General features: G+C 33.8%; 6 protein-coding genes and 1 pseudogene across 7 annotated transcripts; 4 read left to right on the top strand and 3 right to left on the bottom strand.

The window, feature by feature from the left end:
- The first annotated feature begins 6,166 nt into the window (after positions 1–6,166).
- LOC115961865 lies at positions 6,167–7,084 on the top strand. The gene has a single exon (XM_031080772.1). The coding sequence runs from the start codon at positions 6,167–6,169 to the stop codon at positions 7,082–7,084; it is 918 nt and encodes a 305-aa protein (XP_030936632.1).
- A 9,119-nt stretch (positions 7,085–16,203) lies between these two features.
- LOC115961864 (receptor-like protein 7) lies at positions 16,204–19,068 on the top strand. Its single transcript, XM_031080771.1, has one exon. The coding sequence runs from the start codon at positions 16,204–16,206 to the stop codon at positions 19,066–19,068; it is 2,865 nt and encodes a 954-aa protein (XP_030936631.1).
- Positions 19,069–20,844: 1,776 nt separating this feature from the next.
- On the top strand, positions 20,845–21,708 carry LOC115959091 (annotated as a pseudogene).
- Positions 21,709–22,970: 1,262 nt separating this feature from the next.
- LOC115960230 (tubulin alpha chain-like) lies at positions 22,971–26,688 on the bottom strand. Its single transcript, XM_031079018.1, has 4 exons — positions 26,210–26,688; positions 24,560–24,794; positions 24,116–24,486; positions 22,971–23,826 (listed from the first exon to the last, which is right to left on the bottom strand). The coding sequence occupies exons 1-4, from the start codon at positions 26,300–26,302 to the stop codon at positions 23,173–23,175; spliced, it is 1,353 nt and encodes a 450-aa protein (XP_030934878.1). The 5' UTR covers positions 26,303–26,688; the 3' UTR covers positions 22,971–23,172.
- Positions 26,689–32,550: 5,862 nt separating this feature from the next.
- LOC115961863 lies at positions 32,551–33,285 on the top strand. Its single transcript, XM_031080770.1, has one exon. The coding sequence runs from the start codon at positions 32,551–32,553 to the stop codon at positions 33,283–33,285; it is 735 nt and encodes a 244-aa protein (XP_030936630.1).
- Positions 33,286–33,838: 553 nt separating this feature from the next.
- On the bottom strand, positions 33,839–42,819 carry LOC115960621 (fimbrin-2). The gene is made up of 14 exons (XM_031079558.1): positions 42,476–42,819; positions 42,127–42,303; positions 41,115–41,356; positions 40,847–41,018; positions 39,807–39,845; positions 39,524–39,592; positions 39,300–39,416; positions 38,112–38,323; positions 37,616–37,771; positions 37,074–37,273; positions 36,698–36,855; positions 36,093–36,189; positions 34,859–34,950; positions 33,839–34,154 (listed from the first exon to the last, which is right to left on the bottom strand). Exons 1-14 carry the CDS (start codon positions 42,560–42,562, stop codon positions 33,969–33,971), a joined length of 2,004 nt encoding a protein of 667 aa, XP_030935418.1. The 5' UTR covers positions 42,563–42,819; the 3' UTR covers positions 33,839–33,968.
- Positions 42,820–48,624: 5,805 nt separating this feature from the next.
- On the bottom strand, positions 48,625–56,701 carry LOC115960952 (protein PEP-RELATED DEVELOPMENT ARRESTED 1, chloroplastic). Of its 2 annotated transcripts, XM_031079991.1 has the most exons (10): positions 56,275–56,364; positions 53,662–53,731; positions 52,474–52,629; positions 51,502–51,570; positions 51,227–51,397; positions 50,213–50,356; positions 49,737–49,895; positions 49,548–49,613; positions 49,286–49,345; positions 48,625–48,869 (listed from the first exon to the last, which is right to left on the bottom strand). In XM_031079991.1, the coding sequence occupies exons 3-10, from the start codon at positions 52,618–52,620 to the stop codon at positions 48,825–48,827; spliced, it is 861 nt and encodes a 286-aa protein (XP_030935851.1). In that variant the 5' UTR covers positions 52,621–52,629; positions 53,662–53,731; positions 56,275–56,364; the 3' UTR covers positions 48,625–48,824. The 2 variants fall into 2 exon arrangements, with proteins under 2 accessions (XP_030935851.1, XP_030935850.1); XM_031079990.1 differs by lacking the exon at positions 53,662–53,731 and having other exon boundaries at positions 56,275–56,701.
- Between the last annotated feature and the right edge of the window lie 15,388 nt (positions 56,702–72,089).

Raw genomic sequence — 72,089 nt, 5'->3', positions numbered from 1 at the left:
AACCTCTTTCTTGTTAAGAGACTTCACTTAAACCCTTCTTTTTTTGACTTCACTCAAAACCCTTCTTTTTTTGACTTCTTTGGTCCCCTTATGTTAAAGTTTTGGAAGCCTTGGCTTTAAGGGCTTCTTTTCCGTAAGTATATTCCCTCAAAGAAGAGTACATTCACGCAGGTATGTCTTCAATCTCACCCTTTTGCTTTATTCTTTTCTTTCCTTCTCTATATATGTTTTGTTCATCGCATATTTTCATGAATGTATGTTTGATTTTACTCATTGTCCATAAAATCTTCTCCATAATTTTTTTTTCCACGTTCACATGCTTAGTTTGATTTTTGGAATTTGATTAACATGTCTAAGTTTAAGATTTGATTCTCCTTTAAATTTTGAAATTCGCAATAAACTACTAAAAACATTTTTCTAAAAAGAACAACCAAAAAAAATATATATTTGTATTTTCAGTAAATATAGATTTGAAATTTTTCTGCACATGAGAACTGATCTATATTTTCGTTAAATACAGATCTACAATTTTTCTGCACATAAAAACTAATCTGTATTTTCATTAAACGCAGATTTGGAATTTTTCTGCATATAAAAAACAGATCTCTATATTCATTAAATATAGATCTGAAATTTTTCTGCATATAAAAAACTGATATTTATTTTCATTAAATATAGATTTGAAATTTTTTCGCATATAAAAACAGATTTGTATTTTCATTAAATATAGATTTGGAATTTTTCTGCATATAAAAATTGATATGTATTTTCACTAAAATACAGATTTGAACCTTTTTATAATAAAAAAATGTTTTCTTCAATGTAAAATATCACCCACTTTTGTGTTTCTTCTTAAATAAAATTGCAGATTTCGAATTCTTAAAGAATGAATTAATCCTAAATTTGGGAATTTCAATAAGTCATTATAATGCATTATTCAAATGGGTATATAAATGGTCATTTTGAGTCTAGAAGACTAGACTCCGTCTGGGCAAAATAGGTGCCTAACACCTTCCCATTTTGTAACCTAGTCCTCAGATCTAGATTTTGGTTCATAGGATAGTGTGTTATCCTTTTATTTTTTAAATTGTAATATAGGAAACAAAGCCTTGAATTTTCCGTTAGATTGTAATTTGGGAAACAAAGCATTGTAATTTTTACCCTTTTCTAAGAGCCAGTTTTCCAATCTCTCATAGAAAGCTCGGTGAGAATAGTGTTTTGTGTGCTATGATGCACCTGAGGTGAAATGCTGCTAGATTTCTGCCATGAAAATAAGGCAAAATGCTGTTAGATTTTCGTCGTGGAAATTTGACAACAATTCCAAATGTGCTAGCAAAGCATCGATAAAGGCCACACCCCTTTCCAAAATCAAACCTTGAATCCCCAATTCTTTTAAAGCCACAAAAGTTAATGCAAATTAAGATTTTATCAAAACAAAGGGCTGTCTCCGGACTAGCATTGTGGGGTGTCTACCACGTTTCCCACACGTAACCAAACTTTCAAACTTAAGAATCAAGATTTTTTTACCATCTTTATTAGATTAGGAAAAACGACCATTTTTCTTAGTCTAAGATTGGTAATAAAATCAAATAAAGTCAGATGACCAATCACACTTAAAAAAAATTCAATGATTGATAGTGATTTCACAATTTTTGGTAATAATAGGTTAAAATTGACTCAATTTAGTCCTATCATAGATTTACACTTTTCTTTGAAAAGTAGCCCCAATTTTAAGTTCCACCCTTTTCTCCCGTTCACACTGCACGGGCTTTGTCTCTTTCTGATCATCATTTGTATGCTAGTTCATCAGGACTCGCTTTTGAATTAAAAATTAAAAATTAAAAGAAAGAAAAGAAAAAGAAGCGATGTGAATAGCTAGTGAAAAAGACATTGAAAAATAGCCCCAATTTTATTCCACCCTTTTCTCCGGTTCACGCTGCATGGGCTTTGTCTTTTTTTGATCATTATTTGCATGCTAGTTAATCAAGACTCGCTTTTGAATTAAAAATTAAAAATTAAGAGAAAGATACGAAAAAGAAGAGATATGAATAGGTAGCGAAAAAGAGATATTGAAAGGAAAAAACTTAGGGTCTGTTTGATTGGAGTGAAAAAGTGAGAGAATAGAAAAGTAATAGAAGGATAAAAACGTAGGTAGATAGAAAAGATTTAGTTTTTCCTCATATGTGTTTGGTTGAAAGGGTGAAAAAATTAGAGGAATGAAAAACTCTTTTGTTTGGTTAAAGAAAAAAGTGAAAGGATAGAAAATGTGATTTATATAAATTTACTTCTTTTTTTTTTTTTTAGGGAGGATATTAATTTACTCTTATACCTTTATTACATAAAATGTAAGAAATAATTTATTTGTAATTATTAAAAACAAAAACAAAACTGAGTAGCAAAAAAATATTGGAAAATAGAAATAGTAAAGAAAAAGAGAAAAAAACAGAAGAAGAAAAAGAAGATGGGTAATTACCGATGAGGGAGTGAAGAGGAGATTTAAAAAAAAAAAAAAAAAAAAAAAAAAAAAAAAAAAAAAAAAAAAAAAAAAGGAGGAATATATAAAGGTATAGTAGACACTAGACCGCGTGGAGGAAGTGGGTGGAGGTAGGTGAGATTGTTGAGAAGGATTAAACTTCAGGGGCAATTTTGTCATTTTGCTGGACCAAAAATGGATTTTTGGTGAGTTAGGGAGAAAATGTTTGGGATCTACCAAAAAATTTCCATCATTTCCCTCTTTACCAAACAACACACAAATCCATTTTTTCTCACTTATTTTCTATCCTTTATATTTCATCTCCAATCAAACATATTCTTAAGTATAGTACTTTAGGTGTTGTTTTTTAAATTCTCATCTTAAGATTCAGTCATATAACTATTTAATTAAAAAATATACTCCTGTTCTATAAAAAAAACTTTTACATGATAAAATTTTAAAAAGAAAACTTATAAAATAATACCTAATTATTCTACCTAGTCCTTGACCTATTCAAAAATAGCCCCAATTTTAAGTTCCACCCATTTCTCCGGTTCACACTGCATGGGCTTTGTCTTTTTCTGATCATTATTTGCATGCTAGTTAATCAGTACTCGCTTTTGAATTAAAATTTAAAAATTAAAAGAAAGAAAAGAAAGAGAATCGAAATGAATAGCTAGTGAAAAAGACATAAAAGCTGGTAAAGAAAAGTAGCGGCCTGCAAGCTGCAACAGCTAGTGGAAGACATCCTTTTGCGAATAGCCCCAATTTTAAGTTCCACCCTTTTCTCCAGTTCACACTGCATGGGCTTTGTCTTTTTTCTGATCATTATTTGCATGCTAGTTAATCAGTACTCGCTTTTGAATTAAAATTTAAAAATTAAAAGAAAGAAAAGAAAAAGAATCGAAATGAATAGCTAGTGAAAAAGACGTAAAAGTTGGTAAAGAAAAGTAGCGGCCTGCAACAGCTAGTGGAAGACATCCTTCTGCGAAGAAGTGCTTTAAAACGCTAGTGGAAGACTTGCATTTGTAAAATGATATTCAAGTCCCTCTCGCGGTATTGAACGAGTAGTCGGTAACCTAGGAAATCTTCTAAAAAAAAAAAAAAAATCAATTTGTGAAATTTCCAGTTTCTTCGGCATTGTGATACTACTAGTCTACTGCTACTATTATTATTAGATCATTAACAAGGGAGTTGGAGCGTGTTAGGATCATAGTGCGTTGGCTTATTTCGTGCAAAATTTCATTGTAGATTTGTAGTCGATCCTTCAAATACTTAGTAATTTGTATTTTGTGGGTCTACGTGTAATTGGGTTGAGGTTTCATGAGCTAAAATTGAAGTTGTACAAGCTAGAAGCCTAGAAGTTCGGTCGAACAAAAATGAAGCAGTGTACAGCAAAATGGCATGTGATAGTAATTTGAAAAGTTATTAAAGTGAGATTGGTTCAACTTTTTGAAAAAGTTGCAGTTTTAAAAAGTGTAGTATGAAATTAGATATTTTTAAAAGTAGAATATTTTATAAAAATTGTCATAAAAAAGTACTTTTGAACTTGCCCGGAACGCTCTCTCTCTCAAGAAGAACAAGATGAACTTGCCCGGAGCAACAAAAAAGTTAAAGATGTTAGACACGCTGGTTTCAGTGATGGACAGCATTCGGGCCCTTCCTCTCCTAGTCATAATAGTGGTCATTGGAACCATAGTGTATCCTTTAAGGAAAAACTCATTGGAGATATTCCTGGAGCTTACACACAATCTTTTAGCCTTGGTGACTTAATGGAAGATGATGGGGATTCGGATGAGGAAGTCGAAGTTCTTAGGCAAGGTTTTGTAGGTGTAAAACTCACGAAGGATTTCAAACAGAAAATACGTGGACCATGGGTAAAAGCTCTTATTGTTAAGGTTTTTGGCCGAGATGTTGGGTATCATTTTCTCCGAGATAAACTTCTTGCGATGTGGAAGCTTGCGGGTAGACTAGATTGTGTGCATTTAGGACGGGGATTCTTCCTTGTAAGGTTGTCGTTGAAGGAAGATGTTGATAATGTTTTGAAGAAAGGGCCTTGGTTCGTTGGAGGTCACTTCTTGTCCATTAGGCCATGGGAGCCAAATTTCAGAGCTTCGTCGACGAATGTTTCTTCGGTTGCTTTGTGGATAAGGCTGAATGAACTTCCTATTGAATACTATAATGTCGAAGCTCTTCAACTTATTGGAGGAGTGATAGGAAACGTTCTACAAATAGATACCTTCACTGCGTCTGAATCGAGAGGACGTTTCACTAGATTATGTGTCCAAGTGGATGTGGGAAAGCCTTTGGCAACCACGGTCATGATTGGTAAGCTTGAACAACCGATAAGTTATGAAGGTTTACATAAGCTATGTTTTGGTTGTGGCAGAATGGGGCATGAGAAGGCAAACTGTCCGTATGTTATCCGTCAAGAAGCTTCGGTTGGTGAAGCTGGACTGCCAGAAACGGCGACTTGCGATGAGACAAGGGATAGTTCACGCGTTGGGAATGTTGCTAATAGTCCAAGGTTGGCTAAGGGACCCACGAAGGACATGCAGGACGTGCATGCAGCTCGCCAGGAGTTTGTTGGGCAAGTACAAGAGGCTGCGCATGATGATTTGTATGGTCCGCGGGTGTTGGTGGAGCGCAAGAAGAGTGGGACAAGAATGCAAAGAAGTGGTGGGCCCCTTGGTGATCAGAGAAATGGTTCGGCTGTGAGGAATTTTGGGTTAGGCGAGTTTAGGAGCAATGAGAGAACTGTTATGGACCGGGGAGGTGTTGTGGATGGGCCTGAAAGGGATAGTAAAAGGAAGTTAGTTGGGCTTAGAAGTTTGGATAAAGCCCAATTTGAGAATGCCATTAAAAGGATAGGGAAAGAAGTTGTTAGCCGGGCCCAACTGGGTGCAAATCAGAATGAAGAATTCAGTGTTAAAAAACAGTCAAAGGCCAATTCGGTGAAAGGGAAGAAAATGCTTGCCCATTTGAAGATGTCCAAGTCTGAGAGCAGCAGCACCGTGGTAGAAAAAGGCACTAGAAACGGCGCAAAAAATACCCTGAAGAAGGGACGTGCTTTTCCAGAGAAAGGGAGAAGAGCAGGTGATGTTTTGTCAACAGTTGGCAGTCTAAGTACGTTTAAGCTTGATTCAGCTGCTTGGGCAGAGATGGGTTTCAGGTTTGGAGGGCGTGGTAGTGATCAGATCGGAGAGGGGTTGGGCCGAGACTCGAAGGAAGTTGGTGTGGAGCATGTGGAGGTGCATTGGGACGGTGAGGATAGCATGGGAATGCAGCTAACCCGTGATGGAGCGGACTGCAAAGGTCCATTAGATTCCGCTGTCCGATCGGGTAAGGAAAGTGTGAGAGGAGAAAATCAAGCTGAATTTGAAGGTGGTTCGGGGTTTTCAGATGATGGTGGTTTGCTATATGCGAGTAGTTTACCGGGTGGTTCTTCCTTACGACATGGGTCTCTTGAAGGAAGCGACCAAGCGGAGTGTATGGTTTTTGAGGGAGGAGCCCCCTGTTGATGAGTGCTCTCTGTCCTTTTTTCTTTGTCTTATGAATATCATTATTTGGAATTGTAGGGGTGCTTTAAAGCCCTCTTTTCAAAGTTGTGTTAGAGAGCTCGTTTAAGTTCATAACCCAGCAATTTTGGTGGTGATGGAAACTCGAATTGGTGGAGAAAGAACAAGGGAAATTATGGACAGGCTTCCTTTTGATGGTGCAGTTCATACGGACACAATCGGGTTTGCGGGTGGTCTTTGGGTGTTGTGGAATTCAGATAGAGTTAAGGTTTCTCATCTGTCCAGCACGGAGCAAGAAGTGCATATTGCGGTTAAGGTACGCTTTTCTGATACTAACTGGTTATTATCTGCTGTGTATGCTAGTCCTAGGAGTGCTGAAAGGCAAGTTCTGTGGGGTAATCTTATGTGTGTGGCAGAGTTACATAATATGCCTTGGATCATAGCAGGGGATTTTAATGAGCCTCTCTTAGGGGAGGACAAATTTGGAGGCAGGGTAGTGAGTGTGAATAGGTCCCTTTTGTTCAAGGAATGTTTGGATAAATGTAGTATGATGGACATTGGGTTTTCGGGTCCTCGTTTCACTTGGACAAATAGAAGGGAAGTCCAAGCTTTGATTCAAGAAAGAATTGACCGGTTTTTTGTCAATCCCGATTGGTGCATGCTGTATCCTGATGCTAGAGTTACTCACCTTATTAGGAGTCACTCGGATCATTGTCCAATTTTGCTTGAGATGACTCCTGGAGTAATTAATGGGAGGAAGAGGCTTTTTAGATTCCAGTCATGTTGGTTGCTAGACCCTTCCTTCCCAAATGTTGTTTCTCAGGCGTGGAGAGATAGCTTAGTGGATGCTATTGGAAATTTTACTATGGAAGCTTCTGCTTGGAATAAAGGCAAGTTTGGGAATATTTTTGCTAAGAAGAAGAATCTGTTGGCCAAAATTAATGGTATTCAGAGGGCAGTAGCTTTGAAACCCTCGAATTTTTTGCTGAATCTCGAAAATGATCTTCTTAAGGAGCTCGATGCAGTTCTTAATCAAGAGGAGGAATTTTGGGCTCTTAAATCTCGGGTGAATTGGATGATTCAGGGTGATTGAAACACAGCTTTTTATCATGTCTCCACGTTGGTCAGAAGGAAGAGGAACCAGATTTTGGCAATAAAAAATAATGTTGGGGAGTGGATAAATGAAGAAGATTCAGTAAAGGAGTTCATTAGGAAGGGGTTTATTGGGATTTATTCAACATCGCTAGCCAATGCTTCAAGAATAAATCCCACCATGTCCCAATGGCAGCCTAGACTTTCTGATGTAGAGAGAGATATTATCAGTGGGGTTGCATCTGAGGAGGAAATTAAGAATGCTATGTGGTCCTTAAAGCCTTTTAAGGCCCCTGGTCCAGATGGTCTTCATGCGGGGTTTTTCCAGAAGTTTTGGCTAGTGGTGGGGGGCTCGGTGTTAGATGAAGTGAAGAGGATTTTTGTGGAGAGGGTAATGCCTGAATTTTTTAATCGAACCCACATTGCTTTGATTCCAAAGATTCAAGGCCCTGAAACTTTGGGAAATTATAGGCCTATAAGTTTGTGCAACACTGTGTACAAAGTGGTTACGAAGATTATTGTGACTAGATTAAGGCCTTTTTTGGATAATTTGATCTCCCCCTTGCAATCGGCTTTTATTCCCGGCAGGAAGGGAATTGATAATGTTATTATAGCTCAGGAGCTTATTCATTCTTTAGGGAGAAAGAAGGGTAAAGTTGGGTATCTAGCAGTTAAAATAGATTTGGAGAAGGCGTATGATAAACTCGAGTGGAGTTTCATTAGAGAGATGCTCATTAGAGCTAATTTTCCTTCGGATATTAGAGATATCATTATGAGTTGTGTTTCTACGGTGTCCACTTCTATTTTGTTTAATAGGGAAGCATTAGAGCCGATTCTTCCTTCTAGGGGAATAAGGCAGGGAGACCCTCTTTCCCCTTACTTGTTTATTCTATGTATGGATTTTCTTGGCCAGCTTATTGAAGAGAAATGCAATGCAAAGCTTTGGTTTCCTGTTAAGGCTTCCCAAGGGGGGCCGGCTTTCTCTCATTTGATGTTTGCGGATGATATAATGCTTTTTGCTAAAGCGGATGGTGTTAATTGTTCAGCCATAAGAGATGTGTTAGATGAGTTTTGTGATGTTTCAGGTCAAACAGTTAGTGATTCCAAATCGAGAGTCTATTTCTCTCCTAATGTGGATAGAGACACTAGGGAGTCTCTATGTGATATTCTGGGATTTTCTTCTACTCCTACACTTGGAAAGTATCTTGGGTTTCCTTTGAAACATCCTAGCTCTTCTTCTCAGGAGTACAACTTTATTCTTGATAGAGTTAAGCAAAAGCTTTCGGGTTGGAAAGCCAATATGTTATCCCTGGCTGGTCGGTCTGTGCTCATTCAAGCCTCATCAGCTGCTATTCCTTCCTATATTATGCAATGTGTTCAGCTGCCAAGCAGAATTTTGGAGGGTCTTGATAGAGTGAATCGCAATTTCTTGTGGGGGTCTACCGATACAGCAAAAAAATTCACTGGGTTGGTTGGGACAACGTAACGAAACCTAGAGATGAAGGGGGCCTTGGTTTGCAATCAGCTAAGGGGAGGAATTCTGCTCTTCTAGCAAAGCTGAACTGGAGGTTCCATACTGAAGGAGTAGCTCCTTGGAACCAGGTTCTGAAGATGAAATATCATAGTCAAAGAAGGAGGGTTGCTATTAATCCAAATAAACTTCCCTGCTCTTTAGTTTGGGCAGCAATGAAGAGAGGAATGGATATTTTTCAGAAGGGCTGTAGGTGGACAGTGAGGAGGAATAGTAGTTTGAACTTTTGGTTTGACCATTGGTTGACTGGAGGCCCGCTTAGACAGCTTATTCAAGGTCCTCTTACTCAAGAAGCAAGTCTTTTGGAAGTAAAAGACATTTTGGTGGATTCGGGATGGGATTGGGGGAAAATTCCTTTTGAGCTTCTGGATGTTTTCAAACGGATGATTCAAGCTACTCCTACTGCTGTTGTGTCAAGAGAAGGTGACAAGTTGGTATGGGCTGACTCTCCAAAAGGTACCTTTGATCTAAGTAGTGCTTATAGGATTGCTATGGGCAAGGAAAACAACTGGCTTTCCCTTGTGAGGTGGATATGGAAGGCTGATACGTTGCCTAAAATCAAAACTTTCTTGTGGTTGTGTTTCCATAATAGCATTGCTATTAAGGTTTGCCTTGAAAAAAGAGATGTTGTTCATGAGACTCTTTGTCCCATTTGTCAGGGAGGCTCGGAGACTATTTTGCATGCTCTCCGGGATTGCACTCATATTAAGCACATTTGGAACCAGCTGGGTGTTACGGTCTCTAACCAAGCCTTTTGGAGAAGTAACTTATAGGTTTGGCTTGCTTCAAATGGTTCAAAGAGTGGCAGTTTAACTGCTGCAAACCCCCCTTGGAAAATTGTTTTTCCCTTTGCTGTGTGGAATATTTGGAAGAGTAGGAATAGGCTTGTCTTCAGCAGGAAAACTAGAAGCCCGAAGCTAGCATCTGAGATAGTGAACCAAGCTTTGGAATTTCTTCATTTTGTCGCCTCCCCTAGGGTGCAGATCAGAAAGGTGGTCAAAAGGATGTGTTAGGAGAGACCGTCGTTGGGTTGGAAGAAGCTCAACACGGATGGAGCTGTCAATGGTGATGTTGGGTTGGCTGGTTGTGGAGGCATTGTTCGAGATGAGAGGGGCCGGTGGGTTAATGGCTTTAGCAAACGGATTGGGTTAACTAATAGCTTTGAGGCTGAATTGTGGGGGCTTAGGGAGGGGTTGTTGTTATGCTGTGACTTAGATATTTCCCATCTTGAGATTGAACTAGATGCTAAGGCCATAGTGGATGTCTTAGGCAATCCTTCTTATGTTAATCATGTTATTTCCCCTATCTTGGATGATTGTAGGATGTTGTGCTCTCGCTTCCAACAGGTTCAGATTAAGCATTGCTATAGAGAAGTGAACAGATGTGCTGATAGTCTTGCTAGGCTGAGCTTAACTCTAGATGCTGATTTTTCTTCCTTTCTTAGTCCGCCCGTGGACATTTTTAGTGTTTTTGAGGATGACCTCAATGGGATGTATTTTGACAGGCTGTGTCCTGATCCTTTTGTTTTTTCTTAGTTCTTAATTGAATCGTTTGTTTACCCAAAAAAAAAAAAAAGTTAAGTGCTTGAATAATACTTATGACGGTTTGAGGTATAAATGACTTGGATAAAATATATAGAAGAGAATTCTTTATTTTAATTACCTTAATAATAATTGTAGGGACACGATTTATTTAACGACCCAAGAATGACTTGGGCTCGTTATGTAAATCGTGTCCCTACAATTATTATTAAGGTAATTAAAATAAAGAATTCTCTTCTATATATTTTATCAATAATAATATTATTATTATTATGAAAAAAGTTTAGTTACAAAATTAATTATAGTTTAAGATTACAAGCTTATTCAATATCTTTTTATTGGAAGTGAATTTTGACAAATTCACTCTTAGATTACATATTCTTCTTATATTGTTCGTACTTACAAAATTTCTAGAAAATTAAAGATCAATAGTTATGTCATCAATAAATTGTTTAAACTACAAGTTTTTGTAATTTAAGATTATGCATAAAAATATAGACTTACAGATTATATAGTAAATAATATCTAATTGACACAAAATTTGTATGTGTATTAAGAGTATAAAGAACATGCAATTCAACGGTTAGATTTTTAAAATATGTAGTAATACTTATTTTATTGAGTAAGGTTGTATACTTGTAGTTTTAAGTTACAACCAATTTAGTAGCTAAACTTTGTCCTATTATTATTAATGACTTCTCAATAGTAAATGACTCTTTTAATTTTCTTATAATGGAATAAACAATCATTATATTTAGTTATTTTTATATAAGATAGAAATTCTACTCTAATTTAATCTAAGTATATATGTGTGTGTGTGTGTGTGTGTGTGTGAAGTTCTCTCTTAAAGACTTGAACTCCAACCTTTGTCCCCCACACTCCAAAAGCATTTATACTTATGGAGTTACTATTGCACCATGAGTGTGCGGTGGTACAATCATTATATTAAAATCTAATAATTTTGGTTGTATAAATCTTTGCAATAAGTTTTTATTGAGACTTATCCTTTTCTTTTTTCTTTTTTGTAATTATTATACTTATTAATTTTTAATAGTAACAACTCTTTTCAAACTTTATTTTTCCCTTAATGTAAGTTATAGGCACAACAAAATCTATGTGACAAGTTGTTAATAGTAGATAAAAAAGAATTTGTCAATGGTAGGTCCAGATATGAACCTATATCAACTTGCCACATAAAATTTATGAAATTGTTATGAAACTACTGTGTCAATAACATTTTTTTAAAAAGAAAAATAGCACAAATTAAAAAAGTCTAGGAACATAACAAAATACCACAACATTTTCATAATACTCTTTGTTTATAGTTGTGGCTAATCTTAGTCTAATATATATATATATATATATATATAAAATTTTCTTTTGATGTATGAAAGATTGACACCCTAATTGTAGTGAAAATTTTGTGGTAATTTGTTTTGTCCTAAAACAATTATAATTTTTATTTTTGTAAATTCCTACATGAGACATGTATCCCACCCAAACCTTCTTTTTTTTTTTTTTTTTTCCATTTATCTCATCCACCCATTTCTTCCTAATTCCCATCAAATATCTTCTCTTTTCATCTTCTTTATTTACTCCACCAACAGGTCTTCTTCACCCAGAAGGCCAAAACCAACCTCTCTCTCTCTCTCTCTCTCTCTCTCTCCATACTTCGCATTATGAAGTAGGGCTAACAAAAATTAAAAAAATAAAAAATAAAAACTGGCAAACCAAATGGATGGACCAAAACCACCTAAACTAAATCCAATTTTTAAAATTTTTTTCTCGATTTGGTCATGTTTCAGTTTGTATTTTTGAAAAACTGAAAATTGGTCGATTCAATCCCGATTTCAGTGAAAATTGTTTCCAAATGAACCGAAACTGATCAATATATATTAGTATAGGTACCGAAACTGATCAATATATATTAGTATAGGTAAATTTTATTTTGTAATTGTATATTGCCTTAGTGGTTGACACGCGTGTCAAGTGATGGCTAAATTGTCGGTAATTCAATGATGTGAAGGACTATCTTGCTTATCTTTTTGCGAGATGTTCTATCCATAATATTTTTATAACAAATCTTAGTTGTCAAATTGTTAAAGGTTTTTAATTTGAATTTACAATTGAAATTATTTTCTTGCCCACTAGTAACAGCAAGTAACAACATGTTATATAAGATTTATTGTGAAAATATCGTGGACATAGCATTTTTCTATCCTTTTTGTCTTAAATTGTTGGTATTCAATGATGTAATCACGGGACAAAAAATAAACAAACAAACAAACAAACTACTGGAAAATGGAGGTCTGCATCAGCTAGTGGAAGACTTACATTTGTAAGGGATATATGCAATAATTGTAGGATTAGGATCCAGTGCAATACTAGGGTGCAATTAACCCTCTCCTTCTCAAAATATATTTTTACCATTCTTACTTTTTAACTTTCATTTAAAAAAAATATATTTTCTCATTTTTTTATTCAATAATTAAGATTTAAAATTTCCTTTTTTAACTTTAAATCTCATTCATTCATAACTATTGCATTGGTGCACTACCATAGCTAGGTATTGCACCTGTCTATAATTGTAAATTTGTAATTACGAAGTTTTTAGTGTCTCTGATTTAATAATTTAAATTAAAAGTTGGACAATCGAATAAGCCAGGCTCATTATTTTGATCTTATACTTTTTTTTAATGAAAGATCTTTTGTTTTGTTTTGTAATTTTCTTTTTAGAGAAACAAAGATCTTATGTGCTTTAAGACCATTTTTTAAAACTATTTAATACAAGATTATATCTTATATCCATTGAATTTTTTTTTTTTTTAATTCTTTTTTACAGAAGTAGACAATGTGTAATTTTAAACAAAAGAAACAAATGCTATTTTTTTCTCTCTCTAGAAGTATCACTTGACAATCTGTCACTGTCACAAACGTTTTTTTTTTTTTTTCCCATTTACATAAATAATTATTTTCAAGAGTCACATATTTAAGGAAAATAAAATGATTTTATTTAGCTCTATATATAATGAAAAATTATTTTGTGTTCTTGTAGTATGGAGATGTAAGTCTCTTCTCTTACATAAATGGTGGCTTTCTTCTCTAAAAAACAATAATATATATATATATATATATAGGTAAAGCAGAGAGAAAATCCTATTAGATTTCAAATTGCAATTCAATTAGAGTATAATTATGTGCCACATGTCCCATCTAATTTTAAATTTTAAATTTTTGTGCCAAGTTAGTTAATTCAATATGAAAATTGGAATTCAATTAAAGTTAATTTTGCACCACATGTCTCATCAAATGTAAGTTTTTTAATTTTCTTGTCAAGTGAGTTAATTCAATGTAAAAAAATGAGGAGTTTAATATAAATAAATCATAAAAAACATAATCATATATATATATATATATATATAAACTCACTTAGAGAAAATTTAATTAGATTCAAAATTGAATTTTGCTTTTGTTAGCTTTTTATATAAATTAAATTGTTTAGATTTTTCCTATTATTTTTTCTCTAAACTAATGAGCATATTTTTTTATACTGTTTCTATTCAAATATTTTGTATGCCAAGATCTTTAACATAACAAATTGTAATTGAATTGAACGGTCCCATACATCTATCCCCATTCAATTTAGTAGATACTATTAGACTAATTTATTCTTTTATTTTGTATTGTATTTAATAGAATTTCACTGACAGTGATTGAGAATTAATATTGTATATGTAGTATCTAATAGTGATTTTCAAAATTATATACATAATAGCAATGTAATAAGAAACTTGGCATAACCAATATCATGAAAGTTGTAAGAAAAAACCATTTTAGTACCTTCAAATGTACTGGTCGAACTAATATTCTATATGTTTTATAACCCAAGTTAACATCAATAGCACAACTACAATTCATCATGCTTGTGAGTTAGCACGTGTTACATACTAGTAATAATAATTGATGTGTATCACTATGAAGTTAATTAGTGAAACCCAATTATTCACATGAAAGAAGGGAGTACCACATTATTATACTTTAGGAATACAACATAATATTCATGTAAAATTAATCTGAATTTTTTTTTTGATTTTAAGAAAATATCTATTACTTTTGAAGGTTGAATTTTTTATTATTATTATTATTATTAATTGGAGCTGTTCAATAAATTAGGCCCAATTGATAAACTAAATGATATTAAAAAAAAAAAACAAAAAAAAAAACAAGATTACTTTCCAATTGCATATATCACGTATAGAGTTTTTTTTTTTTTTTTTTGACTGAATAAATTTTTTATATTTAAATACTTGATAAAGTTGCTTTTCCATAAATACTTTATTGAAATTTAAAATTAACAAAATTCTAACTAAGATCGACTATGTTATAAGAAAGATTAAATAATGAGTAATATTATCATTAAATGTGTTGGGTTAAAATAGATTGACCCCCAGTTAATTAATTTAATTACCCAAGTTGATTAATTAGGTCAAATTACATGCAAATTGTGGAGGCACCAACAAATCACTAAATAAACTAAGTGCAATGGAAATTAAATAGACATTGTGATATGTTGACAAATGGGAAAAACATTTCGCAAGGCAAAAATCCTACTAGGTGAATTTAAAGTCACCACTCTCAAGAATCCACTAATCAATTATCAAGCGATTACAAATATAAAAAATCTTATCACTACCCTAGACTATCACAGAATACCAACCTACTGTTGAACTTTTGCTTCAATACTCAATTGGACTTGATCTTGTAGTAGTCTTCTTTCTTTTGTTGCACAAACCTCCAACTTGTGACTAACTCCTTTGCACAGGTCTCAGTATGTAACTAACACTAGCAACTTGATTGATTGTTGTTGGCTGCAAAGTTCTTCACTTCATAAATGATGAAGATTATGAAGTACTTGGTTAAAAAAATCCTAAGGCATACAAATGTAGTAGCGTCATACAAAGTATATGAGTTTTAAGTCTCTGTTTCTGTACATGACAACTTCTAAAATAAGCCTTATATATGACTAGGGTTATAATAAGAGAAACACTAATTATTCAAGTCATCATGGGCCGAATTTTAGATCTGAGAAATCTGAAATCGTAATTCTTGATAAATCGAGCTTGTGTCGAGCTTCCTTATTAGTCTTTGATAGTAGCATCTATCGAGCTTGCGTCGAGATTTAATGAAACAACTTTTCTTCACTTGTTTCTTGGATAAACCTTCATGTCTTTAATGATATCACTTGATATATTTGAACAATATAATACTTGATACATTAAACTCAACTTAGATCAACCCAATTACATAGAAAATATGACCCTAACAAATTGGAAACAAGATGTTAGTAAAAGCTAATACAAAAACTACATTATAAATTTTTTACATCCAAATATATATATATATATATATTAAATAAAAAATTATTATATAGATAATCGAATATAAATATTCCTTAATTGAAATGGAATGTAAAAAGAAAAAATATCATTTAAAGTCATTGTTTTAAGTCTGAATTTGTATTGAGACATGACTTGTATTGAGGGAAAATTTTGCTTAAAAGCATAATTTTAGGAAAATTTTCCTAAATAGTACTTGACCATACTTATTTAATTATGTAGCACTTTTTGGAATTCGAATTCCAAGTGAAATTTAAGTTTACCAAACTTGAGATCCAAATAGTATGTTTGATCAGATTGCCATAATTCTTGGAACTTAAGTTTGGTAAACTCAAGTTTCAAAAAAAATATTATATAACTATATAAATTTGACATTATGTTTTTTTCCTAAATATTTTCAAAAATTATGCTATTCGTCAAGATATGCCTGTATTGAGAGGTGACTAATATTGCGTGTTTGAAACATTGCTCACAGCCTCGTGTTTCATGAATTCACGTGTGCACTGTGATATTAAGTGGAGTCGTCTCACTTGAATTCACACGTGTAATATGAAATTAAGTGCACGAGATCACTAACATATATGTCTATAAAAGCTCCTAGATTCACCTCCCTGCTTATCTAAGAGTGCTAAACAAAATCCAGTACAACATTATGGGTTTGCAACTTTTTCCCTTCGTGTTCATGCGCTTTCTTTTTTTCCTGTGGGGCCTTTCTCTTATATCTGTTGGCTCCTTTTCTACTGTGCGGCCACTTTGCCATGATGATGAGAGTTTCGCCTTGTTGCAATTCAAACAAACCTTTACCATCAATCAGCCACCATCTTATGCTCCTGCAAATTCAAAGATTTCGTCGTGGCTGACACACAATAGTGATTGCTGCATGTGGGATGGTGTTCAATGCGATGAAAACACGGGTTATGTAACTAGCCTTGACCTTAGTAGCAGTTACCTTTATGGTTCCATCAACTCCAGCAGCAGCCTCTTCCAGCTTGTTCACCTCCAATGGCTTAATCTCGCCAACAACAACTTCAATCACTCCCGAGTCCCACTTGGTGTAAGGCAGCTTTCAAAGCTTACTTACCTTAACCTCTCTAATTCTGCATTTTCAGGTCAAATCCCATCAGAAATTTTACAGCTTTCTAAGTTAGTTTCCCTGGATATCGGTTTGAATTCATTGAGTCTCCACAAGCATGGTCTCAAAAGTATAACTGATAAGTTAATGAACTTGGAAGAACTTGTTCTTAGTGAGGTTGAAATATTATCTACTATACCTAGTAACTTGGCAAACTTATCTTCTTTAACATCTATTGATCTTAGTGATTGTCGTTTGCACGGTGAGTTTCCAATAGGAATTTTTCAGCTTCCAAATCTCAAATCTCTCAATGTGAGCTTCAATTCAAATCTCACTGGACATGTTCCAGAATTTAACAGAAGTAGCCCCTTGGAAGTTTTGGGACTTGCGTTCACAAGTTTCTCTGGCATGCTACCAGATTCAATTGGTAACCTGAAATCCTTATTTAGCTTGGATGTTGGAGGATGCAATTTCTCTGGACCAATACCGTCCACATTTGATAACCTTACTGAGCTTACTTATTTAAGGCTTTCATCTAACAATTTCAACCTCGGAACTTTGTCTTGGGTTGGTAAGCATACCAAACTCACTCATTTGTATCTAAAAAGTACCAATTTATTTGGTTTCATTTCGTTTTCTCTTAGAAACTTAACTCAGCTTAAAACTGTACATCTAGGTTACAATCATTTAACTGGTCCTATCCCATCTTGGCTAGCAAACCTCACCCAACTAAATATTTTGTGGCTTCAAGCAAATAACTTGTATGGTCCAATTCCAATGTCAATTTCCAATCTCAAGAACCTTCAAATTCTAGATCTATTTTTAAATCAATTGAGTGGCACAGTAAAATTTGACTTGTTTCTAGAACTCAAAAGCCTCTTTTACCTCCAACTATCTGGTAACGATCTTTCATTGCATATTAATCCCAATACCAACACTACCCTTCAAAAATTTAAGGTATTAGGGTTGGGTTCGTGTCACTTAAATGACTTCCCAGATTTCCTCCGAAACCAAGATCAGTTGGAAGTTTTGTTACTTGATAACAACACAATTCATGGCCAAATAACAAAGTGGATTGCAAACGTAAGTAAAGACAGTCTTGTGATTTTGGACCTTTCTGCAAACTTCCTTACAGGTTTTGATCAAACTCTAGGTACACTCCCGTGGACCGGTCTAAAAAAGTTGGACCTTTTTGATAACAAGTTTCAAGTGTCTCTCCCAATTCCACCTCCTTCCATTATTTCTTATGATATCTCTAATAACTCGCTTCATGGAGAAATCTCTCAAATGATATGTAATCTAAGTTCTCTATCTTATCTTGATTTGTCATACAACAACTTGAGTGGCTTCCTTCCCCAATGTTTAAGAAATTTGAGAAACCTTTCAGTTTTTAATCTACAGCACAACAACTTCCATGGCCGTATTCCCCAAATATTCCTGGAAGGATGTAAATTAAGGATGATCAGTTTGAATCATAATGGTTTTCAAGGGCCTTTACCAAGTTCACTAGCCAATTGTACTATGCTGGAAATTCTTGATCTTGGAAACAATCATATAATTGATTTTTTCCCCTCTTGGTTGGACATTCTTCCAGAGCTAAGAATCCTCATTTTGCAATCAAATGGATTCCATGGTATTCTTACACCTAATGCAAATTTTGGATTTCCAAAATTACATGTCATCGACCTTTCTAACAATAATTTTTCTGGTAAGTTGCCATCTGAATACTTCCAAATTTGGAAATCCATGAAAAGCTTTGATGCAGGTGGCTTAACATATATGAAGGCAAATGGACAAGTCCAAATATCAATCAATGGCTGGTTTTTCATTTTATATTACCCAATGACATTCACAATCAAAGGCATAAGGACAGAATATGAGAAGATCCAAAATATCTTTGTGGCCATTGATCTCTCAAGCAACAGGTTTGAAGGAGAAATTCCAAAAATTGTGGGTAATCTAAGAGTACTTCATACACTTAACCTTTCCAAAAATATTCTTACTGGTTCTATCCCATTGTCTTTGGTAAACCTTACAAACCTGGAATCGCTGGACCTTTCTCAAAACATGCTCAGTGGAGAGATTCCTATGCAATTGGTAGATCTCACCTTCCTTGCTGTCTTGAATGTGTCTCATAATCATCTCACAGGACCTATACCAGAAGGAAAACAATTTTCCACATTCGAAAACAGTTCATTCGATGGAAATGAGGGATTGTGCGGAAGCCCATTGTCAAAAAAATGTGCCGGTTCCAAGGACCTAACACCTCCACCATCAATTTTTGTAGAAGATCAAGGATCAGAGTCTCCATTTGAGTTTGATTGGAAACCAGTCATGATGGGGTACGGATGTGGATTTATAGTTGGAGTTTTTGTTGGGAAAATTATGATCAAAAGGAAGTATGATTGGTTTAGAAAGACTTTTGCAGTTGGCCATCCAACATGAAGAAGAGTGAATTGGAGGAGATGTGTCAACATGAAATTCAGTTAAAGACACTTCCCTAAAAAATAAAGCCATGAATATGTTGCTACAATTACTAGCGTTCCCATTTTCTTTAACATGAATAAAATTATTGTAGTTGATAATATTGGTTGCCTACTCCAATATAATGTAATATGTTTGTATGATACTTTTCACCCTACACATATTTTGTGTGGTATAAATAAATCAACAATATGTACTTTTATATATATATATATGGGTGTGTGTATATATATATAATTTTCACGTGTCTAGTCTAAAAGCATGCTACATACTATGACACATTTCATCTATTCTTAAATAATAAAATTAAAAATGATTATAACTACCATTATCCTTTCATTTTTGAAGGTCTGGTTCATGTTCATGATCTACCATTATCGTTTCATTTTCGAAAAGCCCGAGAGCCTATAATTTTTGTTTCCCATTTTTTTTTTTTTTTGTATTTTTTTATAGACCATTTATTTATAAGTTGTCTCAGTTGATTCTGCTGTGTACATCAAGAGTGGTGTGGTGGCTCTTTCCCAAAAGTCTTGGGCTTTTTGGGATTTGGCCCCCTGATTTATTTGTGTTCTTGATTGGGTGTAGCTCACAATGGGAGACCCTTGAAGTGATTTATGCCATGATGGATCACACCCTAGTTCTATTTTTCGTTGGACTGCCTCGAATTAGGCCTAGCTGAGAAGGCTTCCCAATAGCCAAGCTCCCTGTTTGAGGTCTGAGCAAGTTTTTTAATATGATATCTTCACATGCTTGGTAATTCACAAAGACAACCTTTGTTTTAGTCCCCATAAAGAAATCTAACATCTCGGTCAGGCCGCAAAGTTTCATTTTGATTTATTCAATCAGATGCTTTATGGAAACTTACTATTCACTTAACATCAGATCAAGTCTGTGTAGTCCTACTTATTCAGAACTCCTTCAGATCCTTTCTTCAACTTGAGGAATTTTACACTAAGGCAAGGTTTCATTTCCTTTGTGTGAGATGAAAGACAAAAGGGCATGAAAAAATTGTGCCTCACACCAAACAATATTACACATCATCTGAGTTTTGAATGTACCTTATTTAACATGTGGTAGCAAGAACATAAATAGTCTACATTTGTGCTTATCTGCTCATGCATCTCAAGGCTCTACTATTATATTTGAGCATATTCCCAGCTTAGCTGTAATTATCAATTATTTTTGCATTCCCTCGGCCATGGGACTTTTATTTATTGAATCTTGCACTTAATATATATAGGCACTTATACACAATGAAAATGAAAGCTACTGGCTGATTTGAATGAGAGATTTGAATATAGGTTAGTTCCTGTTATGTTGATGGACACAAGGTCTTGATTATATATGATATCCCAAGTCTAAATTGGCACGTACATAATTAAGACAAGTACTGAATTTATGTAACGTACAATACATGTATCACAGCAAAGTGAAAATTTGAGCAGTCTAGTAGTTCAAGCACAGAAGAGAATGAAAATCTTGTGTAGTAATGTAAAACCTTAATTACATTCACTTGCATAAATTCTGGTAAAAAAAATGCATAGGTTTGCAACCAAAGCCCATCGCTGCAGTGCATTTTTCCATCGTATAAGAACAAGCATATTACTATGAATCAACAACATCAAGCCTGTCATTTTGGTTTGTATTGTACTATAAATCCTACTCATTCAAAGAACAATATATTCTAGTTGTGGCAAGTGACTTTTTGTTATTATCATTTTTTTTTCCTTTTTCCTTTTCTTAAGAACAATCTATGAATCTTTCCAGGTTATATTTGCTGCTGGAACTGATACTTCATCAACCACAGTAGAGTGGGCTATGTCAGAAATGATGAGACAACCTAAAGTGCTAGAGAAGGCACAAGCAGAGATTAGACAAGCCTTTAGGGGAAAGAAAAAAAATCCATGAGAAAGATATTCAGAATCTGAGTTACTTAAAGTCACTAATCAAAGAAACTCAAAGGTTACACCCTAATCTTCCTTTGATACTCCCAAGAGAATGCAGAGAGTCATGTGAAATTGATGGACATGAGATACCCCTCAAAACCAAAAGTTATTGATGCATGGGCAATTGGAATAGATGCTGCATGTTGGCACGATGCTGAGAGTTTTATACCAGAGAGGTTTGCCTGTAGTTCAATTGAATTCAATGGAACTCACCTTGAATATATCCCTTTTGGGGCAGAAGCAGGATGTGTCCAGGAGTAGCGTTTGGTCTAGCCAATATTGAACTTCCTCTCACTCAACTACTGTACCATTTTGATTGGGAGCTTCCAGGGAGAACGAGACCAGAAGACCTCGATATGACTGAAAAGTTTGGTTCAGTTGTCCGAAGGAAAAAACGCTCGTATTTGGTTGCTAAGTCTTATACTCCTTGGCTCAACGACCAAATATAATAGAATATCTCAAAATGATGGAGATTCAAAATCAGAAATCCTTTCAGATGGTCCTGGAATTCTCGCTTAATTATGTCAATCATTGCACTAATAGTGTTAGTCTACTCCATGAAGTATTTTCTTGAATAATCATATTTTAGTTATTGGACAATCGACAAGTTAAGATCCTTTTGTCTTCCATGTAATTAAGCATTGTAAAAATGAAATCTACCAGCAGAACCAGTGTTCTAATATTATATCTTCATATGCTTGGTAATTTACAAATACAGTCTTAGAAGAATGTTACTATTTTATTTAGCTCATTGGAACTGACTATGGGGCATTAGCTTAAGTTTAGTTCCCAGCACCAAATCTACCATGAGGGTCGTGCCATGTAGCACCAAATTACTATTTTATTTTACTCAATCAGCTGCTTTATGGAAACTTACTACGCACTCAATATCAGGTCAAGTCCGTGTAGCTCCACTTATTTTGGACTCCTTCAGATCCCTTCTTATGGCTGAGGATTTTTATACTGAGGCAAAGTTTCATTTCTTTTGTGTGATATGCAAGGAAAGGCATGAAAATTTGTGCCTCAAACCAAACATCATTTGGCTTCAGAATATGCCATATTTAACAGGTGGGCCTCTGACTTAGCAAGAACATAAAGTCTACATTTATGCTTTATCTGCTCAAGCATCTCTACTGTGATTTTTTAGCATATTCTCAGCTTAGCTATAATTATTTATAGTTTTCCATTCCCTGAATCATGTGACTTTTACTTATAGAACTTGCACTTCATAATATGGCACATATACGCAATGAAAATAAAAGCTACTGGCTGGTTTTTTACCTGAAGAATGGAACATGAATGAGAGCTTTGGATAACCATGTACTGACAAATCTTTTAGTCTCTACATTTTCTTTCACCGACTAAGCACTTCTGAATGATAAGCCTTAAAACATAATCATTAATCTTTCAAACTTGTTGCATCTGCATAGGTTTCTTCCCATTATGTTGAAAGACACAAGGTCTTTATTACATATGATAACCCGAGTCTAAATAGGCACCTAATTGAGACAAGTACAGCAATTATGTGACATACCACGCAAATATCAGAGCAAAGTGAAAATTTGGGCAGTCTAGTACCACAACCAGAGGATAATGGAAATCTGGTGTGGTATGTAAAATCGTACATTCAATTGCAGAGGTTTGCCACCAAAGTTCATTGCTACAGTGCATGCTTCCATCACATAAGAACAAACATATTAGTTTTCTGTAACTTATTTGCTTATTTGCTTAATTGCTTAAAGTTAGATAGAAATAAGCTAAGTGTATGCAATCTCCATAATCACTATTTCTTCTGAAGAAGCTGCAGTGCGTTCAAAATGTGGCATAAAATAGTAGCCATTTAATTTAAAAAGGCACCCAAGAAGAATCGAACTCAGAATCAAATTAAGAAAAAGAAAAGGAAGAAATAAAAGCAATAAAAATTAAGAATAAACCATATTTTCATGTATAGTAGCCTCACACAAACTGGGTATAACATAGGAACAACTGAGTTTTATTGCTCACAAACATTAAAAGGCACAGGCCAAGGAAAAAAATAACTTCATACTAGCTAAATCACAAAGAACATTTAACTACTTTGAACGAACATTTTAACTACTCGGCACAAATTTAAATCTTCTTAGTACTCATCACCTTCATCATCCTCACCCTCATCTGCCTCAGCACCAACCTCCTCATAATCCTTCTCCAAGGCAGCAAGGTCCTCACGAGCTTCAGAGAATTCTCCTTCCTCCATTCCCTCACCAACATACCAATGCACAAAGGCACGCTTGGCATACATGAGATCAAACTTGTGGTCAATGCGGGAGAACACCTCAGCTACACTGGTAGAGTTTGAGATCATGCAAACAGCTCTCTGCACCTTGGCAAGGTCTCCTCCTGGAACAACAGTGGGAGGCTGGTAGTTGATACCACACTTAAATCCAGTGGGGCACCAGTCAACAAACTGAATGGTGCGCTTGGTCTTGATTGTAGCAACGGCAGCATTGACATCCTTAGGCACAACATCACCACGGTACATCAAGCAGCATGCCATGTACTTTCCATGACGAGGATCACATTTTGCCATCATAGAAGAAGGCTCAAAAGCACTGTTGGTAATTTCAGCTACTGAAAGTTGTTCATGATATGCTTTCTCAGCAGAGATGACTGGTGCATAAGAGGAAAGCATAAAGTGGATCCTGGGGTAGGGAACCAAGTTGGTTTGGAATTCAGTCACATCCACATTTAGTGCACCATCAAATCTAAGAGAGGCCGTCAAGGATGAAATCACCTGAACTTTGAGAAAAACATATTACTTAAGAAATATATCACAGAGATACAAGCAACAATATATTCCAAATATATAAACATACATCTATTAAAACATATCAAGTAAACACTTCTTAAAATCATCTAAGCATGATGAGTTAATTGACAGCAAATATTGTTATCCTTGATAAAATCTTTCCTCCAATGAAACACATGACATTAATTCCCCAATTGCTTCTGAACAGAGGCAACACATTTGACAGACCAAATATTTGTGATGATGATTAACATAAGACCCTGCAACTATTCACCTGGGAGACAAGTCGGTTGAGGTTGGTGTAGGTGGGTCGCTCAATGTCAAGGGAGCGCCTGCAAATATCATAGATGGCCTCATTGTCCAAAAGTATAGCCACATCAGTGTGTTCCAGGAGGGAGTGGGTGGAGAGGACACTGTTGTAGGGCTCAACAACAGATGTGGAGACCTGTGGAGAAGGGTAAACTGTGAAACCCAGCTTTGATTTCTTCCCATAATCAACAGACAAACGCTCTAAGAGAAGGGAGCCAAGCCCAGAACCAGTGCCCCCACCAACAGCGTTAAAAACCAGAAATCCTTGGAGGCCAGTGCAGTTGTCAGCAAGCTTTCTGATACGGTCCAGGCACAGATCAACAATCTCCTTGCCAACTGGAACAGGAAAGTTTTGTTTCAGATGCTGTAATTAAAATGGCACAAAAAAACATTAGTGTGAAATGCTTACTAGTATAGTGGCCACGGGCAAAGTTGTTAGCAGCATCTTCCTTGCCACTGATAAGCTGTTCTGGGTGGAAGAGCTGGCGGTAATTCCCAGTCCTCACTTCATCAATGACAGTGGGCTCAAGATCAACAAAGACAGCACGAGGGACATGCTTCCCAGCACCAGTTTCACTGAAAAAGGTGTTGAAGGCATCATCACCTCCACCAATAGTCTTGTCACTTAGCATTTGGCCATCAGGCTGCACAAATATCAACCATATCAAAAGCTTGAACAAGAACTATTAAACACTAAAAAAAACAATGTTCAGCCAGCAAATTTTTTCATGGTTTTATACAAAAACCACCAATAATTTTATGGTCTACATTGAGTCATCATGCATATACATTAATACATAGCCTAACATTCCAATACATATTTCCATTCAATTACTGTAAACTACCATGAAGAACTACAGACTGCTAAAATAATAATTAAACTAAGACAATGTAAAAATGCAAAATATAGAAATTAGTACATACATATGACAGACAAACACAAAATTTAGACATTAAACAACCATAATACAAACAAGTGCATATACATATACAAGAAAGAGTCCACAGAATTTTCAGAAAAATCTAAGAAACGCTAGTCATGTATAAAGACATTTCATCTGTCACTAACCTAACTAAATGCAAACTTCCAATTTCTATATCTACAAAGGTGAAAAAGTTCATTGAGCAATATATTTCAATTAAATATCTTCTTCTTCTTTTTTCAATTTAATTATAAATTTGCTCCTCCAACTATAGGGTAAAGTTCAATTTGGACCATCAACAATAAATTGTGTCAATTTAGTGCCTCTACTTTCAATATGAAGTCAATTTTCATCATTGAATCTTCTATACATTTACATTTTAAAGAATTTGATTAATTTGGCAAATAGAACACAAGTTAAGGTTATTATGGAAAGTGTAAAAACATTGCCCAAATCGTGTGAAAAATTCAGAGACAATTTAGCAAAAGATATTACAAAAGCTCCAAATCCAACCCGATCTAGTAGACACATTTTGCAAAAATCAAAGGTGACAATCAATTAAGCAGTCACATAATCAACACAGACAACAAATGTACAAGATTTCAAATGAAACAAATTGCAAGCAATTTCAAAGACTTCATTTGTCTTAACAAAAACAATCAATATGTTATTACTATACGGGTCAGATCAGATCCAAACGGTAAAAATCTCAGAACAAAGATATAAATGCCAGATCAGATGCCAAAACACATAGATCTAAACATTTGCAACCAAACCAAAAAAAAATTATAGACAGTGGAGGGTAACACTGTAAATTGGTTAAATGACATGAGCACATAACATTTCAAAAGTCAAATGATGTTGTGAATTCAAAAACCATTGGGTGCACGTGGCGCTTTACTTTAAACTTCTTAGTACAATGATACAAATGCTAGATCAGATCAGATGACAAAACGCATAGATCTAAACATTTGCAACCAGAAATAGAGGTTAAGGTAGTAAATTGGTTAAATGACAAGACATTTGCAAATGTACTCAATTAACGAGCTCGTGGATTCAAGACCCATTGGGTGTGCGTAAACATTTATAAAAACAAGACAAAAAAAGGGTATGAAAGAAAGAGAGAGAGGAGTGACCTGGATGCCATGTTCAAGGCAATAGAGTTCCCAGCAGGCATTCCCGACTTGAATACCGGCTTGACCAATGTGGATTGAAATGCACTCTCTCATTTTCGATTCCAAAAAAATAAAAATAAAAAACTGTGTGCGTAAATAGTAAAGTAAAGTAAGGTAATGCAAAATGCAAAGTGCAGGCAAAGCGTTTATCAAGACGCAGGCCTGTTAAGGAAAGAGTGATGAAAACAAAAGAGATGGTTTAGTTCAGCCTTTTTTTTTTGGTGTCCTATATATATGGGCAACTCACAAAACAAAAAGGGAACCGAAAAACTGTATATATATGAGTTGGCCATGTTTGATTGGACAGTGTTTTTTTACATTTTTGAATTACTCAGATGTTGCCGCCGATGGGTAAGGGCCAATGAAGGGTTGCCCTGCTTTTTCGCGGTACGCCTGCCTTTTGGTTTTTGCCGTTTTACTTTTACCTCACCGTCTGTTCTGTGGTGAGGTTTTTTTTTTTTTTTTTTTTTTTGGGTTAAATAATTTGGATTGGATCTGCAGATCCTGCACCATATAATTTCTGTGTCGGTGGGTGTTGGGAGGTAAAAGTCAAAAATATTTTTAATAAATAAAATAAAATTGAAAGGTTAAAAAATTTGTTGATCCAATAACTGATTAAAAGTGACTTTTTTTTTTTTTCTTTCATATGATACAATGATTGAAATTAAATTACTATTGCATGATGGCTGTTACATTGGATTTTTTTTTTTTTTTTTAAATGAAGTTACATTGGATTTGGGTCCAAATAATTTTTTTTTTTTTTTTTTTTTTTGAAGTATGGATGGAATAACGTCAAATTGCTTTTGCAGTAGCTCGAACCCCTCCTCTTGTTCCTTCCCATCTCTCAAGTACTTTGTATTTAGAGAGTGACAACTACACTAAGATTGTAGATGATAAATAATCTTATTTCTTGAACTAATGAATTTACAAACTTTTTTTTATAAAAAAAAAATATTTATAATCAAATTTAATTAGTCATGAATTAAAAGAGGCCAACACATAATAATAATAATAATTGTGGGAGGACTTTCGTCTCGACCCCAATCAGGTATTGTCCTCTTTGGAAATGGCGTTGAACCTTAATTCTCAAGGATTTGTTCAATCCCACATCGGGGAGAGATGCCTCCCACTCATGCCTTATAAACCTTTGGCCTAAGGTTGAATGTACCACTACTACACATGTGTAGTAGTGGTAAGTCTCAAAAACTGCTACCTCATGCTGTGGTAGTGCACTCCTTCACGTAAGACCTCATTGGCAGTCTGAAGGGGGAAGGTTGGGGTTTCCCCTTAAACCCCAAAAGGCACCTTTTTATGGGAGGACTGTTGTCTCGGCCCCCAATTAAGTATTGTCCTTTTTGGAAATGGCGTTGAGCCTTAATCCTCAAGGATTTGCTCAATCCCACATCGGGGAGAAATACCTCCCACTCATGCTTTATAAGCCTTTGGCCTAAGGATGAGTATACCACTACTACACATGAGCCGACGAAGGGGGAAGGTGGGGGTTTCCCCTTAAACCCCAAAAGGCGCCTTTTTGTGGGAGGACTTTTGTCTCAGCCCCCAATCAAGTATTATCCTCTTTGAAAATGGCGTTAAGCCTTAATCCTCAAGGATTTGTTCAATCCTTGTTCAATCCCACATCGGGGAGAGACGCCTCCCACTCATGCTTTATAAGCCTTTGGCTTAAGGATGAGTGTACCACTACTACACATGCGAAGTAGAGCAAGTCTCAAAAACTGCTACCTCATGCTGTGGTAGTGCACTCCTTCACGTAAGACCTCATTGGCAGTCCGAAGGAGGAAGGTGGGGGGTTTCCCCTTAAACCCCAAAAGGCGCTTTTTTGTGGGAGGACGGCCCCCAATTAAGTATTGTCCTCTTTGGAAATGACATTGAGCCTTAATCCTTAAGGATTTGCTCAATCCCACATTGGGGAGAGACGTCTCCCACTCATGCCTTATAAGCCTTTGGCCTAAGAATGAACGTACCACTACTACACATGAGCCGACGAAGGGGGAAGGTGGGGGTTTCCTCTTAAACCCCAAAAGGCGCCTTTTTGTGGGAGGACTTTCGCCTCAGCCCCCAATCAGATATTGTCCTCTTTGGAAATGGCGTTGAGTTTTAGTCCTCAAGAATTTGTTCAATCTCACATCGGGAAGAGACGCCTCCCACTCATGCCTTATAAGCCTTTGGCCTAAGGATGAGTGTACCATTATTACACATGTGAAGTAGAGCAAGTCTCAAAAACTGCTACCTCCTGTTATGGTAGTGCACTCCTTCACGTAAGACCTCATTGGCAGTCCGAAGGGGGAAGGTGGGGGTTTCCCCTTATCGGCCCCCAATCAGGTACTGTCCTCTTTGGAAATGGTGTTGAGCCTTAGTCCTCAAGGATTTGCTCAATCCCACATTGGGGAGAGATGCCTCCCATTCATGCCTTATAAGCCTTTGGCCTAAGGATGAGTGTACCACTACCAATCAATCCTCCCACAATAATAATAATAATACAACAATTCTCTATATAATAAATAATAGAAATTTTCTTGAATTGTTTTAGTATTTATAAATAGATGAATTTTAGGACTTCTCCTCCTCACACTTCACACAATCCTCTCTCTCTCTCTCTCAAAATTTAGGTTTTAGAAAGAAAAAAAATATTATTATGTTTTCCTAAGATGCAAACCTCAACCTTTTACATATTTTTATTGGATGGGAAATTTGAAACTCTAACCATTAGATTGCATGGTTTCTATGTTTTTAATACAAATGTCAAATTTCGATCAAATCGGATATATTCAATCAATAAACTTATTTTTATGCATAATTTTAGATCCCAAAAATTTAAAATTTAAATATTTAATTAATGACATAACTATTAATTTTTAGTTTTCTTGAAATTTTGCTAATATAGAAGATATAATAAGAATATACAATCCAACAGTTAGATTTCAAAATTAACATCCAATAGTTTGAAAATAAACATTTTTCATTTATAAAATTAATATAAATATATGTCATGTGCACGATGCATCACATGGGTTAAAAGCTAGTTTAATGAATGAGGAAGCGAGTGCTTGATCTTAACTATATCTAATCATCCCTATCAAAAAAAAAAAAAAAAAAAAAAAAAAAAAAAAAAACTATATCTAATCATTTGCACCATTCACACGAGTTTTAATAGTTTCTCCAAGATTTTGCTACTCAGTACTTCGCTAAAACCCCAAAATTTTGTAGAAAAACCCATGTCTATTCTTTTGCTTGTCTTTTGAGATGGTAATCATAAGACTTATCATTCTACATTATTAGCAATAAAATTCTTCGTGGTATCTTACACTTTACGCATGACAAGAATTTTTTTTCCCCATCGTTTAGTTTAAAGTTAAATGTGTTTCACATTGCTCATGATAACGAATCCTCCTTTAGTAATTTACAGTATGATTTTCTTTCAAAGAGCGAAATCCGGGTGTTTCTTTAACATAAGGAAGCACATATTGGCATCTGCAATATAGAAGTAGTAGCATATTCTCCCCTTTTTTTTTCGCACATGATTTGTTTGTTTCAAAATGTTTACCTGTTGAAGTTAGTTCTTACGAAGATAATCCTAATGTTCCAAGTTTTATTAGCAGCAGAAAAAAAAAATATTCCTGAAAAGAAAGTGAAGATTTCTAATGATGGAGATTTATGTAATAGCCATCTGTGGGTGCCCACTTCCTTGTCTAGCAATTGGGCTCATAATTTACTTGTTTTGATGGGTTTTTGAGTATCCTACAATGGGAAGCTCCTGAATAGGTAGACTAAAGGCCCATCAGAGTGGCTAATCTCATTGACCGAACACCTTCCTGTTTCTCCTTTTCCTTCTGCTCGGTTTCTTTTCTAATCGTCCCTCTCTACTGTCTAACCCCTTGCATTAATGTCGTTCTCCTATTTATAGCCTCAGCTCAGTGGACCACTAATGATTGCCTTTCCCATAACTCGTGTGGAAGGGGTCCACTTAGATTATTCCTGACAAAAGAGGGCCCCACTTTGGAAATGGGAGTTTTGGAACTTGCGCTAGACACTGAACGTTGCTCGGCAGCAATATTACCCAAAGCACTACCAAGGTTCCTCGGACCGTGTTCAAATAGAACTAGATTTAACTTTAACACGACTACAAGCCTGATCTACCAGGCAAGGTGGACCACCCTCTAAGTACAATGGTCTATTCATATTGTTTAGGCTTATTGATATTGGGCCAAGGGTAATAGGTCCATGACTGTACACCATCAATTGAGGCTACTACACAAGATTTCTAATAATAGAGATTTATGTAATTTATTTTCCATTTAAGGTCTGTTTGAGATCCGCTTATTTTACTGAAACTAAAAACTTTTTGCTAAAAGTACTGTAAATAAAAGTAAAAATTAGTTGAAATAGTACAGTGAGACCCGTGAATAGAACCAAAAAGTGCAATGAGGTCCATGAATAGTAGCAAAAATATGCTAAATAGTAAAATAAACTAGTTTTTTAATTTGGAACCAAACATACACTTAGTAATTGAATGTTTCATATCAAAGATAGGGATATTTGAGATTGGAATCCTAATATGCAACATTCATTCAGAAATAAATTACAATTTTTAGTTTTCATGTTAAACTATAATGAAATGATGATTGTAATAAATAAACAAATAGTAAATAATAATTCATACTCAATAGCTTTTTTGTGTATCGCATGGGTTAGTGACTAATATATTCAAGCGCTAAGTTTCAAACAGGGGCGGCGCCAAGTGTTACTCAAGGTGGTCACATGACCACCCTAACCTGAATTTTTTTAAAAATATATATCTTTTAAAAAATTGAAATTTAAATTAATGTGAGTCATTGACCACCCTAAATAAAAATTTGAGCTCATTAAAAATACAGTTCAACCTCTTCAAAATTTTAGTTCATTGAATATTGAACAAAAAATTTTGAGAAATGCTATATTCATAATACTTTCACAACACTTACAAAGCAGCAAGTTGTTACTGGTGGACAAAAAAATAATTTCAATGGTAGATTCAAATTAAAACTGGTAAAAATTTACTATCTAGGCTTTGTTGTAAAAGTGTTGCAAAAATGCTATTTCTAAAGGGCATATTTTTAAATTTCTATTTTTTTTTTTTAAATGCACATTTTTCAAATAGCTAGTTTGTTAGTGCTTGCTTTAGTTTTTAATTGAATTTGTTGGATCTATGTGAAAAAAAAAATTTTTTTTTAAAATGCATTTTGTTTATATTGTTACTTTTTTTTTATATATAGATATTTATATTATCACTTATTTATTCAATATGTCGGTGATTGAATGGGAAAGAAGTAGTTTAATGATTGCTTGGTTGTCTTAATTGAAAACGATGTAACTAATAATGTTGATGGTAAAGCTATCATACAGTGATTTTAAAATATGAAAGCTTGTGAATGGAAATTTTAAAACTTTATGTATTTGCGTGTTTTTTTTTTTTTTGGTAATGTCAATATATTTAAGTTTTTTTTTTAATTTCATTAAATTTAAGTTTTTTTAATGACTACTCTTAAAAAAAAATTCCTAGAACCGCTACTGGTTTCAAAGTTGCATAAAAAACAGGAGTGTCCAAGGCAATTGCACTAGAGAGAGGAGGCTACCAAATTTGGGTTAGTCTCCTCAATGCATGTTCTGTTCCTGCGGCCATTCCATACAAACGTCCATGATTATTTCATGTAAAATAGTTCTGAGTCTCGTAAGAGGCAATTGAATCTTTCATGAATTTTCTTACTCTTCTGCTGATTTTTTCCAAAAGTTACAAGGAATAATATGTACAAAGTACCCTTGAGTCAACGCACTCCCTCCCTGCATAACATATTCATGTATGGTGTTTGTTACAGGTAAAATTAGAACTCTTCTTCCTGCCAATAGTAGCGGTTCAGACATATTTAATCTTTATTTTTCTAATTCAATTCAAATTAACCGACAAATTAAAGGCATACCCTTGTGAAAAGCATAGAGATTTTAAGGGGTTAGTTCAACTATGATGTAGCACAAAAGAGAAGCTAAAAGACTAACGATAGGATTTACAATCCTAGTAGTAATAGACAACCCAAAATAAAAAACCCCAGTCCAACTCTACAAAGAGCAATATTGTAAACCGACTTTTCTCTGAACCGACTTCTCTTTCTATATATATTAGCACGTACAAACCTGAAACCCATCATAAAGAAAAATAGTGTTTTGTTATTAGTAGGACGATCAATCTCTTGTGTGTAAACGAAGCAATACAAAAGCACAAAAACACAAAGGCTCTAGCACTAGCAGCATCCATGGCCAAGAAGAAAGCACCCATGGAGATTAGCGTTAAGATGGACAAGAAAATCTGGCACACATACGTAGTTAACATTGGTGAAGAATTCATGATAAACACCACATGGGTTGTTCAAGATGAGGAACATCTCAGTTTCTGTATAGGCGAGATACGAGAAATATATGGCAAGAAAACGAATCTTGTTGTTGGCCTGTGTGCTGATACCAGCCACCGCTATGGAGGAGGTCTCTACAACTACACAGGGAAGGCGAAAGATGATCCAATTCAATTGTTGCAGCTATGCGTTGGGAGTCACTGCATTCTCTATAACCTTGATGATGTTAATTATTCCAGACGCGGTTTCATGACCAATATCAAGCACAAAGTTCTGAAGGGCTTTCTTTATGATAAACACACCACTGTGGTTGGTGTTGGGATCAAAGAGGTGGCAGAGAAGCTCGAAAGAGAGACGGGTGTGATCATAAAGAATCCGGTGGAGCTTCGAAAACTGGCTGAAGCGGAAAAGAGTTTGAAGGGAAACAATGTCAGTGGGTCCAAATTAGCAGATTTAGCCAAACTGGTATTGGGTGAACCCATGCATTTTGTAAAGCCAAAGAAGACGACATGGTGGAGCGATGAAGATGATGCGTCTGGGGATCCTCTACTTTCAAAGGATCTAATTTTGTATGCTACTGTTGAAGCTTTGCTTGCCTATGAGATTGGATCCAAGTTGTTGAGATGTTCCTATAGGTAGTGGCGGTCTTTTAATTAGTTACCATGAAGGATAGTTTAGGATTCTAGTAGTTATGCATGTAATGCAATGAGTATGTATGGAGTTAAGAGACATTGAAGGTTTTTTGAGAATCAAGAGACATTGAAGGTTGTGTGTCCTCTTTTATGAGATTTCATCATTTGTATTGCTATAAATATATGTTCTGTTTTGTTATGAACCCATAATATTCATCATACCCCTAAATTTTTTTGTGATTGAAAAATGTATTATTCTCAAATTATAATGGATGCAAATTATTAACTTTTTCTCAAAAAAATAGAAGAGTTTCCAAGCACATGCTTCTACCAAAAGTGTCAACAGTTAATACCATCATACATATTAGTATTCATTTAATTAAAAAAAAAACTATTCACATCAGCAGCTAGTTTTGCAATATGTGGTTAGCAAGCCACCCAAATAGTAAGATTTTTGGGCTTTTTGAGCGGCTCCCACACCCAAAAGTACAAAAAAAAAAAAAAAATCCCCCTTCTTTTCTACAGTACTTCCAATAAATAAACAAACAGCAAAATGCATCTAAAGGCACTCTAAATCGCTCATACTATTACATTGTCATTCACTAATCTTTTCAATCAAATGGAACAAAAGATAATGGAGGGGGAAGTAATTCAAAACTTCAGAAAAAAGTTTTTTCAGTCATCACATATTTACATATTCCCATTCTCCTCTATTGATGATTCCGAAGCAGAATCATCTATTGTGGAATTTGATATTGTCTCTGATTGGCTTCCACTTTCACTATCTGAAGTTCCAGATGGCCTTTCTTCCACTGGTTGTTTTAAGAACCAATACATAATACTTGCCGTTAATGTAAGGATCATCTTTTGATTCACCTGAAAAAAGTTCCACCATATTATTATTATTATCATTACATATTTACTTAAAACTAGGAGGTGCCAACTGAGTTGTCATTAGCATTAAGTTAAATCGCAAAACTAGGATTAAATGAGAGAGAAAAACCGAGTTGCACATCAAAGACTTTATGACTGCTTAGTGTTTTCACAGTTTCTGTACTTAAAAAGCCTGCCAACCCCTCAACGGAGTGAGTGAATGGGGGCATACATAGCTCTGGTTTAAACCTCAGAAACTATTACTTCCCTCAAGTGGGAAGGTAACTGTGATAACATCCCACAAATGAATCAAGGATTGGATAGTCAGCACTGCAAAACACCTCCCGTGAAATATCAAATGTTAAGAGTGTGATGATAAATATCTGTCTGGTGTTCTATGTGACATTATGTGTGTTTGTGTGAAACTGGCATTGATAAAGCAGATACAAATGCACACTGAGCTGCCATATGTAACAGCATGCCCCAACTTGATTGCTTGGTAAAACATAAGGGAGTGGTTCTATTTCCATGATATATCCAACACCAGAGTCCAGAAAAGAAGAATCCAATCTGAGGCCTATCCTGCCAAACTTCTATTATATATATATGATGATGCCTATTAGGCTGTAATGACATGTCTAATAGACTAATACATGCACACGAAGTACATGAACAAAATAAACTCATGTACATGATTCCAAAAGTACCTCAGTTATGTCTTCAGGAAGCAAAAATATCGAACATCCAAGCTTCCTTGCAATACTAATGATGTAGGTGGCATTCATCTTTTTCGCTTCATCTGCATTTAAGCCCATTGTTTGGAAAGAAATGATTAGTAAAAAATATAAGACATTCAGCCAAAAAAAAAGTTAGAAGTAAGACACAAAATTCAAATTTGCATCATCCCAAGCAGGTAATAAGGTATATTTTGAAGATGCACTGTTAGGAAGGTAATGAGACCATGGAGAAATCTCTGTGGTCTGATTATGTAACAATTTCTTGTTTTTTAATAAGACCTATAGCTCAAGTATATGGACGACAACATAACATCACAAACCATTATCCTCATCTGTATGCTTTCAAATATTATATAAACAAAAAATGAGACAAAGAAGCAGGTTGAAGAAAAACTCATTAGTAGGAATTCAAATGGCAAACTCTTAGTTCTGAATGACACTTTCAATCATGGCAAGACATGCCTCTCAAACTATCAAGCAATGAACGCTTAACACCATAAACCATAAATTGTTGCATATTCACACAAATTTTGATAATATATAAAAATGTATCAAGCAGATTGAATAATGTATTTAAATTCTAGAATAATAGAATTTTTGCATTATATCTCCAATTTTTGTACCCACTAATAAGAACACATGAAATATGGATTATTACAGCAAAAATATTATTAAAGAAAAACCTAAAATAATGATAACTAACGTTTGATTAAATTTGGAATACTATTGCCTTCATTTCATTTATACCTGAAACAATTATAATGCACATTGTTCTTTAAGAAAATTTCTGTGTGAGCCTGTGGATGTGAACATACACACCCTCATCTTAAAACAGTATATGGTGACTCAATTCAGCAAGCGTTCACCCTCATAGTGTGCTAGTATAACTTAAATTACCTTACAACTTGTATATCAATAATTTAAGATAACTAGATAGTTGATTTAGGATTGTAAAAGAGATGGGAAGAATCTGAAATTGAATTTGTCCCCAGGTTGTGAACAGTTGCATGAATAATGCATGTGAACAGTACATATAATTAATATTGTGGACAAGATAATCAGCCCTCCTAAATGCAAACTCCAATACTTCAACAGAAAAGATCAAATTTCCATGTAACAATGAAAAAATTATGCATAACCACACGGTTCAAGTAAAAGACTAATGAAAGAAACTTTGATCATGTAAATTAAAAGGCAGAACTACCTGTTATGCCTTTTGTAACAAGACTCCAATTTACAGCTCGAGGCTGCACAGAGCTAAGCAGCTCAAGGAAAAAAATCCCATCTGACAAGCGTTTATCCTAAAAAATTGAAATAGTAAAAAATCAACAAATTAGATTGCTGCCATTCACAAAATAAAAATGTAGTCACTGTCCAATGCTAAAAGAAACCTTAAATCATAACATGTAAAGTTCATTTAAAAGCAATCTTCTGGATAATAATAGGAAAGGATATCAAGTACAGGCTAAGATGGCAAGGTGGCAAACACATGTCAGTAGAAATTTAAAACAGTTAATACTGAATCATGACCACACTATCTTACCATATTCCAAGTAATCCTTCACTCACTATATTCCTAGTAATCCACAGGAAGTTGGGACCACGAATTTTTAAGTCATCACAATTCACATTATAAAACCAGTAATTGCTATCAAACTTCTTACAAGTAGAAGCTTCAGAAAAATTAAAATTTATCATGTCTATTAGTATACCATGTATGAGCCCTGAACTTATCAACACTCAAAAGGCAAAAGGCAATTAATATAGCAAACAATTACATGTAAGGAAAAGAGTTGCACATATGGTTACCTTAAAACTATCCATGCGACTCTGGCTTCCCGAGTTGCTCACTTTGGAGTTAGCCCACTCTAGAATATCAACATCTGTGATTTCCTTCCCATGAGAATGAAATCTCAGGTTCTTTAAAAGTTGGAGGATGTTGCATCGCATTAATTGCCACAAATAAGCTGAGGTGAAATTAACATTCTTTAATTCAGATGACAATTAATCTCCTAAAATCGGATAAAAAATAATATTACTATTAAAAAAAAGTGGTGTCTGTTTTAACCCTGAAAAGTCCTACCAAATGGAAGATAAGAATGATAAAGAAAATTCATCACAATAAGTCAAGAAGTTTTAACACCAACATCTAGATTACTGCAAATGAACGTGGCAGAGAGCATACCTAATATCAACTTTTTATTTCCCTGCACAATATCATTTCCAGCAACATTAACCAGGGAAAACTTCAATTGTTTCCCAATTTTCACCACCTGGTTACAGTTCTCTACTTTTCTAAAAGGCATCTTTATTGGAGGCTTATTTGCAATCTTCCAATTGACAATCCCTGGCGACACCTTGTCTAGGGTCTCCAAAAGTACCCACCTGGCAAAGAGCAGCTAACTTCAACTCAAAGAGGACATACTCTAGCAATCACATTTAAATTTGTAAGAACTTCAATTTTATTTCCTTCCATTACAAAATTTTCTCAATATCAAAATTCTCTGAACTTTTTCTTCAAAATATTTTCAAAGATTTAAGATAATGTTGAATTTTGGAAATATAATGGTATTTTATCAGTAAAACTGATGTGCAAACACTAGGGTATGCAATGGGAAGCCTGAATACATTGAATAAAATTTAGCTTACTTGCATTCAAATGGTTAGGATAAAGAACAATGATAAGAATTTATGATTACAAAAGTAAATTTTGAAAATATACTCTACCCATTTCTAAGGTCTTCAAAGACATTGTTGATATATGTTGAATTTCCAAGACTATTCATCCAAAGGCGAAATGCTCTCTCTTCTCTGGACACTAGGGCATCATCTGGCAAAGTTTCAAGGAAAGATATTTGTTTTGTTTGGGTCGAGAGCCCATTCCTACAGGAAAATATTAATGATGAGTTTCACATCTCTCAATTCCTTACAAACAAGATAAAAAAGAAACACAAAATCATCACATTTTATTGACAAACAAAACTGGAAGAAGTAATAAGAATCATAACAACTAAATGATATAGGGGTAATGTTCACTACCCATTTGGATGGATAAGTTTACTCCAGTGAATTCATACAAATAGAGCATGCATGGTAGATGTTCTGGAAGCAACTATATGCTGAATGCTCTACACTACAAGGTTTAATGTGCTCATATTGCTGGAACTACCAAAATTAACCATTAAAAAATTCAATGCATTGCTCAAGAAGGGGTCCATCTCACCTATGCTGAAAAATATGTGCAACAAAAGCAAGGTTCAGATTTGGGGAACCTTCCACAATATCTTTTGCAGTCAAGTATCTCTTACAGCCCATCCTATCTGCATGTTCCAGAACTAACTTTGCTCTTTCCAAAGGATTTTTTGCTGCCAATGTAGATTGATGACTGTGCTCTGGTGCAAGTACATTTAAGAGGTGGGCATAAGCTTCTCCATCCTGCAAGTTAAGCATCTTTTACTGTCAAATACCAGTTATATACCAACAATGAATACTGAAACCTTAGCTGTAAATTTTATTGTGGCATTACAGAGTCAAATCATTAGTTTTCTTTTTGTTGGTTTCTGTTAAGGAAGGAAAATATCTACCAATTCAATTCTCATGAGTAAATGGAAGCATATAATTTAATAGGGAAATTCACAACATTCGAAAGTTAATCTGACAATAACAGCAACAGCTAGTGGCAATGATCTTTGAACCAAATGCTTTCTTCTCCTCCCATAAACAAGGGGGTGGAAGGTTTATTAGAATTATGGTTAAATGATTGAATTAACCATTTTCTAACAGCTGAAGCTTTTGAGACTATCAATAATTTATCATAATATCAAAGCAAAGCAAGTGTTCATGAATTCAAACCTTGTCTCCACTCGACCTGCTATTTAACAGTTAAAAACTCAAAATTCCTAATCAGGGTTAGGTCACAGACAACAAGAACAACAAAAGTATGAAGAAGAAGAAACAGCAACATCTAGTACCTTACTATTCTGTTTGTTTTAAAATACAAAAAGAAAGAAAGAATGAAATGATGTTCTGTATGACTCATGTTATTTAGTTTGTAATCTATTACATGAGACCATAATGATTCAACATAAATAGATACCTTCAACAAATGGTCTCAAAATTTAAAATTGTATTAACTTCCTCATTTTCATTCTCATAGGAATCTAGGATTTCTTCAATTACAGTTCAAATGACAAGATATTATTAATTTGATTTACAGTCATAGAAGATATTTAAAAATGCTTAAAAGAGTTCAATTCTCAAATTTGAGCTACATATACGCCATTCACAATAAATATTATTCAAAATTTTATCAGAGGCTAATAATTGACAAACATGACTAAAATAACTATTTAGCTGTAAAAGAGAATCAAAACAAAACAGTCTGTTTAAACTCCTGCTTTAACTCATCTACCTTTATGTCAGACGAGAAGTTTGTGACAATCTTCTTGTATCCAGCTTTCTTTAATTGAAAATTCATCCACCTCAATAAGATCTTCTCTGGTGGTAGACTCATCAACTCTTCCACATCCTGTTGGTTTTAAATATAAGAAGACAATCTATTAGGAATTTATTGACGTAAAGCCCTGTTCAATAATTGTAATACAGCCAGTTCTTCTAATGAAAGAACACATTTACCTTACTATCATCTACCAACTCCACCAACTGAGGTGTCTTCTTTAGGTTGAGGTCTGCTAGTAATTGTATCTATTATTGAAGAACCATTGGAGAGTCAAATTTTATTTTAAACACAACTACTATGAATGCTAAAGACTAAAACATGCTTATCAATTCAATGGATGCATAACCTTAAAGGCTTTCACTAGATGCCCATAGTTTACTTTATGTCCATACAACATTACGTATTTGAAATTTGTCATTTGTAAAGTTAAAATTAAGTGCATAACCATGAGATTCTTACCTTAATGATCTGAGAGATCACTCCAAGCACAAGATGACGCTGAAAACAATACAAAGAGGAAATTATTCATACTGATAAGCAGAGTATTTAAAATTATGGATTACTTTTTCTTTTTATTAAAAAAAAATGTTATAAGTGATTGAAACTCAGTATAATTCATCCAGCAGAAGGAATACATAGAATAATAGATGCAAAAGCTGGCAAAGAATTTAAAATATTTAATAAACCAATTTAGATAGGATTGGTTTCTGGTTCAAACTGCTGGATTAGGAGGGTAGGTTCTTATTAATAGCTGATAAATGGGGTAGATTTTTCTCAAGGTCTTCAGTTAGTCCAGTTAGGATAGTTTCAAAATTACCAAACAAACCTACTGAATAGTATGACTACAGATATCATGCACACTTTAAATTTGTCATCCAACCAAAACCATTCATCCACATAAATCCAAATGTTCCCATCTCCCAATCATTTAGGGAGGAAACAAATCATAATCTGGTGAAAAGGAAAGGAACCAATGAATAAAAAAAGGATAGAGAGATGCCTAAAATATAGACTTGCATATGTATTTCACATGCAAAGATTGAGTGATTAAAACAGGACTGGAATATAAGATATCTTGAAAAGCCTTGCAATTAGGACTATATAAAATCCCAAACACTTTGAACTGGAATACCACCAAGAAAGCAGATTTGTAAGAGAACTTTGCAATGTATACTATGGTCAAAACAGCCCTGCATTTGAACAAAAAGGCTGTTCGAATTCCCCTCTTTGGTTAAGTTGTAATGGATGAGCTTTACCCTGTCCCTTGTAAGCCTCTAAGTTCAAAGACTCTGCTGGTTTAGAAGACTCACTAGACAAGAAAATCAAATGTAGTATGAGCTTTCAATGTTGGCACCAAATCAATATTAACTATTTTAAGCACTAGGACATACTCTTAATTTAAGGTAAATAAAGGTTTCTAAATTTAAATATTGTAGCATGGCAACTAAGATGACCAGTTGATATAGTAAAAGATCAGAACACATTTCATGTATGCATACCCTTCCTTCAATAAAGTCCTGAGTCCCTATATTGACAACGGTACATCCAATGGCCTTAGCAGAGTTGAGGCAGAGTGTATGATTCTCATTCCTTTCCCATGGATTGAGCACTCTCTTTGTGTTAACAGCACGATCATCAATAGTTCCCGGAACTGCTACATTAATTAACTTACTGCATCAAAAAAAATAATTCTTTTTCTAAATATGAATTTCAAAAAGATTACTCGGAAAAACTTAATGAAACAACAAGAGAAACAACAAGTATCACCAGAGAAGAACTCCATCTTTTGCAATCTCGAAGAGATCATTGGTTGAAGGATCGATAGGAAGGTATTGCTTTAAAAACTGATCTTCTGCAAGGTAGTTATTGATGTGTGCAACATAAGAGGCCTTCTCTGATTGGCTAATTGTGTGAAGCAATGTTGTGGTGGCAGCCTTTAGGAATGCAGATGAGTTCTTAGTATTACTTCCAGTTCTAGCACTAGCATGGGCTTGGAGTTCCAAATATACCTGCCATCAATTTTGAAATTACATTATGCTTTTTTAAGTCATAAATTCTTCATTTTCAAATTTAAAGCCATCAAAGTACAGTTCAATCCCAGATACTAAAATAATCTCACTCTGTCTAATAACAAAGAAGAACTTATTAAACTCCAAAAAAAAGAAAAGATAAAAAACCTATGGTTGATTCTTATCGTTTTTTATTCTTTTTTAATTTATGCAAAATTGAAAAGTTAAAATATGTCTGCCAACAATTTGAAGTTGCAAAGAAAAACTCATTAAAATCCCCCACCAAAAAAAAAATCCTATCCCTGATTCTTTTGCTTTTTTATTTTTTAATTCCTGAAAATTTTGAAAAAAGCTCCATAGAAAAAACGAATCAGACAATAGAAAAAGTGGAAGTAAAATCTTGATTTCCTTTATTTATTTTTTAAAATTTAACTTAACTCTGTTGGCAACCAAACAGAGCACAAATCAAAAAGCTAACGAGATTCAAATTATCTTAGGCTTTCTAACAACCAAAACAGAGAATTCATCAACTTTAACATAAGATTCTTTTAGACAAACAAAAAAAAGTGCTAAAAATTTCAAAAATCATAAAACAAAAATATAAGATCTTCAATATTTGAGTGTCCAAGGTTAGTAGTCACTAACTTAGTTAGTTACCACAGCATGAAAAACGCTAATCACATATGTACTATATTTAGAAAAAAGTAAAAAAGGCTAGTTTAAAGACTCAAATCCAATCCACACAATTCGGGGTTTGACAAGACACTGACTCTAAGAAAAAGCTCGAAGTCGACATCGTCGTGGTCATGATGATCAGGATAGAAATCATGGATAAACGAAGCTCTCTCTTCTTCAGTGAGATTCTCTCCAACCACTTTCAAACGAGACATCTTCGACGCCAGCTCTCCCAGTGTCACTCTCCCACTCTCTCTCCTCATGCTCATAAACTGCATCATCACCACACACAAAAAAACAAACACATACAAATTCATGAAGAAGAAGAAGAAGAAAAAACCCCAAGAAACTCGTAGCTCAACTGGGCACTTCTTGGTATTTTTAACGAAGATGTATAGATTCAAATTATAAAAAAAGAAAAAAGAAAAAGACCCATTTACGTACGTGAGTTTTTAAGCTGCGGAGTTCAACTTGAGTGAACTGGTTCTGAAGCAATGGATCTGAAACCAGAATGCCTACATAACCAGACATTTTCTCTCTGTTTTTTGGTTTGAATGAGAATTCGATCCTTCTTTGGTTTGGTTTTTTTTTGGTTTAAACTATAAAGTAGTTGAGTTGGGTAGTATGAAGGAAGTGAGAGAAGAAGGCACACCAGTTGGGACGGTGTAGAGCTGTCAGAGTCCAAAGTAGTTTTTCTGTGTTTTAGAGAGAGAGAGAGTGAATTCAAATTATGGCAACCATGTCCTCCTTTTTTATCTTTCTCTCTCTAGAACACATCTCTCTTTGTATTGTGTTGTGTTGTGTTGTGATGTATTGATTCTTCTATCTATTAAAACACTTGAAAGATGGGGGCCATGCTGTCAGTTTATTTTTGAATTTCATCATTTGGACTAATTTGTCCCTAATCTCTCTGATTTGCCACACCAATTGCCATCATTTGCACTTGAGCAACTACCCCTTTTTTTATTATAAACTTTTTAAGTACTATTTATTATTATTGTTTGTGTCCATAAGCAAATGATGATGTAAAATCTTTTCACTCTACCTAAAAAGGATTGACTTAAATAGTGATAATAGAAGGGTTAATTGCAACTATTCATTTATCTATAGGGTACACCTTAAATTATTAAATTTCATAATTAATGATCTAAATTTTAGAATATTCTGTAATGTTTACCCAACATTTTAAAAGGTCTTTATAATAAAATAAACAAAATACACATTTTTTTTTAATTGATTTTTATCATCTATTTCAAGATTTTTATTTCTCAATAGTCCTTGAAGTAAGGATTATTCCACCCCTAGAGACTACTCAAAAAATCAACTGAGTTTAGCAAGAAAAAGTAAGAGAATTGGAAAGCGGTGGTTTGTTTAGATGAAAAAGAAGGAGAAGTAGAGTAGCGTTGACAAAAAATTAAAGAAAATAATTCAAATAAATTTACTATTATACCCTATTAGATCAAGGGAGGGTAAAAAACATTTAATTAAAAGGGGCAAAATAGTAAGTGTAATATGCATTTTCTCCAATATTTTTTCTCCCAAATTAGAAAGGTGGTTTTTGGTGACTGGTGAAAAACTTCACTTAGCCCCTTTTTCATCCTCCCTCATTTCCACCATGCCAAATAATGGAAAATTCTCATTTTTCCATCTTTAATTTTCATCACTCTCTTCCACCCAACCAAACCGACTCTATCTCTAAACAAATAAGCTGGATTTAGTAGCAAAAATCCGCTTTCTTTTTTCTTTTATTTAACATATAAAGTTATCAGAAAATAGAGTTTGTTGAATGAGCAGCTAAAGTAGTTGTTAAATAAAATGAAGTAATAATTGGAAGCATACTATAATAGTATGTTTTAAAAAGAGGTGAATTTTGTAAGGGTGTTTCAGTAATTGGCAGAAAAGAAGGATGATTTGGCCATCCTCCAACTTGATGTGGCCCAGTGAATGAAAGTATGGTTGCTTTTAAAAAGTAGAGCTGATAACAAAACGGTCGACTCTTGAGTCTTGAGTCTTGACGTTTCCTAAAACTTTTGAATGAACAATTTAAACTACCGATTTGAACTCTGAACAGTGGCAACTGGCAACCACTGATGATATTTTAGCCTTTGATTTTTAGCTGCCCTTCTTCAATTACAGTTAAGGGATAAGGTTCTTAAAATCTTAATAATCATTATTATTATTAATGAGTTGTTTAAAAACTTTATTTATTCCATCTAGAATGGGTAAATACCCTTTTTCTAGATCATCAAAGCACTGTCGATTGTCCAAAAAAAAAAAAAAACTTATTATCGTGCCAAGAGCCATTTAACTCAACTAAAGCCTAACAATATAGTTTCCTCAAAAAGAAAAAAGAGCCTCATAGCATATCTAATTAAGACATTTAGAATTTAAATTCCCTTTTTCCCAACTATTAAATTATCAAAAAAAAACCTATAACCCTTTGCATAATGGACATAGATTCAAATCTCTCTTCTTTTTTCTTTTTTCTTTTTTTTTTTTTGAATCAAATTCAAATTTAGGTGTATATATAGATTAGTACCTTGACCTGAAGGTAAAAAGCAACCATATAAATTTTAAATCCTATTGTAATTATTAAAAATCACTCCTTATGAATATATGGTATTATGGTTAATATTTAAGAATTGTGCGATACGTTATTTAAAAAACTTTAGAAGTTTTGAAGAGTAATGTTACATCTAATATATTTTCACAACAAATTTTAAGTGTCAAATTGTTATTTGTTTTAAACTAGGTCTACCACTGACATTATTTATTTATCCATCAATAATAACTTTATTGTGAAAATGTGTGAACGTAACATTTCTCAACATTAGAAATTATCATTTTTCAACTAATTATTAAATATCACTACAGAATATATGGTTAATATTTAAGAATTCTGTGATATGGTTATTTAAAACCTTTAGAAGATTTGAAGAGTACTGCTACATTTATTATATTTTCACAACAAATTTTAAGTGTCAAATTATTATCAGTTTTAAAATAAGTCTACCACTGACATTATTTATTTATCCATCAATAATAACTTTATTGTGAAAATATTGTCAACATAACATTTCCCAACATTTCCCAGCATTATAAATTATCATCTTTCAACTAATTCTCAAAAAAACTAGTTGCAAAGCCTGTTTGCCTCAATCCAAATGATTAATAGTAATTTATTGAAAGAACCAAGGAATCCCAAGTAAACATAGTTGGGAACACATCACATGTGAAATGAATAAAAACATACCCGAACTGCAGCAACTTTTTATTTTATACATAAAAAATAAAAAGGTTTGGGATTAAGATCTTTGCCTGCCTATCTTCCCTTAGCTATACTTCATGAAATCCATCAACGAACTTCTTGGGATCATTCAAAAACATTAGACACGATTAGACTATACTTGTCCAATCACATGATTTACATTTTGATCATTCTATTTGTCTGCACATCCGAATCAACAGGAAAAAGCTGAGGAGAAAGTAATTTTAGATCCTTAGAGTGAAGATTTATTTCACATCAAATTTTACTTTCAAAACTTTCTATGATTTTATGTGTTAATAAAAAAAAATCAAGTGAAGAAGAGTTAAAAAGTAGAGATTCTCAAGAATTTTGTTTTTCTTGTAAATAAATCTTGCAAAGCTTGTGTTTTCCTTGAGTCTCACATTGATTAAGAATGAATTCCTTTATAATTTTATTAATCTTTGTAAACTTTTATTAGTATATGAAGTTATAACTTATAAGGCTTAACTAAAAGGTTGTCTCTCTTTTTGCAGGACACAAAATCAACCTTTAAGGATTATACATTTGCCTGATTTTATAATCCTGGGAGATCCTTTCTTGATCTTCTTATTTACAAAACATGTTTTTTGGGTTGCCAGAGCATTATTGCTAATACTTAAGATAAAGAGTTATTATTTATCATAAGAAATTTTGCATTATCAAACTAAATTTCAACAAAAATTGATGGGATAACTCGAGAGAGGAAAATATCAATGGTGGCAAAAAGGGGGGCGTTAATGATAGAGGTTATTGTTTGTAATAACAATTCCTGCCCCTACCCTTCACTTTAATTCTCTATGAAATTATGATAGTACCAAATCTCACTCTCCCTCTCTTTGTCATCTAGATGTGGAACTGCATATCTTAATAGTTAATATAATACTATATGTCATGTCCATAATATTTCTATAACAAATCTTAAATAGTAGATTATTATTAGTGAGCAAAAAAGTAATTTCAGTAATGAGTTCAAATTAGAACTAGTAACAACTTACCGCCTAAAATTTGTTGTGAAAATTTAATGGACGCAGCACTTCTAAATGAATAATGGGTTAAACATTGTTTTGGATGAGATTTGATGTCACTCAAATTTCTCATCACCTTGTCAATTTCAAAACAACACCCCACCATTTATAGGAATTGAATAGTAAGTATAAAAAAAAGACATTGACCTTTATTTGGTAGGGGAGAAGAAAAGAAAAGGGTTTTTTTTTTTTTTTTAGACTCTTTTTCCTGGCATGGTTTGCTGTTTATTATTATTATTTTCCATAAGAAAGGTTAGAAAAATTATGCAAAGGTTGTCTCAGTAACCAAATTTCACTTTTTCAAATACTTTATAGAGGACCCAAAAAGAAATTTCCATAACATAATGATGGCAATCAAACAGATTCTCTTCACAATTTTTTTTTCCTTCTAAAGTTCTAATTCTGGCGATGAGCAGTACGCAGGTATTCTATTCCAAAGTTTCCTTTCATTAAAAAAAATTAAAAAATTAAAAAAAAAAATCCTGCTATTATAATGGTGATAACATGTACCAACAAATATCAGACATTGGAATGCAAATGAAAGGTTAAACTTTTTGACAAAGGATAGATAACTTAAGAGTCAACACACTTATGTTGCTTGCTTGCAGTTAGCACCAAGTAAGAAAGAACAATCTCTAAGAGTCACTACCAAAGTTTGGTTGAGTCAAGACTAGACCATTGAAAAATTTCAAGAAAAATTTTATTAATCAATTAAACTATAATACAAAATTGAACCCTAAGGGTATTTTGTTAATAGAGTTTCAAACTTATTATCCTAATAGGAATAGAAGATAACTTTACTTTTAATGTAATAAAAGAACTTAAACTCTTAAATCAAATAGGAAAAGCAAATTACAAATTATACCCAAAAAAATATATAATTTCTAAGTATCAAATGATTGAACTTAAGTGTTTAAACTTAATTATTAACAGGTTCCATCCTAAAGCCATAGATTGGGCCATCTTCTTTTTACGTCTACTCTCATAAGTTGCATAATTGAATGGTTATACCTTGGGTATAAGTTTGTATAGCTGAATGCTTATATCTTGTTAGTAGCAATAACTTATTACAAATATTATAAATTAAAATGAATATATTAACTAGTGACAACATTTTCAATTTTATTTTTATTTTTATTTGGTAAACTCACTTCAAAAAATCGACCATGTTAAGAACATTAGGTGTGCATTTGGGAATTGTCGAAAAAAGTTTAGCTTTCTGTTTTTTGTCTCAACTTTTTTGAAATAATATGAGCTTTTTAACTTTGTGTAACACATTTAACATAAAGTGTGCGTTTGGATACAGCTTATTTTACCGAAAACTGAAAACTTATTGCTAAAAACACTGTAGCAAAAAAAATTTCATTACTGCACATTACTATTCACCCATTTTTATCACTTGGCTGGTTCATGAATAGTGCCATGGACAAGCCAAAAAAAAAGGCTCCTATAGCAAACGCAAACATAGCCACTACCCAAACGCACCCAGAAGTTACCAAAAACTATATCTTTTGATAAACACTTCACTAATATGCTACTACTAACATAAGCAATTCCAAAACGGACAATCTAGTAACATTGAGTGACACAGAGAAGATAACTCCCAACTTCCAGGTTCTCCTTTGAGATTGTTCTTAAAAACCTGCTAGTAATTATATCCATATCATGCATAGTTGTGAGGCACTAGGTTTGAAAAGACGGCTCACGTGGGCAACCAAACTTTAGTAATTGGTTTTATTCTAATAAAAGAGACTCATCTCATGAAGAAGAAGACCAACAAGAGATACATACACTTGAAGGGAGCATGGTAGGACAGTATGGGTAGGCCAATGTGGGCACATATAGAAGGCGTGATACCAAATCCTAGTCGGTGGAAGTTCATACATTTTTCAAATATGCTTTACAGAAAAAGGCAAATATAAAAAGGCATGCAGAAGGGCATAAGGGAAAAAGAGCTCGATAAATAATTGAGTAATATACAATACCAACCATCCTTGCTTGGTTTGCTTCTACTTCTAAAAACATTCATAATCATTACTAAGGTCCAATTATGTGTATACTTATTCAAGTATCAAAACTGGGTCCTCTCCACACATGTTAGTCCACTAATGTTAAGTGTATTTTTGAATCTGTCATCATTGCTAGCTGATTCGGTACATATTACACATCACAAAAGTACTGATTTTGATGAGGTATACTAGGACTTGATTCGTTTTATCATTAGATATTTAGTTTAATCATTTTAATTATGATTAATATTACAGTTTTTTTTTTTTAAACACAAATTTACAACAGAATACGTTATTTATTTTACATAACTAAATTCTACAATATTCCTCCTTTTGATGTCCTACAATGGTTTTTAATTTTGAATTTTGACTATTAACAAGTCTTGACCTACTTTCTGCCTCATAGGACAACATATGATGATCAAAAATGGATTTATGACGAAAGGAGGCATTTCGCAGCTATCACAAATAGGCTAGAATGCTATTTCCTGTAGAACTTGGAGTGTCTTCTGATGAACCTGGATACAGGATGAATGCAAGCAAAAGAAGAAAAAAAAATGAGTCATTTAATGAAGAAGATGGCTGATAAATTGAAGGGATCTAATATGGGAAATGATTCGACAAGCCTAACAAGATAGAATTTTCATGACTTAATTAGGGTTTTATATAATGGAACTACATGTTATAAGAGTTAGCTTTTTTTTTTTTTTTAAGCCAAAACTTTGCTAATCTGATTTTAAAAATAAGAAAAGGTTGTATTGCTATTTAAGAAAAAAAATTACTGAAATTACAAGTTTGCAAGAAAAAAATAAAATAAAATAAAATTGAATGCAATTTATCATATTAGCTGTGAATTCAATCAAACACAAATGATGCTAAATTTAGGGAGTGGGGGCCAGGGGAGAGAAAGATGAACCAGAAAAAGGGAATTTACCCATTCTAGATGTTGTGCTGTGATGCCAGAGTCATTTCCAGCGTATATACCACCTAAGACCTAGAAAGTCCAAATGTCAATGGTAATAAGTACTTAACCATGCATAATTTTGCTATATCGGAAGTTACTGCATATATCAATAAGTGATCTGAGTTAATCAAGCCCATGTAACATAGAGGTTATGTGAAGTCCTAAAGTCCGTTGGGCTTAAAAAATTCCAGTCACAATTGAATAAGCTAATAGCATACATAAAGTCACTTACCTTGGAGACAGTCTCCAGAAACATGCCGGGGCGCACAGGCAGTGGCTTCTTTCCAGTAACACTTTCCTGGGAATCATGAAATGTGGGTCAATATACCTAAATACAATGACTCTTCACACGCGTATATAAATGAATACACACACAACCACATTCTCCTTTCAAAAGATAATGGAGTGCAGTAAAACCTACCCATCCTGCAAATCCACTTGAGACCCCTGCACCTGTACTGTTTTCCTCATCACTGTCAGTGTTATCAGCACCTTCATCTTTTCCTTGCATTACATTTTTTATCATCTCGTGGACAGTTTTCCCTGGTTTCAAAGCTACCAATTTGGTTAAGAAATTCACCTGCAGTGACAAGTAATGCAATCATGTCAAGATGCTACTTATTGTAATAAATAAACATGATGGTATATAACAACAGTGCTTCAATATGTATTTCTTTTTTATCTTCTCTTTTGACAGGTATTACAAGGGATTGAACCTATGACCTCAACCACCACCCTTATTTATGGAAGATACGCCATTTTGTCCAAAGATTATTGGCTAATATACTTAGAAAGCTTGCATTGCATGTTTCATTGAAAAGAACATACTAAGGCCAATAAGAATCAGTCAGATATCTTGTAAATTTATTTGAAATCTTGATATGCATGCATACAGACCTCTGGTAAAGGAAGAGTACTCAAGCCCCGGTGATTTCTCTCATCCATTATTCCACCTCCCATCATATTACGAGCTTCCTCTCTGATCAAAACAAGCCTTGCAAGCAGTTTTCTATCAGGAACCACAGGCCGAGTTTCCATTGTCTGCATAGTTATTGATAGCTTGATTAGGGAAAAAAGATAAAAGCATAGGGTCCGTTCACATTCCAAATTGTCACTTTAATCCAATGCAAACAGGAAACTTGTGATTCACTCAGGCAAGATATAGAAGACATATTTCTAAGAACTTTCAACAATTAACCTCCATTAAACATTACAGACATTATTAGAATATGAAATTTAAGTAGAAAACAACAACAAAAATTATACCATAGTACGTAAGATCATAACGAGGAATAAACGTTATTATATTGTAAGTTATGTAAGTTACAAGTTGCAACTATATTGTATTGTTGACAAAAAAAATAGTACAAGAACCACACTCTGAATGATCAGAGAAAATTTTTTATTAGTTTAGCTTGAGATATGAGGGAACACGAAATCTGGAAAGACAGAGCACACACTGTTCAATGAAACTAAATATCTTTATTGCTGTAGTCCTTGCAGTTGCAAGACAGGTTACTTGGAAAGAATTGATATATAACAAATGGACTTGTCCACCAAACTCTATGGTTATTCAGATATTCTACAATATTCAAAATTTGTAGGTCTATAAATCCAGATTACTTTGAAGAAGTAAAAACTTCATGTTAAGTAATAGAAACTTTATTTTAGATCTACCTTAGTAAGCCACCACAGCAAGAGAGAGAGAGAGAGAGAGAGAATGCACCAATGCCACTATTTTCAAGAAAATAAAGGACAAGAGGTTGAACACATATCACCAAAAGCAAAGTCATCAATTACAGAAACTAGCACTCCATTAACAACAAGGGGGACAACTATATATCTATCCACTTGAAATTATTGAATTATGAAAAGATGATAACATGCAAGGCATTTTTGTATAGAAATCACCTCAAGTAAATCATCGGCCTGATTAGCTATATCATTTAGATTTGCCCCAGGAATGTGAACTTTGGTGCCATTCTCACTTTTAAACGCACCACCACCAGCAGCCACTCGGCGTAGCAATTCATGCCTGCTTTCCTTCTGGGGAGTTCTACAAAGCAGTCCAACCACTTGAACCTAGAAAAGAAAAGAATAGAAGAATTGACACATTTTTCATGGTAATAGTTGGAATTAACTTTCGATCAGAAAGAGAACCAGGTAGTTGTGAGGAATATCCTTACATGTGGGGGGCACTTCTTTGTAAGATGGGATAATACTGTCTCCTTGATCACCTCTAACAGTGATTTGCGCTGAACAGAAACAATAGACAAGTAGATAAATACCAAGCGCTAAATCCCATAGCCATAGTCAACAGAAATTTTAAATCATGAAATAACATGTAGAAACTACTTGAAACTCTTTATATGTTATAAATTCAATAAAAAAGTGCAATGACGAGTGCAACCCTAGTACACAGGTTGTATACACCCAAAAACAAAACTAACATCGAAAGTTCAGAAGATGTACAAACTCCAAGAAGTTGCTGTCCAATCATAATGAGACCTTAAAAACAAAAGTAGAACACAAGTACACATGCCCTAGCAATAATGAAGCAAACAACAACAGCTCCTAGTACCAAGGAACTTTCTTCGGGTTGAGTCTGCCTCATATTATGGTACAAATCAATAGTTAACCCAACTTCTGATGCAGTTCTAAACAACTGTCACCACAGCACAGGATGCAACAAAATCTCATGTATTCACAACCATTTAATCAAAAACTAAAGTTACTACTAGAATGGAAATTCACTTTTGTTCAATTTTATGAATTATTATGACATTAACCATAAAAAAGGAAGTCAAAAGCAGTTAAGTTTCTAGCAAACAATAATAAGATGCAAAAGAAGATTGTTACAGAGCCTTAAATTTGAGTGGCCCTGTATGGCACTTCAGCTGGTGACATGACCAGACAATTGCATAACTGGGAAATTACAGAACCATGTTGGTTACTTGGGTAAGGTGGTCTTGGTTACTAACATGACCATCAGGTTCTCACAGATAGAATAAGAGACGCCTTCTACATCAATATTTAGAGAAACTGTTCCACATAAATGTGGAAATGAAAGTTGTTATAATTAGTACAATGCAATTGAAGATTGGCTCAGAATAGTCCATGTCAATGCTGAAGAATGAAAATATAACTTGAAATGGAACCTTATCATCTTGGTCCTTTTCAGCAAGTTCGATCATGTAATCTAGGGCCATTATAAAACCTGATTCCATCTCATCAACTCTCTTCCCTATGACTCCTTGTGCAGCCAACTGCACAGCCACCTCCTCAGATGCTTCATCCATGTTCATGTCTTCCAACTGCACCCACAAAATATGATAGCCAACAAAGATAAGCAACAGTTGAGTAAAGACTTTAAAGAAATGCATGAAAAGAGCACATAGAAGAATTAACATTTTCAATCCAGTTAACAAGCCTGAAAAGAGAAAGTGGTACACAGTTTGGAAGTGATCATACAAAAATAGTACTCAAGTCAAGTGCTGCTTACTACCAAGTAGGTTGGTCTTTCCAGCACAAAATTGAAACGGAAAACTCTTTATATTGTAAAACCAGAAACACTACAACAATCCAAACATAAAGGTTCCATCAGTGTCAACACTAGACACTGTACATTATATTTCCTGTAATGCTTTATAACACTCTAAGCCACCATCAGTAAAAAAAGTATCAGCATCAAGTTCTCAAACAAAAGTCTTATGATCTAGTGCACAAATAATCAGGGAACCCCCCAACTTCGGGTTCTGATGTCAAAGGTCCCTAGAACTTTTTATTTTCTGATTCATTATATATTATAACAAAATTAATGAGACTATAGGCTCAAATATATCAATATTACAATGTTATACTGTAATTTTCATGTAGCTCTATTACCACACTTACATGGCTAGAGGCTTAAGAAAAGGGTACCTGCAGGACACCATGTTCCTATACAGAGATAAAATTCCAGACAACAAATCCACCTACATCTACAGAGAGACATAGCATTATGTGCTGAGTGCACTTATAAAATAGTATGAAAGCAATAACAATACAATGGACGACGGACAAGTATGTTCGTGTTTTGCTGCAGGCATGATGTTAAAAATAACAGTTGCAGACTCCAGACAGTGGTCCTGGATGGTAGTGGGCAATGTAGCCATGCAGACCAATGTCATGCTGCCAATATCACAAGGGTAAATTTTACAACAAGTGACAGTTCCATATATTTGGTGTTCACTCTTGGCTACATGACAATTAGGTTTCACACATGACATGACACTCCTTGCTACTTTTATGCCAGTTCATAACTTATTCACTGATTTTCTTGCAATTGATATATTTAAGCTCATCACCTTTTCCAAGCCAAAGAACAAAATCTCCTTACTGTTTCTCTGGTCTCCTAGAAGCTGACCAAAGCCCAAGCTGAGAAGTATTTAGATAGACTTGTTAGGAACTCTTATGACAGCAACTACTTTAAGTTAAGAAGAATAGAATGATTTAAGAAAGACTATAATCTTCTTCAACATTCTATAATTAGGTTTTCACCAATATCAACTTAAAGAAGTAACTAGCAGCCAAGCCAAATATGAACAAAGAGAAGTTCAAATGCTATAACTTATGCCCGGTAAAGATAATATATTAAAGAAAGATCAGAGGTGGGATACAGCATGTATACCAAAGTATCTACCTAAAAATAAATAAAAATTTCCAAATAAAATCCAGAATATTTGATGGACTATTCCATTTGAATACATCCAGAACGTTAAGGATCAAACTCAAACCAATTCAAACTTAGACCTATCAATAGAAAGCTCCTGCCCTTCAGTTAGTCAGTCTTAACTGAGTCCCTACAAGAAACTAACAATGCACATAAAAACCTCAATACCAATGAAGATTATTACAACAAGAATAGACACAATTGTAAACAAATCAGTAAGTCAACCTTCTTGATCCCTAACCTGTTTTGCCTTTCCCTAGAGGCCTACCACATATTACATCTAAAAACTCAGGAAAGAGACTGCAGGGATGGAAAAGCATTAATGATTCCATCCCACTAAACCCTTAATAAATGATTTATGTTTTCCTTGAAAAAGCATATGGAAGCAAAAGATCCCCTCTCGAGTGACCTTCTTTATTTGGACTGCAGCTTGGGTGAAATGTTTGACAATTGATAATATAAGAAAAAGGAAGGTTTGGATATTGGATTGGTGTTATATGTGTAAGTGTAATGGTGAATTAGTTGACCATCTTTTCCTTCATTGTCCAGTTGCCATGGACTTGTGGTCTATGGTTTTGGGCTAATTTGGAGTAAGTTGGGTTATGCTAAAGTCAGTTGTGGAGCTCCTAGCCTGTTGGCAAGAGCAGTTTGGTCGTCATTGGAACAGTAATATATGGATAATTGTTCCCCATTGTCTCATGTGGTGTCTTTGGAGGGAAAGAAATAATAGGTGCTTTGAAGATAATGAGAGATCCATTTCAGACCTCAAGTTATTTTTCTTTAGAAACTTAGTAGATTGGTAGTCTGCTTTGCGAAACCAATCTTACTCTTCTTTTCTTGATTTTTGTAATTTTTATACTTGATTATTAACCCCTTTACACTTCCTGTGTTAGTGTACTAGAGTGTACCTTTTTTGATATCAATAAATCTTATTGCTTATCAAAAAATCTCAGGAAAGAGAATCCCTCCATGGAATGGCTCTGAATGTCCAAAATAATTATTGGCAGAACCAATTCACAACACCCTTATTCCCACCATTTTCAGGATGAGCTGATCGTAGCAACAATCTAGAAATACACTTTGATTAATTATTTAATTTTTTTCTTCTTTTTAATATATATAGCAAAAATCTATTAAAACAATAAGTTTATGAATGACAATTTATTGAAAACCCAATTAGTACACACTACATAGCAAGTATCAAGAACTTAAAGTTTCAAGTTTTACCACACACCGTATTACCACCAACATTCAGAAGTACTGCCTACCCGGAGAGACCAGAATTTTCACCTTTCCCTAGAAGCCCACCACAAGCATTGCAAATATTACATCTAAAAGCTTGGGAAAGAGAATCTGATGCAGGGAGCATTAAATCATCTAAGACTTTATTTTTTAGAGTAAATTTTTTTTTTTTTTTTTTTTTTTTGAATTTGGTTTTAATGTTGAGGGTTTTAAGGGATTTGATTAGATGTTTTCCATATTAGTATAATCCCTAAAACCTATTTAATTGGTAACCCTGTCTGTAATCGGGTAAGAATTTTATGATGAATTGAGATTATATCTCCTCCTTTGTTCTCTTTGTTTGGTACTGATGTCAAACACCCTTAGGTGTCGATGCCTAGGGTTTGCAGGCAGGTTCTAGGTGGTGAAGCCTAGGGTGTGTCCTGTTGTTCCTTTTGTCACTATTTATTTCCTAATTTACTATTTGTGTTCTGCATCAGAATCCCTCCATGGAATTTTTCTGAAGGTCCAAAAAGAATAATTGGCAGAACCATTTTAGTTACTAGTTACCTACACCCTATTCTCACCATTTTTAAGATGAACTGATCATAGCAACAATCTATAAATACTCTTCACTTACTTATTCAATTTTTCTTAGTAAAAGAATAGCAAAAATCTACTAAACAATAAGTTTAGAAATGACAAATTACTGGAAACCCAATTAGTACACACTACATAGCAAGTATCTAGAACTAAAAGTTTCAAGTTTTACCCCCACCCCCACACACACACACCATATTCCCACCAACATACAGAAGTAACACCAAACCTATGTAAACCCCAATTCACTATAAGCACAAGGATACCCAATTACTGAACCAAGTACCAAATATAAAACAGTACAAAATGAAAGAAAAGGCTAAACCCAACTACAGAACCCAACTAGGACACAACACAAAATGCAAGAAAAGGCTAACAGTACAGTCCTACACCTAAACATTAAGTAGGAGAGGGTGAAGAAAGTTACAAGGGTGATCATTTCTTGGAGAACAGAGGTGACCTGTTCCCCTCCTTTGAGGAGAGTTTCATACTGGGAAGTGTCCAACTTTGAGTTCCCTTGTTGTTGGGTTGTTGTTGTTGTTGTTTTTCTTTTTCTTCCACTTCTGTCTTGCATATCCAAATCCTCATCTGGGTATCCTCCACCAACCTCATAACTTGTTGTATTTGCACACAAGGACAACATTAACTGTTCCCTCTTCTTGGGTTGCTTTAGTTGCCATTGATGGTGGTGGCGGTGATAAGAGAAGGGAGTGGTGAAGCAAAATGAGGATATGGTTGGGTTGGTAATGGGTGGAGATGTGCGTGAACAAGTTGGGAAGAAGATAGAGCTGTGCAACATTTTTGAAAAAACTTATTTTGATTTTTGGGGTTCTGCTTTTTGGGACAACTGAAGAGTGCAATTGTGCAAGCATGAAGGATAAGAAGGAAGTAAGGATACTAATAGTTAGAGATTTTTAAATTCGAAAAAAAATTAATAATTATAGTACGAGCACTAGCCTAGGCTTTGATGTGCCAAATAATACTAAATTTTTACCATTTTAGGACATCAAGCACCAAAAAAAAATCACCTCCACTTAATTTCTCTTATGACAAAAAAAAATATATATATATATATTTTTTTTTTTTTTATTTACATGAACCATAGTAGGATTCTCTTAAAAAAAATTAAAAAAACCATTGAAGAAGGGCACTGTAGCAAACCATTAACTAAAAATTTATTTTTTAATTCAACATTCAACTTTCTCTTTCCTTTATTTAATTCCTTTATTTTGAGTTGTATTTTTTTTTTTTTTTTGATGAACTTTTAACTCAAAATTTTGAGTTGTATTTTGAGTTAATATTATTTTAATGTGTTGTATACTTATATGTATTATTTTAATGTTTTGTATGAAATAATATTTTTTTGAGAAATTTGTATGAAATAATAGAAGATAGATATAGGGTTAGTGTTAAATATTATATTAAAATAAATAAATTAACTTTTTAATATGTTAAAATATGATTTTTATTTTTTAACATTCAATGATGCTCTATAAATATACATATTGTTTTCTCAAAATAATAATAATAATAATAACTATACATTTATCATTTGCGTTTTTTTTTTTTTTATTTATATTCAAAATTTCCCATTCATTCTCATTCAAGGTTCATGGGGGCTTTAAAAAAAGGTTCTTGGGGGTTAGCACAGAATTGGGATCCGAACTATCCCCAGAAAAATGAACCCACCCACACCCAAGTGCTAGTTAATAACTTCAATCCAATTTCATTGGGGCTAGGGTCTCATTGTCAACTACTTGAGTAATTGGTAAATTCCGCAAGTGCCACTTCGTTAAGGCATAAATCTGAATGAGAAAAAAAAATGTATATATATATATATATATACATTTTTTTTTATATAGTCTCTAAACATGCGGGTAGCACTTACTATAGGGCTAGTTATACATTAATGAGTAATCTGTTTTCTTTTTCCTTTTTTAAATTACGTAGACATTTATTAAAACAATCATGTATATTTGAAATTTCACTCCCCAATATTATTTATTAAAATTTTGCTAAAAAATATCATTGCTTTTAAGTGGATTAACTATATGTGACAGACCATAACGAAAAGGGCACATTAACATCTTTGTAACAGACTTCCTCAAAAAAGAAAAAAAAAGGAAATCTTTTTAATAGTCGATGGCATAATAGTTTTCAACATTGAGGGCTGATTTAGAAGTAATCCTAAATTTTAAGTAGAGTGTATTTTTGACCAATTATCTACCCGCGAAAGACATCTTCTTTGAGGTACAAGAATTGATCCTAAACAATATTTTACTATTGAGAGGTTGGTAATCTTTTGGGATTGAGTTTCCCATGAATCAAACGAACTTCTAGGCATCTAATTGGAAGTTTACCCACCTTAAAACTTAAGTGAAACGTTGGACCAAAAAAATAAAAATGTGTTTAAACAAACACAATTTCGATAAAGTTGCCAGTAAACATGGAATTTTTTTCCCCTTTTTCTCATTTATGTTGGAATATTGAATTGTACTTTCCTTTCTTTGTTGACTAATACTAAAACGTATCCCTCAAGGGGATCAACTAGTTTTCATATCAATAAACAATATAACTATAATTCCATGAAGTTCATTGTCTAATAAATAAAGATGTTAGACTTGGAGGCCACGTCTATTGGTGGGTTTTATTATATAAGTATCTCACTCTTAAGCTATCTGTCTTTGTCTTGCTAGCTAGCACATGCCCTTTTGCACTTGCAGACTAAATATTAATGGCTCAAAAGGAGGAGAAGAAGAAGCTGGAGCAGAAGCAGCTAGCCCCAGCTAACAAACAAGCCAAAAATAGTAGGTCATGGCCAGACCTTCCTCATCAACTAATTAAGTTGATAGCAAGCCAGCCAAGTCTTGAGCAAGGCATCAACTTTGGAATTGTGACCAAGTCATGGAGAGCAGCACCCAAAAAATGCATTAATCCAAATGCAACACTGCCTTGGCTTCAAATATTCAACACCTTACACCTTACAACTCATCAATGCAAGATGACTAAACCTTACAACTCTGACGATCCATTTCAAGGATTTTGGAATACTCCTGCCCCTTGGGTGAGACATACTCGATATCCATGGAAACACTATTTGGGGTGCACCAATGGCATACTGGTTGCTAAAGGAGCCACATGTTATTCTCTGGAATCCAATTCAGAGATCATGGTATAATCTCCCTTTATGGGATGCCAGGTTTGAGTTCAAATGTTTTGCTCGATCCTCATCACTTGGTAACAAAAGTATCATTGGGATGGCTTTAACAGGCACTAGTCATCCGGCCTTCATGTTCCATAGGCTAGGAATTGGAGGAGAAAATTTTGAATGGATAAAACAAGACTGCTCCCTTGTTGATCCACATGCTCCAGACAAATCACAAAAGCATTATATGCAATTTACTAATGTTATTGGATTAAGAGGTAAGTTCTATGCTTTGACTTTGCAGGGGACTATTGCAGTGATAGAAGAAGTTGATTCTCATCTAAAAATCACTTCTTTGGCTACAAAAAGGGCAATCCCTTCTGTCTCATCAAGGCATTTTAGAGAGTATTTGGTGGAGTCAAATGGGGAGATTTTATTGATTTTTCTCATCTCTAAGAAGTCAATTAATGTTGTGGATGATGTAGAGGTTTTTGGGCTCAATTTTGTTAGACTTTCATGGATTAAGACAGAGAGCCTTGGTGATCAAACACTGTTTGTAGGAGATAATTGTTGTGTGTCTGTCTCTGCAAGTAAGGTGGGGTGCAAGAGCAACTGTTTGTATTTTCATTTCACCCATAATGCAAATGATGGTTGGTGGCTATATGATATGGAAAGTGGTGGCATCTCTCAAGGGTGGAGTGATACCAATTCTAAGACAAAATCACCATGGTTTGGAATGAACTTGCAACGGATTAGTAATTTTGTCTAAAACAAATTTATATATTTTGGTATATTGGTTTCAGGTTTTGATGTTTGTATGCGCTTTAATTTCTCTTCTCGAATGGATATGACTAATTTGAATAAAGAATTGTAGTCCCTTTTGTGTTGATACAATATTGTACCTCTCTTGCATTGAAGATTTCTTTGTTCCTTCTCTCTTGGTAACGGCTTAAACTAATTTATTAGTCTATGTCAACAAATTGTTCACACTAATTCATTCTTTCTTTCTTTTTTTCCTTTTTTTTTTTTTTTTTGAGAAAAAAAAGGGGGGACTTACGTGTACAGTCATTATCCCACGCACCAAGGTACAGTCGGGTAAGTCCAAGGGTACCACCAGCCCGAAAGTGGAGCTCAAAGACCTCGACCCCACATAAGCCCCATTGGTTTTTAATCCACACATTGAAATTGTGTAACCCACACAACGCGGGCATTGAGTGTCGGACCTGGGCACCTAATGGGGACATAGCAGCCACTTACCACTTTGGCACACGAGCTGGTGGTCACTAATTCATTCTTAGTAGCTACCATTTCTATTTTTCTAAATCTTAATAAGGCATGAAAGTGAATGTTTGTTGTCAATTCAACTCACTTATCTTTGAATCCTTACTCCTTAGTGATGGGAATATACATGAATTCTCTAATCAATGAGATATGAAAAATAGAAAGAAAAATGACACAAAAGGCAATCATACAACACAAGAAATTACATATTTTAGTAATTTTCCTACATCCATGAAATTACAGTGATTTTACTATTTTAAAGAAAAAATATAAGAGGTAGAACACTTGTTCATAGTACCATTGCTTGGTTACAAAGTGTTTCATCATAACTTGGACCCTTAGATTTTCTTTTAGAAAAGTGTCTATTTCAAGTTCCAAAACCAATCTGTATGAAACTTTTAGCATGTTATACCTTCATGTGTCAAGGTTTTGCTATTGGATTAAATGCTCTAGAGAATGAACATTTACATACATGAAGCTATATGAAATTTTCAAGACTTAATGCATATTTTAACTAAAAATATGCAATTTTTTTCCATTTTATTGTATTGTGCTTTTATATATATATATAGATAGATAGTATGTTTAACCATAAAAAAATTTCTAATACAAAATCTTTATTATTGAGTGTTTAATCTACGAAATCTATATTATGTTATTATAATATTTTAAATACACTCTATTCAAGATAACCACATCAAATTTTCTTGTATATCATGCGGGTCAATGACTAGTATGAAAAAAATAATTATCTTTATTCAGAACTTCAGACAAAAGTTATTAGCATTCTAAGGGTCTGTTTGGATACCGTTTATTGTTAAAAACTAAAAACTGAAGATACTATAATAAAATAATTTTTATATATGTGAATAGTACCGTTAGATCCAATTTTAATGTTGTTTTTCTAAAAATAAAATACTTACAGGTCCCATGAACAGTGCATGAAACCCACCAAAAACCGCTGGACGCTGGACGCACAAAACTCTATCCAAACATACACTAAATAAAGCATATTATGTTTAAATCACAATATTACACATCTTGAAAATATACATACCAAAACAATTAAAGAGATTTACGACTAATTTTACTGCAATTACTCAAAAATCTTAACAACCCAAGAAAATTTGATAGAAAGTAGGAACACATTGATATCAATTTTGTAACAATTATTAAACAAAACTCTTTCTCGATGCTTCATAACCTTCCATACAAATTCCTCTACTAATGTAGTTTTACACCAGATATACCTACCCATATCTATCATAGAATAAAGCATATAAAATATCCTAGAAATCAAATTGATAGCCTTCCTCATGGACATGCAAGGCCCCAAATTTTTTGGTTCTACGTGTTGACAAAAAATTAAATTTTCTAGAGGGATATTACAGAGAGAAATCATTGCTCTTTTGCAATTTAGAATCATTTGAAGGATAAACGAATCTGCAAACAAACATCAAGACCAAGTGTTACCATACAACCACAATTGAAGTATAGTCAAATTAGTATGTTTTGTTCCAAGATGTAGAAGTATCATCAAGATATCATTACAAAATCATTTGGTATCTAACCCAACATGAGATCCAAATTCTAACAACGCATACAAATCAAGAGGCGCGACATGTATTCTTTGGTCTCCACCTTTTTTTTTTCTTCGTAATTTTTTTTCTTTTAATTGGTGCTCAAAATAAGAAGATAATTGGCATATGCATGTGATGGTGAGACCAGATTACAAACAACTCTCAGTATCTTATCAATAATTTGGTTTTAGCTTTGGTCATGATCTGAACATGAATAAGTTCTTTGTGGGAGACTTGAGCATGAAATCATCACCTCTCTTATGATTTTACAACACAAAGCATTTAGAAACCACTTGTATTGTATATGCCTTGAAGATTAATTTTAATGTTAAATGGTTAGGGAGAGAGAGAGAGAGAGAGAGAGAAATTGTACTTCTTCTCATGAATTTCAATCACTGGTCAATATAATCATATACACGATTGGTAAGATTTTCATTCTTGAGTATTTAAGATTCCTGTAAATGTAGACTATAGGATGTTTGAATTTATTGAGAAGTTAGATATTAACCTTTTCTGGTTTATAAATTGTATATAACTTGTTCAAATAATAAGAAAATATTGTAATTCTAAGTGAGGTTACTGAAGCAAGCAGCTAATGATATTGTAACATTAAAAATATCTTTAAATAAAATTTGTGCTTTTGTAGCTTTTTAACACAAATAAAGTTTGTTCATAGGATTAAAAACAGCCATAACAAATTATAATCTATCATTGAAACTGTGCATCTTTTGAAGTAAGTATTGAAGGAACTACTGGATTCTATTTATATGCCATGCCTTGAAATTGACAACATATCTGTAGAGAAAATTACTTGAGTCCCAACCCTGAGAATAAAGCAATTAAGCATAGCACTTTTTCATGACAAAACTTGTATGGCACCACTACTAATTGACATATAATAATTAATAGCAACAGGAGAATCTAATTGGTGAAACTCATTTGCTGCATTGTTGCCATATGCTACTTTGTTCTATACATGCAAATATATATAACGAAATCTTACCTTTTAGAAATCCATGAAAACAGAAGTTATGTCTCTTCTAGAATATAAAAATGCTTTGTATGAACCAAAGGACAAATGATTAGAGACTTTATTTATTACAAATTTGTTCTCAACTGCCATACATGCAAGAAGAGCAAACGCACAATAAGGTAATGCAATTCAACCACCAAATACAAATGCATGTACAGATTAAATATATATATACACACACCTTATTTCAACTCCATTTACAACTTTATTCACCTTGATTAGATCATGTTCCAAATTCCAATGCAGCAATGGAAACATAAACTAAAGCAAAAATATAGCACAGTACCAAATTGAATTGGTAGCGCAGGATAGAGAATTTATTGTGAGTTGCATAAGTAGAGAAGATTACATTTGAATAGCAAAATATGATTTGACCATGTCTATTCCATTTCTGAGACTTTAGTGCTTTAACTCACTTCCATCAACTTACAAATAAACGCAATCACTATTCTACTAACAAATGTGCAATTAAACAATTAGGAAAGAAATACATCAAAACATCAAAACAAAGAACCATAAACTTTGCATATACAGAAGAATCCAACAAAAAATAAATAAACAAAACAAAATAAATAAACAAAAGGCAATTGAACAAACAAAACAAAATTGCATACATGATGAACCACCTTACACAAAGAAAGTATTTACATTAACATCACTGCTTAATTCGTTATTCAGTTCCAATCACCCCACTTCAATGATTCATATTACACTAAGTGAACGAAGCTATGGTTGACAGATACAGACTAATGCAAATAAAAATCATACCTCATTTTAAATAAAACTTACTGATTTAAGTAAGTAGGTTCAGCTTCTCTCTCTCTTTCTCTCTCAAGCCAATTCTAAATCAAAATCAATCAAACCAAAATAACCATATCTAAGTCATTTTCCTCAATAGATTAAAATGCAGTTAAAAAAAAAAAACTGTCAGCTTTGACTATATTTCAATAATAATTAATGTCAAACTTAAAAGGACTAAGTATTTTAGAAGTTAGGAGGTTAACATTTAAGAAGTTAGGAAGTTAAGTGCTCTAAGTATTCAACAACACTGGCACCATATGACCTAGCTATTGCCACTGTTTCCTCTTTGATAAATATATCCAATGGATGTAAAAAACTTTGTTTTCTTACCGGTAGTTTTTTATTGCAGTATGGTGGTGGAGAAACACCTAGTCTGAAGGCGGGTGGTGGCTTAATGGTAATGGCGGCCATGAGGTTTCTCTCTCGCTCACTGTCTGTCTCTACGCCTTTTAGTTAAGAGAAGGAAGGTAAGTTGAATGAAATAAGAGGGGCCAACCATGGGGCTTTTTTGCATGGGCTGAGGGAGACCAATAGATAGCAAGCAAAAAACCTAAATGGGATGCCACTTGAAGTGGGTGTTGGCCGGACAACGTTCTTGCTTTAGGGCTTTGCTTGCAGATCGGGAAAACCTTTATAGGGAAATTGACTCAAAGTTGTTGCAGAAAAAAAGGCAAAACTACACTATTGATCCCTAAAGTTTATTCTGAGGGTGTAATTGGTCCCTCAAGTTTGAAGCGAGCATAATTAGTCTCTTAAGTTTTAAAACTGAGTTGATTTGGTCCTTTTACTAACTGTTGTTAACGGTGTTATTTATGTGGCTAACGGAACAATGACTTAGCTTTTCTTTAAAGACGTGGCATGTTTTTAATTAAAAAATTAGAAACTAAATTTACACATGAGAAAAAAAAAAATCACGGGTACCAAATTAAAAAATTTATTTTCTACCTGTTGTAAAAACCCACAACAAGAGAGAAAGGGAGAGAGGGAAGAAATCAAATCCTAGCCGCCGCCTGAAATTCCATGCCCTAGCCACCGTCGACAATAGCCTAAGCTGTAGTTACTGCCGGCAACAGCACAAGCCCTAGCAGTCGTCGACAACAGCCACTGCCCTAGCAGCCGCTGGCGACATCCACTGACCCGTCTCCCTCCTCCTCTCGCACAACCACTGAGCTGCGTTCATCCTCCCATCTCAAGTATTACACCGACGAAGACAAAAATCAGCAATACCTGAGAGGGTTTTCAATAAGGGGAGGTGGAGAAGCACCAAGCCACGAACGGGGAGAGAGATGAGAGACGGAGATTGAGAGTGAAAACAGTATGGGTATGGACCTGTCTAATCGCCTCCCTCTCTCCTCCCTCTCTGTCTAATTGCCCTCTTTAGTGAAGGGTGGGTTCCGATGGGGCAATCGCTGGGTTTCATCTGGGTTTTCTCTTTGTGATTTCATCTGTTTTTTTTTTTTTTTTTTTGGGTCTTTGGTCATGTAAATTGCACTTGTTGATTGGGTTTTTTTTTTTTTTTGGCTTGATTTTCGACTTTGAATTCTAATTGGCTAGATCAAATGCAAGGTAGATGCTGATTTTGGATTGGATTTTTTGTGGGTTCATGGTGGTGGAGGTGTGGGTTGCCGTCGTGGTGGTTGGGGTGGAGGTGGGGGTTGCCGTCAATATGGTTTTTCAATTTCATCTAACGTGGAAACTATTTTTTTTTTTTTTAATTAAAAACATGCCACATCAATAAAAAAATGCCAAGTCATTGTTCCATTAGCCATGTAAATAACATTGTTAACAACAGTTAGTAAAAGGGCCAACACAACTCAATTTTAAAACTTAAGGGACTAATTGTGCTTGCTTCAAACTTGAGGGACCAATTACGTACACAAGGTAAACTTCAGGGACCAATAATATAGTTTCGCCGGAAAAAAACTAACAAAGTACAAGGAGTGGGAGAGAGTTGGAGAAGAATGTACAGAGAAAGGGAGAAGAAAGAAGTGGTTTTTGGTTTTCTGTGGAAAGAAATAATATGTAAGGTTCAAAATTTTTAACTAAGAACGTTGTGTCTAAACTGTCTAAAGAAATATAAAAAGTGAAATTTATTTGGAAATGTGTAAAATTTACTAGCCTCTGAGTATGCACGTTAGACTCTTAAATTTTTTTTTTTTTTTTTTTTGTAAAGATTAATTTTTATTCATCATAATTTGGGATTGCTGTATTTTCTTATCACAAAAATTCTTAGGGGTGTAATGAGTGTTATGCATGTGTGTGAAATATTTTTTTTGTATAAAAACCTCATCACACCCCTAGAAATTTTGTGATTAAAAAATGTAGCAACCCCAAATTATGATGAATGAAAATTAATCTTTACAAAAAAAAAAAAAAAAAAAATTTAAAAGTCTCACGCACATACTCAAAGGCTAATATTTCATAAAAAATTTTAGTTAGGAGGCTTTTTTTTTTTTTTTTTTTTGGAATGTCAAAGCTTTTTTTTTTAATGCAATTCGAGATTTATGTGTTTGCCAATTATTGAAATAGATGGATCCAAGCGTGATTAAATCTTGTATAGAAAGATGAACACACCTAAACCTACACTCACATTAAATCTTGTATAGAAAAATGAACACACTTAAACCTACACTCACACGTAAACATTTTCCCATCCGATTGAAAATGTAAAATCCTTACGTAAAGCTTACCCACCTAAAAGGGTCCAATTCTACAAAATTCCACGACTACAGAATAACATTTCACATGAATTTGTGGTCTCGTTTAACCAAGTGATTGCTTTGCGTTTAGACTATTGGATCCGAGTAAAATTTGGAAGCATAAATTATCCATTAATTTAACCAAATTTCCGAACCATAAATAATTAGTTATGATGAATAATTCCAAATCCAGAATTTGTTCTGAATTGATTACATAATGTAAGTGTGTAACTATAGATAATGTCATCAAGAAATTTTGGACTCTTTGCATACTTTTGATAGAGATCTCAGATTACTGTGTTTGACATGTATTTTAAAAAACTATTTAATTAAGGATGAAAATTACATTGGTACATCAGAAATGACAGCTTGCATAAACTGAGCAAACGAATCTTCCAACTAATTACAATCATCATTAATAAAAACAACCTACTTTGCTCACATTATTGCAACACTATTAATTTGGATGGAAGAAAGCAATGAAGAAACAAAATGTACATGAATCTGTAATTTGGGATTACGGAACTTCAAAGCTTGAACAGCAGGCAGCACATTTGTTTCAAAGATGCCAACACCAATAGCAAACTGAGCAACATAATATGCAGCCTATAATGAAGTGTCCACATTCCACAATGCTTTGAACTGCAGAGCAACTCTACGGGAGGACCTACAATGATCTTAAACCACATAGGATGCGGAGGAGTCCATTGAGTTGAATCCAACTCACTTGAATCATTGTCAAATCCCACCTAGTCCCACACACTCCATACCAAAATAGAAGCATTAGAGAGTTAAGCAAATTATTTCTGAAACCAATGTCTATAAAGCCTTTGTTCTTGCAACTTTACCTTAAATAAGATTGGTTTTATACACAAATTATATTGAAAGGTAGTCCCCTTCTAATTAAACATCTCTATATAAACTAATTGGGATTATCAAAAAATATAAATGAAAGTTAAAATACATCATGGTAAAATTTTTTAATAAAATTTAATATATACAAAAACTTAATAGATTTGTAAAGATGATTTCAAAGAAAAAAAAAAGATTTGTAAAGATATTTCCAACACCATTTATTTCATTTTGTTAAAAAAAAGAAGATTTTTTCATTACAGATAAACTACTAATAACAAAAAACACTGATTAACACCCTCCCATTAAAGAAACACTTATTAATGCCTACCTTGTATTAAAAAAATAAAAAATAAATAAATATTATAGATGCATGACATTAATGTATGTAACCACGTGGCAAAATAAGAAGTGGTCAACAAAAAGTCAAACGTTTCGCTTTTATATTATAATATATAAAAAATATAGATTATAATCTTAAATCACAATATAACATGTCTTGAAAATATAATAAAGTATATAATAATGATTATGTTTATTCTTCATTTTTTTAAGTAATGATTATTATTATTTTTTTTCTTTAAAATTCACCATGTTCAAACATTTTATGCTTTATATTTTTGAAGATAATAATTATTATTTTCATTCTCATAACAATCAATCAGGAAAAAAAAAAAATTCAACCAAAAAATTATGATAAACATTAATAAGTTTATGTTTATTTATTAAAATTGTTGTTGATTTTTTATTGGTCTTTTTATTGTCATATTATTATTATTACTAGTAAAGAAAAAAATTAACAAAAAAAAACCCATAGATGAAAAAAAAACCCTTATCTTTTCAAATTAATTTCTAATTTCAAAACCAAATCTAAAAATCAAAAACCAACAATCTTAAAAAGCTATGGCGGGTGCTTATCAGGAAGCAATTCAAAGAAATAAGATTATTATTTTGATAGTGATATATCTTTTACCAATGCACACTCTTGGTACGATGGTCGCTCTACAAGTATAAATACATGTGGGGTGTAGAGGGTAAGGGCCGGGATTCACATACATATATACTTAAATTAGACTAAAGTAGAATTTCTATCTTATATATAAAAAAAAAAAAAAATATATATATATATATATATATCTTTTGCATATGTACCATATTTATAATTCTACTATCACTGTATCAAAAAAATAAATAAATAAATAAATAATTCTACTATCACATACCCCTATTTATTAAAGCAGGTAAATCCATAATCCTAATTGAATGCAGAGCAAAAGACATCATGGCCAACCACTTTCTAGTGAACTGGACCGAGCTAAATGAACCGCCCAAGCAGTCATATCAAAAAAAATTATTTGTTATTTTTTGATGTATATACATAGTAGATTTCTATTTAACCCAAAAAAAAGTTGAATATTTATCATTCACTTTTAACCAAGTGTTTGTTTAGCATTTTATTTACAACCTTTCTAAACTTTACTGCTTTTTTTTCACGTTCAATTCAAAATCATGGAAAATATGCATATTTTGCAAAAGATTGCCGAATTTCTCATATTTGCAATTTCTGGTGTGATTTTTGGTATTGATGTTAGAAACACACCAGCTTCTTTTGGTTCGTATTGAATGTTCACTGCTGACCGGATCAGGTCCAATTTTAAGCTCTCAATTTGGCCAAATACAGTAGATATACTAGCAACAGCGGGCATCAGTTACCAGAGTGGCCATTTACTTTCTGAAGCGTTTGATATGGTATTGGGAATGCTCTACTTGAGCCCAAAAATAGTCGTTCAAATATTGGGCCCCTCAATCTCACCTTCTCTCTCTTTCATAGTTTCATGGTGAACACAAACTATAGGTTCTCGAAGTTGTTGACTTTTAATTAATTTTTGGATTCAATTTTGAATTGAGAAATTAGGTCGTTTAAACAATCGACCTAATTTAGAAGTTTTAAAGTGGAGTGTGAGTGTCTGTGGTTTTTTGTTTTTAAATTTATATTGAACTTTGTGAATTAAAAATAATAAGTTTAGGGTGAATTACAAATTACACCCCTAAAATTTAGGGTTGTTTGGATTTTAGATCTTAAAATTTCAGAATTTAGATTTTACTCCCTAAAATTTAAAATATTTGGATTTTACCACCTAAAATTTGAGGGTATAAAACACCCTCAAACTTTAAAGAGTAAAATCCAAACACTTCCATAATTTATGAGGTAAGATCAAAATTTTGAAATGGTAGGATGTAAAATCTAAACACTCCCAAATTTTAAGATGTAATTTGTAATTTATGTTTAAACATAACAAACCTAAACTATTACACTATATTTGAACTTAGTGTATATTGAAAAAATATACCATAATGGTTACTAAAATTTAAGAATAAACATAATCATTGTTATGTATATTTTCATATTTTTAAGACATGTCGTGATTTAAGATAGAATGTATGGAGTTGTTTTTAGAATACTTTTGTCTTCTGTCCAAAGTAAATTAATAAATATATAGTTTTCAACATATCACAAGAATTACTAAAAATTTTAAGAATAAACATAATAATTATGATGTATATTTTCATAATTTTAATACATGTTATATTGTGATTTAAGACAATATTATTTTTAGAATGCTGCTACCTTCTATCCAAATGTAATTAGTAATATATATTTCCTCAAAACAAACTTACGTTAGACATATTAAGAACCAATATTAGTTGAACACTGCCATTGACTCAAAAGAATCATTGCTTTCTCCTCCTTCACCCTCCCTAATAAGTTTTCTGCCCTCCCCAATCTCTAGTTTCAGGCTGCTCTTCTTCCCCCTGTATCTGCTTTCCCAATGAACCCAAGACTAGGCCAATCGTCTTTTCTAGGTTGGCCCCTTTTTCTTAGTCACTTCGTTATTGCACAACGCAGGCCCACAAATCTGCTTTGACTAGCCTTAGAAAGCTCATATTTAAAGTGAAATAAACTCTTTTTTTTTTTTTTGTTAGAAAATTAAATTTTTATTTGTACGTTATATTTCATTATTTCTTAATTGGGGTTCTTAGGTTTTTTTTTTTTTTTTTTTTTTTTTTTTTGTTATTAGGTTGAAACTTTCTAAAAAAAAAAAGTAGATTAAAGAATAGCTATTATGACAATTTTGATAAGTAATGTTATTTTTTAAGAATAACCATTACATTACAAGAATCTATTACAGTGTGTCAAACATGTCCCTGATGATTGTCTCATGCTCTCCACTACAAAATCATGTGCTAACCTTTGATTATGATACAATTTTCATAGCAAATGGCTATGAAATGTCAGCTACAACCTTTAAAGCTCTAGAAAAGCCATAATTTTCTTAATTCTTATGGGACACTCACACACCCTTAAGCACAACCTCTCCCATCTCAATCAATGTACCTTCCTTTTATCATCTTCATCACCCCACAAAAATCCAGCATACTATGAGTTAAGATCACTACATAAAATCTTTGGCACTTTCTTTCCCATCCTTGATAGTAACTTGTCCTTCTACCCTTGAAATTTCTTCCAAAATCAGACCTTTATGCGTGCAAAGGTTGAATACTTAGCTCTACCTACAAATCAGGGTAGACCCAATTACTTTTCATGATGCTTCACTTCAATTGCAATTGTTATTGCCTTTGTAGAATCTCGAATTGGACTTGCTTTGGGCGATAATAAAACAAAAGTCTTGTCATGGTTTGACCTGATGCTATAGCTCATATGTTCCAATTAAAGAAATGAGGTTTCAACACTCCTATTCATTTGCCCTACACAATAACAAGCTACCATCAACAAAAGATAGATGGGTAAGCTTAGAGGTATTCTTGCAAATAGAAATTCCCAGAATTTTCCCTTCTAGTTCGCTTTTCTATAGCAAGGATGCAAACCCTAAGCACACAAAAGAAAAAGATAAGGGGATAGTGGGTCTCCTTGGACTAGTGAGGTGAAATGTTCTATAGAATTCCTATTTATCAAGATAGAGTAGGACACTATTGTTATACATCCCATATTACTAGTCCCATCCACTTCTCATCAAACCTCATCTTTCTCGTTATTCTCTAGGAACATCCGCTCCACCCTTTCATATTCTTTGCTTATATGAAACTTGAAAACCATAAATCCTAAATTCACTGCTCTTTTTTTATTCATATAATGAAGTGTCTCATAGGCCATCATTACGTTGGTAGTAATTAGCCTTCTAGGGACAAAGGCACTATGAGTTTCAACTACACTGCTAGGGAGAATAAACCTTAGTCTTTTTGCCAAAACTTTTGATATTAGTTTGTAAACTACGTTACACAAGCTAATTGGCCTAAATTCATCACTTTTCTTGCCATTAACCGTTGGGGATCAAGGCTTGTGTTACTAATAGGCTTAAGCATATGACCACTATTCAATATGTTAACAATGCCTTAATAACCTGTGTCCCTACTATGCGCTAATATTTTTGATAAAATAACAGATACATACCATTTTGTCTAGGGGACTTACACTGGTACATTTGTTTTAAGAGTTGTTGTCACCTCTGCTTCTGTGTAGGGTTTTAGAAGTTGTTTATTCATTTCCACAGTGATGACATTATTCACCACATGTCTACAAGCTCGCAAATCATTGTTTGCTTCTGTGTGAATTATGGCCTTGAAATAATCTTTAATAATTCCTTCCACTACTCCTTCATCTTCCTACCACTCTCCCTGTGTATCCCTTACCCCAACAACCCAATTCTTCCTCTTCCTAAAAGAAACTTGAGCATGGAAAAATCTGGTATTCTTGTCTCCCTCCTTCAACCACATCACTTGCGCTCTACAGAATCATGTGCTCGATGGGTTTGAATTGTCTATGGCAAAATT

Source organism: Quercus lobata, chromosome 9 (genome assembly GCF_001633185.2).
Source record: "Quercus lobata isolate SW786 chromosome 9, ValleyOak3.0 Primary Assembly, whole genome shotgun sequence".
Classification (NCBI taxonomy): Eukaryota; Viridiplantae; Streptophyta; class Magnoliopsida; order Fagales; family Fagaceae; genus Quercus; species Quercus lobata.
This window is presented reverse-complemented; position numbering and strand designations above follow the sequence as displayed.

What these genes read in the sequence shown, in the direction of transcription:
- LOC115961865 (XM_031080772.1), top strand. Translation starts at nt 6,167, where the DNA reads ATGGACAGGCTTCCTTTTGATGGTGCAGTTCATACGGACACAATCGGG.
- LOC115961864 (XM_031080771.1), top strand. Translation starts at nt 16,204, where the DNA reads ATGGGTTTGCAACTTTTTCCCTTCGTGTTCATGCGCTTTCTTTTTTTC.
- LOC115960230 (XM_031079018.1), bottom strand. Translation starts at nt 26,302, where the DNA reads ATGAGAGAGTGCATTTCAATCCACATTGGTCAAGCCGGTATTCAAGTC. An exon ending in GCCTTGAACATGGCATCCAG is followed by an intron (nt 24,795 to 26,209) that starts GTCACTCCTCTC and finishes ATATTTGTGCAG; the next exon opens with CCTGATGGCCAAATGCTAAG. An exon ending in TGCCCGTGGCCACTATACTA is followed by an intron (nt 24,487 to 24,559) that starts GTAAGCATTTCA and finishes TTCCTGTTCCAG; the next exon opens with TTGGCAAGGAGATTGTTGAT.
- LOC115961863 (XM_031080770.1), top strand. Translation starts at nt 32,551, where the DNA reads ATGGCCAAGAAGAAAGCACCCATGGAGATTAGCGTTAAGATGGACAAG.
- LOC115960621 (XM_031079558.1), bottom strand. Translation starts at nt 42,562, where the DNA reads ATGTCTGGTTATGTAGGCATTCTGGTTTCAGATCCATTGCTTCAGAAC. An exon ending in ACTTCGAGCTTTTTCTTAGA is followed by an intron (nt 41,357 to 42,126) that starts GTCAGTGTCTTG and finishes AATTGATGGCAG; the next exon opens with GTATATTTGGAACTCCAAGC. An exon ending in TTCCTGAAGACATAACTGAG is followed by an intron (nt 34,155 to 34,858) that starts GTACTTTTGGAA and finishes AACTTTTTTCAG; the next exon opens with GTGAATCAAAAGATGATCCT.
- LOC115960952 (XM_031079990.1), bottom strand. Translation starts at nt 56,646, where the DNA reads ATGTTGCACAGCTCTATCTTCTTCCCAACTTGTTCACGCACATCTCCA. An exon ending in CAAAGAAGTGCCCCCCACAT is followed by an intron (nt 51,398 to 51,501) that starts GTAAGGATATTC and finishes TTTCTTTTCTAG; the next exon opens with GTTCAAGTGGTTGGACTGCT. An exon ending in CAAGTGGATTTGCAGGATGG is followed by an intron (nt 49,614 to 49,736) that starts GTAGGTTTTACT and finishes CATGATTCCCAG; the next exon opens with GAAAGTGTTACTGGAAAGAA.